At 49.3% G+C, this 69,381-nt stretch overlaps 5 protein-coding genes across 5 annotated transcripts; all 5 read left to right on the plus strand.

The window, feature by feature from the left end:
- Positions 1 to 3,238: 3,238 nt before the first annotated feature.
- LOC128730620 (uncharacterized) lies at positions 3,239 to 5,728 on the plus strand. Its single transcript, XM_053823694.1, has 3 exons — positions 3,239 to 3,689; positions 3,989 to 4,212; positions 4,454 to 5,728. The coding sequence occupies exons 1-3, from the start codon at positions 3,466 to 3,468 to the stop codon at positions 4,849 to 4,851; spliced, it is 846 nt and encodes a 281-aa protein (XP_053679669.1). The 5' UTR covers positions 3,239 to 3,465; the 3' UTR covers positions 4,852 to 5,728.
- A 3,296-nt stretch (positions 5,729 to 9,024) lies between these two features.
- LOC128720500 (uncharacterized) lies at positions 9,025 to 13,176 on the plus strand. Its single transcript, XM_053814173.1, has 3 exons — positions 9,025 to 9,313; positions 12,774 to 12,926; positions 13,001 to 13,176. The coding sequence occupies exons 1-3, from the start codon at positions 9,025 to 9,027 to the stop codon at positions 13,174 to 13,176; spliced, it is 618 nt and encodes a 205-aa protein (XP_053670148.1).
- A 2,479-nt stretch (positions 13,177 to 15,655) lies between these two features.
- On the plus strand, positions 15,656 to 16,500 carry LOC128721034 (uncharacterized). Its single transcript, XM_053814744.1, has 2 exons — positions 15,656 to 16,154; positions 16,223 to 16,500. The coding sequence occupies exons 1-2, from the start codon at positions 15,656 to 15,658 to the stop codon at positions 16,498 to 16,500; spliced, it is 777 nt and encodes a 258-aa protein (XP_053670719.1).
- A 3,261-nt stretch (positions 16,501 to 19,761) lies between these two features.
- LOC128721159 (actin nucleation-promoting factor WASL-like) lies at positions 19,762 to 20,556 on the plus strand. Its single transcript, XM_053814883.1, has one exon. The coding sequence runs from the start codon at positions 19,762 to 19,764 to the stop codon at positions 20,554 to 20,556; it is 795 nt and encodes a 264-aa protein (XP_053670858.1).
- A 35,269-nt stretch (positions 20,557 to 55,825) lies between these two features.
- LOC128721043 (vasodilator-stimulated phosphoprotein-like) lies at positions 55,826 to 56,626 on the plus strand. The gene has a single exon (XM_053814755.1). It carries the CDS (start codon positions 55,826 to 55,828, stop codon positions 56,624 to 56,626), a length of 801 nt encoding a protein of 266 aa, XP_053670730.1.
- Positions 56,627 to 69,381: the final 12,755 nt, after the last annotated feature.

Raw genomic sequence — 69,381 nt, forward strand, 5'->3', positions numbered from 1 at the left:
TGGCGATGATGGAACGCCGCCTAAGCTGGGCCGGGAAATGGGGCTGGGTAAAAAAATTCGTTCCATAATTAGGCTGGCGAAATTGACTGTTTTAGAAATCTATCAATCGCCCGTTACGGCTCCCTCGCTGGCCCTCGAGGAATCGTTCGTACGCCCGGTGATGCTATTTTATTCACCCGTTGATGCATTGCAACGTTAGCGAGAGCCATTGATCACTGGCTCGATTGAGCATACCTTTATCCACCGCGGCTCGAAGGATCTACCGGCGCGATACAAACCTTTCGCGGGGCACATTTATCAATCGACCACACCCCGATACAGAGCCTTCCTGGTCCAACGGTGACCCAGATAGATGGCTGCAAATTCCGACCGCTGGGTCGCGCACATTCCAGCGGGACTCATCATACCATCGCTGGAGAGAATCTTTCGATTTTGCGCACGATGTACGTGTGTTGTCGGGTGTTTGTCCAAGCAAACAGCGCGTCCCAACGACAAGGTGACAAGCTTTCACTCGCCAATCCCAACCCAACCGGCGAGTCCCATTGGCAAAGTGGCATTATCGGGTTCGTCGCTTGGTTTTGCGTTCAGCTCTACCACGGGAAATTGGGCCCTGCGTGGAAGCGTGGGACCTTTTGCGTGTTGCTGGTACTATTTCTAGCACTGCGTGATGGAACAAAAAAAAAAAAACAAGCCTTACCTATTTTGAATCCCAAATCCCCTCGACCGGGCACGAGAAGAATGGCACTCCATTTGGGTGTTATTTTTCTTTCTACCCTCTCTGGGCTGGTGGCTTTTTGCTCCCTGAGGCTGACCCACCGAAAGGCGTATGCTTTTGTTTTCCAAATTTTCGCTCGTCTTAAGTAACGAGTCCCGGGGGTTTTTTTTCTTCGCCGTACACCGAAAGTATCCATTTGAGGCGGCCCGCTGCTGCGAGGATGCGTCCCCCTTTTGTCCGTCCCGAGACGCTGCGTGTAAATATTTTCCTTTGTCACACTTAATTTGATCGCTCGCGCGTACAGCCGTACATGCAGCCGACGATAAGTACCAGCCGGTGTCCGCGGTAACGCATGAAGCTAGCCTGGGGCGTGATCGGGCGAAAAGTGAAAACTGTGTCCTCGACGGCACGTTTCGGCAGGATGCCTTGCAAGGAAGACTGAAGGAGCACCAAGAGAGTGAGCTTCCTCGTCACGAGAAGGGAATTCCGGTCGATCGGTCCGTTGTATGCCTGTCCCTGTCGGACTCGTGCTGCAGCCGGTCCCATTGCGTCATTTGTTTCCCGCGAGCCGGTGAATCAGCGAGATCGATCGATGTGACCGCATCGTGATGGGGTTGGGTTGAACCGCAAGGATGGAGCGATCACAGTGGCCGGATCTCGCACTTGTCCCGTGCCGCACACGCCCCAAAGGGAAAGTGCCGGATTAGGTCACCACGGGAAGGGCGGAAATGCGGGTTGCGAAAGGTGGGGGGGGAGGGGAAACCGGGCGAATTGCGACACTTGCACGTTGATGTAGCGCTTCCATCCCTGAGGGGTGAGATGTACGTGTGTGTGTGTGTGTGCGTGCGTCAAGGAGAAAGAAAGTGTCAGATTGTCGCACGTCGCTCGGTTTCCTTGCGGATCTCGGATCCAACCCCGGGGCCGGCTTTGGGGTGGTTCTCTCGACATTTCGAGCTTTATTGCTTTTGGTGCCACTCCCACGTGTGCCCCAGACCCGCGGCCCGCTTCCTGACGATCGCGAAGGAGGCTGTACGATCGATTCATAACGCTGGCAGCCTGCACGACTTCGGCTCCTGGCAGGTGGAGAGAGAAGCAGAGAGAGAGAGAGAGAGAGAGAGAGGATGCTAGACACGAACCGATTGGTTTGGAGCAAAATGAGACCGAGCTGCGATGGATCAATGGACGAACAATGGGATGGGTATGCGTGTGGATAAATGAGGTTTTTTTTCTCCCCAGGAGCCCGAATACTCGCTGCAGAAATTACGGGATGAATTAATTTTACATTATTCATCACTCGCCTTTCTGCGAATTCCGTAAATTTCCATCCATCTTTTGTTTGCTTTTTTATAAAAAAAATTTGGGTGCTTTGTAAATTTTTCGAAAGCATTACGATCGCATGTAGAGTTTAAGACATGGCCGATGTTTTTACAATGTAAAATGCCCTTTTATCGAGTTTCGGTGGCCGTCTATTAGCTGATAAGATTCCGTTCTTATTTATTAATTCGCTCCTCTCTTGTTCTACAATATAATTTTCTGTTTTATCAGTCGGTTTCTCAACATGAGGGAAAAAAATCAGCATGATTCATCGCCCCCGGGGATTATCTCATGGAGCACAATTGCGAACGTCATTGCACATTTATGAGCTCGATTATTCAAAAGCCCGCTGCTTCTCGTGGACCCGAATCCCAAATTAGGCCCACTGTGCAAAGCGAATCGGGAGGATACCAACCAAAACCCCAACCCGTTGAGCTAAAGCTCCAAGCTGAGATGATGTTCCGGGAGTGCTATTGTTTTACCCGTGGGGAGGGTTGTAACTCGCTCTAACTCGTACCGATCGCGATCGTACGCGCGTACTCTCTCTCTCTCTCTCTCTCTCTTTCTCTCTGTCGCCTGCACCTGATCACTCCGCTATGGTAACATCTCATTGTCAGCGCGATCGTATCCGTTGCTCTCGCTCGCACCTTCATTCGCCGAAGGTGTCGCACTTTCTCCATCGTTTCCGTCCGTTATCAGCCTTTCTTTTCTCGCCGGTGGATCGCGATGGACCCCCAACCGAGGGGGTGAGCCGATTGAGCTTTTGTCGAGCATCTTCTACTTCATCCTCCGGTTCCACCCACCACCCGCCACTCGCCCGCTTCTGAGCTTTATCACTCTCCGGCGGTGGGCTTTTGGCGAGATTCTCGCTCTCGGGACTGATCGTTGGGCTTTCTTCGAGGCTCGGGCTTTGTGGTTCGGGCTCGCTTCGGGTTATCTCTCACGCTCTCGCACACACTCCCTCGCTCTGTCGCGCGTGGAAAGCATCCCTCCCCCTTTTGGGGGCCGATTCGGATGGAAAAATTATTTAACATAATATCTCGGCATTACAATTTATCATCATCTCGTTGCTCGGGACGCATGCGGCGTGTCGGTGTGTGCGAGCATCGCCTCGCGCTTGTATGCGTGCTGCGAGATTTTACGTTTTGTCGGTCGCTATAAAAAGGGGTTACAGCATTCGGATACCGGCACAATTCATTAAACGACCGAACAAGACGAGCCGGTTGCAGGCTAGCGCAAAATCCGCACGACAGTGATCGACTAGAGATCGGCAGGTTTCACAAACAGTGCAAGTTCGAATCGACGACCCAGCATCCCTTTTTTTTTGATTGGCGATCGTGCGTGTGTGCCTTCGAGTGTGTGTTGGTGCTCAAAAGAACGAAGAAGCGAATACATTTGCGTGTGTTGCACAAACAAAACCCCCGTTGCAGTTCAGAATGAAAGTGTTTATCGCGATCGCAGCCCTGCTGGCCGTGGGCATGGCCGCCCCGGCACCAGCCGCTGAGCAGACCGGAGCTTTCGGCATGATGGCCAAGTACTTTGGGCCGTGTCTGGAGAGCGACGAAATGGGCACCTGTTTCGCTGTTAAGGGCATTACCGCGCTGAACCGTGCTGCTCGGGCCGCCAACATTGAGCTTGCTCCTGGTGTCACTTTCGCAAGGTACGACCACGTGGCCGCAGTGAGCACGTGTTTGTTGTGAGCTTTCTGAGTCGGCAAGGACTCCCGAGGGTTCGTCGCTTGCTGTCTGGGAATCAGAGGATCAGGAAGCTCGTGTATTTCGTGTTGCACAATATCGCCAATTCTTGAGTTGGCGTCCTTACTGGAATGTGTTATAATACGTTTTTTTTTGTGGCGCGTGCTTTTGCTCTGATTTTGGTTGCGAAACAATTTTAATTAATTCCCGATACGTGTAATTGCAATTTTTACAACAACCAAACCAAAATCTCCTGCTTCCACAGAGACCCCGCCGTGCCGGCCGAACGCACCGGAAAGGCCATCTCGGAGAACGAAATCACAAGCACGCTGCCAGCTGACGCCGACCAGAAGACGGACGCCCTGTTCGATCTGGCCATCGATTCCGCCAAGCGGCTGTTCAGCGCCCGCTCGATCCAGTTCAAGCTGCCCGAGGAAACGACCGAAACGATCGCCCGCTCGCTGGAGGAAGGTAGACTGCTGAAGAAAGGTGCGTACCCGTCCCAACCGTCTCCCGTACTAACCGAGCCCCAAAACGGCATGTTCTCTGCTTCCTTTTCCATTTCCCGCCAAAACAAAATAATCAAAACAAAAAACAAAACAAAAAACACCCGAACCAACCCCTAACAAACAACCCCTCGCTGGTCCTCGCTAACCCTCGCCGTGTGGATGCCGCCAACCTGACAAAAAAAAAACCCCACGAAACCAAACGACGGTTTCCTTCTTCGCAGGCAAGAAGCTGAAGAAGGTCCTGGGCCCGCTCGTGTTGGCTCTCGGTGGCAAGCTGTTCGCCCTGTTGCCGCTGTTCCTCGGTGCCGTCGCCCTGCTCGCCGTGAAGGCTCTGCTCGTATCGAAGGTTGCGTTCGTGATGGCAGCTGTTCTGGCCGCACAGAAGTTCCTCGGCGGTGGTGCCGGAGGTTCTCCGCTTAACCTGCTCTCGAAGGTGGCCGGTGGATCGTCGGGCGGTGTTGTCGGTGGTGGTGCATCGGCTGGAGCCGGTGGCTGGTCGTCGGGAGCTAGTGCTGGAGGTTGGTCCAACACTGGAGCTGCCTCGGCACAGTACCCGTACGCTCGTAGCTACGATACCGCTCAGGAGCTCGCTTACAGTGCGCAGGTTCCGTCGCAGTAAGACCACCGTAACATCTTCTACGTGATCTTTTCTTTCTAATAACTCGAACGTGCGGCTTATCTCTCTCTCTCTCTCTCTCTCTCCCACCATTGGCACGTCCCTTCGTCTAGTCTGCTCTAGGGCGCCCTCCTTTTTTTTTGTTTACACATCTCTCTCTCTCTCTCTCTCTCTCTCTCTAACGTCTACGCGTCTCGCAAGCACGCTAATCGGGGTCTTGAAACCGAAACGCGGGCGAGCACGCATCCTCATTATTTCCGCCAAGTGGCCTCGTGTTCCCCTCACCTCGCGTGAAAACCCCCCCCGGTGGGTGATCGGTAGCGGCACGAAATCGAGCTCGGAACGCCGGACCGCGCGAGCTGTCCCGGATGTCCGTTTATGTAAATACACCGACCAGCGAGCGCCGATCGAGAAACACCCCCGCAGCTGGGGATGGTGAAAATGGGTTGTGGGTGGATGGGCTTGGCTTTCTCTTGCGTGCCGCATCCTTACTTGCGGTGTGCCGTACTGTGCGTCTGTGCATCAATTTCCAATCTCGGCACGTGCCGTTGAGGTGGTGGTCCTTTGCCCTGACGTGGCCTCACGTGCATCGATCAGCCTGTTTTTCGCGAGCGTCCATCACGCCCCCAGCACGCCAGGACGTTCACTCTACTCACTCAGCGAACTCTGGCAACAGAGGAACAATTTAGTAACAAAAGCAAACAAACACAAACGAAAACATACAGAACCCAACAAACTGCGCCATTTCGGGCCGGCCCGGAAGCCGCTTCGGCGGGCCAGGGCTTCGCGCCAATTTGTCTTCTAACGTAATAATATATTTTTTTTTGTAGTGTTTAGTAATTTATTATTACCGATACGCCCGCGCCACACACGCGCGGAGTGGTGGTTGTGGTGTGTGTGAGTGAGAGAGAGCGAGAGCGAGAGAGCAGTGTGAAGCGAACGAACACTAATCAGAAAACCCTTAAAAAGCCACCCCCCCTTGGAAACCGTCCGGGGGCCGATTTTTCCCGCTTTTTTCTTTTGGAGTAGTTAATTTATTTTTATTTATGTAGTTAAATTATTTGAGAGATCGAAACTTCAAACCAGAAATCACCGGGGCTCCGTGGCCTCGCAACCACCTACCAGAACAGTAGCAATAGAGCAAAGAGAACCGAGAGAAGGAGAGAGCGCCAAGTAGCGCAAAAGAAACCCCCCGTTGGCGATCGCAAACGGCGGGTGAACGAGTTAACCATTTACTGCTAGTGCGTAGGGTTCGCGAAAGGATCACGCAAAAGGGCTTCGCTTCGGCCCGTTGTGACAAAAACCAAATCCACGCCAGCGGCATCAGGAAACAGGAACCAATAGGGAAACTCAGGCGATATATTTTGTTGCTGGTTTTGTCGCGCACAAAACCAACATACACGCACACTCACACGCATACACAGACACCCTCACCCAGTCGCAGGCAACAAACAGACTTTTGTCGGCAATAGAAATAAAGACGATTTATTGAAAAAAAAAAACAAACAAAATGGACTAAAATGCAATGGCTTTGGGAAATGGAAATGAGAAAGAAAACGAGCTTCACACGCATGGCTCTGGGTTCGGTTGGGCTTCGAGACATTGGGCGATCACCAAAAGGACATGACTGCCAAGGCGTTTGGGAGTGACAACGCGACGCACCATTTGGGGCGAATGTTAAAACCACCAACAACCCGGCCCAGATACGGTGGCGCGTTCCGGGCAACGGAAAATGATTGACAGCTTGCGCAAGGGTGGCATTTTGTTGACTTAACTGTGCTCTGTTCGTGCTGGGTGATCTTCCCGTTAATTGGGATGGGGATTCGCCCAGGTTGGGGGTGCCGGCAGGGCAGGTTCAACCCCATTTCGACCGCATTTCTGATCGCGTGAGTTCCGAATTTCTTTTTTAGCACGTCAGGTGAAACTGTCACAAATTCGATGGCACCGAGGGGCGTCGGGACGTGCGTCGAAGGGTTCGTTCGAAAAACGGCTTTATAATGAGCGAAACGCGAGCTGGGTGGAGTTTTGGGGTTGTTTTTGCGCCAAGGGGTAACGGCACGGCAGCGAGCTTTTGTGACATCGCGCTGAAGATGCGACCTGCGGAATTGGGTTGAAATAGCACTCGCCAAGGCAGTCGAAAGGGAAAGTGACCATCTGAATGGGGCGTCCATTGTCCGTTGAGATCCGGAACTGGCTCGAAGGGGGTTGAAAGCTCACATTGACGTCGAGGTTGGAATGATTTCTGCGCGCAACATGGCATTTGGTGACATTATTTTTGCGAGCGGGAATCGGTCAAGTGGTTGTGGGAAATCCGTTGGCGGTTTGTGGTGGCCTGGCAGCAAGTGATCGTGCGATCGATCACAGACAGGTGATAATGGCACGCCGATTGACGGCTGGATGCGTAATGTGAACGGATGTCGTAAAGAGGGAAGTCGGAAATAATGCTGGGCATTTCGATTCAGTTAGATCAGGATAGCTTTAGCAAAAGAATTTAATTTGTATGGACTATTTAGTTCTATTTTGAACTATCTTACTCAGTTGTTATACTTTAAGGAAATAAAACTATGTGTCAAATGAAATTTATATACTTTGTTTATTATTGTGTATATTGCATGTTAGTGTTATTTAAGCTAAAATAAATTGAAATAGATAATATTAAAAGCTCCAAGCCTACCTATTGAAGTCTAGCAATTTTATATGCATTTTCAAATCTTTTGCGATGGCTTTCTCGCAATTTAAACTGCCGATCCGAGCTGATGCAACAACAAAAAAGGCATAAGGATTTAAAGTTCATCAGCACGAAGGCGTTGCACTCGAAACTATTCAGTGACGTTAGCTTTATCTGTGGCCATCACCCTGCCCGGTGAAGGCGGTACGCTTCCACAAATAGACCTCACTTCCGCAGTGAAATAATGTTCAGTCGATTCTTATTGAAAAATGAACACCCATTATGTTACGCAAACAGCGTTATCGCAACGGAAAATGACAGAAATGGAAACATGCAATCAGGCGGCCCGTGGTCGTGATGGGAAAATTTTCAAACGATCGAGTGCATCCCCATTTCCAGCTGATTTTCCTCCACTCCAAGCAAATGGCAGAAAGAAAAAAAAACGATGCTCTCACAGCATCGATCTCTATGACCCTCGGGCCCATTAGCGCTGGCGCTGGCGCTTTGGAAATCGGTAAAGGATTTTTAATAAATTCACCCACGCCTCCCCGAGCTAGCCATGCCGTAATTACACACAGCTATGATCGTGGCATAACGCACAATCGTCGAATTTCTCTGGCTTGCCTTTGCTCTTATTAAAGCCCATCAGAGAGTTGTTTAGCACCGAAATGGAACGGCAGCATCAATTACGCGTCTGAAGCGCTCGTGGAGGCTTTCCTCTGGCGGTGGTCGGAAAATGGGTACTTCCCGGCGTGAGGAAACATCTCCATTTCCGCTGGGCGCATCGATCGATCGTTTGAAGTTGAATGAAGTTAACCCTAGCGAGGATCATGCTCTCAAAGCCCAGCACCAATCCACTGCAGGGCCAACGGAAACGAAAACGAAATCGGGAAATAGAAAATGCACCTCCCGAAGCAGCGATAGGTGGGAGTTTGAGTAGGCGGAAAACGACAGACCGTACGCTCCCGGCCCACGGTGAGCTGCGGAAGCGAAAACGATGCCACATTCCATGCTCCTGCCCGATTCTCGTCACGTTCTGGCACACATTCCGCGCCACATGGTCCGCCGCCGGTTATGATTTGCTACCGTTAGCTGAAGGCCTCAGCTGAGCGCACTTACCTACATGCCCAAAATGAACGGAAAACGAGAAAGAAAAGCCCGCACAAACCGATCGCCATGTGCCACGTGCTTTGCATGCGCAACACGGATGCCATGTGTCCGTACTCGGTGATCGCTTGGGTTTCGCCCGGCCATAATCGTGCCCAGGGAACGGTCGCGTACGCGGTTCCAGACGAGGGACACTATTTTGGCCCAGGTGTTGTAGGCCCACCCCCGGTTCGATAGGGCTCGCCTGGTCGATCGATTCGCATAAATAGCATCGTAATGGCAAATTAACGCATCAGTAGCCCACCTTTGCTTATTCGACCATCAAGTGCGTAGTGCAAGTGTGTCTCCTTCTGTGTCCTGTCGGTTTTTTCACCGTTTGCATCCCGTTCGATCCGCTTACGATGGCCGCTAAGTGTTGTGTCCTGATCGCCGTTCTGGCTGTCTTCGGTGCGGTGGCATGTGCCGAAACGAGCAAGCAGGAATCGGACCTGATTGGTCTGATCAACGAGATTGATAACGAGCCACGGTTCTCGCTGTTTGGTGGACTGGCTGTGGAGCGATCTGAGGATTATGCGGCGCGGGCTTATTCCGCAGGACGCTCGAGCGAGGATCTTGTCGACCGCACCGTCCGTTATCTTGGCTCGCACACGCTCAAGTTCAATGTGCCGTCGGACGAAACCACCGTTGAAGGTGAGCAGCAAAGAGAGTGATGGTGGTTGAGCGCTAGTGAACAGGACGATTGCATTTAAGGCTGAGTGCATCCAATTAATTGCCTCAAATGCATCAAATCGTATCTATTTTGATGTTACAAGTTTGATAAGCAAAGGATTTACCCAACTAGAACATCCATGTTGGGTTAGGCAAATTGGCAAATCAAAGAAAGATTAGTTTGGGTTTAAGAGTTCGCAATTTTAAACGCCACACGTGGCTAGAATTAATCGTGGTTTAGAATCTCGATGCAATGTACCGCAACTGTGTGTATTTTTTTTTCTGGAATTTGTAAATGAAAGCAAACGTGTTGCTAAGAGCAGTGATGAACTTTGTAGAGTTCAGTTATTATAATTGACCTGCATACCGTTATAAATCATGATCATTCTGACTTTTATCTCGCAGAAAGCTGTATGATTAGACAAAAACAGAGAGAATACTGCTATGAAATCCCAGAATTATTTATCTGGAGTGTAGATTTAGCTACGCTTCTCACGATTCTTAACTTCCTTTGTTTCATGTTCCTCTTTGCTCTTAATACATAACAAATAATGGCAACCACCTTTCAGATGATTGTGGAATTTTTAAGGTAAAGTGGTACTAATTTAGCTTAAGTACTAATTTAGCTTCAGGCAATGCAACATTGCGAACCACCTTCGGCGAGATTTCATAATTTTACCACAGTGCCACGCTGGCAAACCGCATGTGCCAACAAATCGGGCTCTATTTCATCATCCACGCGGACGGAAATAGCAATCCCCAGAGCCCAGCGTGGTTTCTGCATCCGCAACCCATGGCAACCGGCCCACTTTTGCGATCCTCCTCACGGTGAAAGGTGCCTCCCGGTGGCGCACCGATAAGCGCCGCCGGACGAGGAATGTTTTCCTCTTTTCGACCGACTTTTCTTCCCATCCCAAAATCCCTACACCTGGCAAGGCCGCCGCTGACACAATCGTCGTGATCGCTCAATTTTTTTGCGAGCTGCTTTTTCAGTTTTTGCGGTCGATTCGCCATTCTTTTTTGCACACACACACACGGCTACTCAGGGCCAGTTAGAAGCCCCGGGATGAAATGGGAAACTCACCAGAGCACTGACGTGGTGTTTCAAGCGAGGCGCATGCTTTCACAGCTCGCCACAAAATTCCCTTTCGATGGAATCTTCAGGCAAATGGGGATGAATCCCAGGACCATGAGGGTTGCATGAAAAATAAAATGAAAAAAGAAACCCTGTTCGACACCGGGTCACTACCCTACTCGGTGACTAAAGACTCGCACGTAACCCCACCGGTTCAAGGTTAATCCCTGAGGTCGAGGTTAACGAATTACCCGCGCACAGTCGAGGGCTTTTCGTCCGGCACTAGAAGGAACTTTCCCTTCTAAGATGCTGCCATGTTTCCACCGCGCAGCGATGAACAAGCTTAGAATGGGTCATCGACTTCGGGAACAGGTTCTTAAGCGCGTCGGGAGAAATCAGTCCAGCTTCCAGAGGGCACATGACGGTCGAAAGAGAAAGTTTTGTTGTTCAAGCTTTGGCGCTTCTCGCTGATGTTCTGTAGGCAGCCGCGCGCATAGAACCACCCTGCGAATGAAGGATGGTTCCGTGTTGCGTGACGCAAAAGGGCAGACACATTAGGGGGGCCTTCTCAGGCCGGCACTTAACGAAGATGCCCAAAATCGGCAAGACCAACAAAGAAACGGTGGCCTGACGGTAGATTAATGCACGACCGCGTTCGGGTAATTGCACTGACCGGGGGTTCTTTCCCGAGCCAATGGTCGTGTCCTCGCTGGAACAGCCACTGAAGACGAAGAGGAAAGCACTCTTCGCCAGGACACTTGCCGGTGTCCGAAATACCTGTCCTGGGGTGGTGGGGTTTCGAGAAAACTTTCACTTTGGTCGCGGATCCGGCTTTCGAAAATTCTCCAAAAAATATATACATGTATCGTCACGTGGGGCGCTGCAGCGGAAACCGGCCGTGTTGGAGGTGGAAGCAGGCGTTACAATAGTTAAATGCGAGAAGCCACGCAAAAGACAGAGAAAAAACACACACCCACAGAGACAGATAGAGAGAGAGAGAGAGTGGGAGCGAGATAGTGGATCTGAAGCGAACAAGAAAAAAGGGAAAGTCGCACCAAAGACACACTTCCTTGGGCGTTATGTTTAAATATGCCACACCCTTCGATGTGGCCCTTCGTCCTCGTCCGGTTGCAACCCTTTCAAGAATGCGGCATCACGCGCGGCACGCACTGTGTGAGAGCGCCTCCCCCCCCCCCCATGTGAGAGAGTGAGTGAGAGAGAAAACCACGATCACGCTGATGATCGATTCGCTTCGAGCTGCCAACGGCGAGAACGCGATCGAGCGGGTTTTCGGTTCTGCTTCGGGTGCTGGCCGCGGACTTTGTGGGTCATTGGCACAGGCTTCGTGGTGATCGCGTGACGTCGATGGCCCGTGCAACAAGTGCGAGCCGATGGTACGCCCTGAGGCTGGACATCAAGAACGCCGGGGTGAGAAACTTTCCCCCAAAATCAACAGGCTCGATGTGAAGGCTCCCTTGGATGGAGGGTGGTTGTGTGGTGCGAGTGTGTGTGTGTGTGGGTGCAAGGCCTTCGGGCGACATTGATACAGCCCGGGGTGGGATAACAATAATTGCCAGACAATGGGAGAAAGTATGGCCCCAAAGGAGGCGGACCGGATGGGGTGCGTGTTTGCGTTCGGCAAACAGGGTGAGGCCCGGCTAGTGGGCTTTTAAATATTTTAGCCTCCATAAAATTAGCCACCATCGGGCTAAGGGGGTCGTGCGAGTGTGGGGCATTGTGTTTTTTTGACGGTTTTTTTTTATCTTCTAGCTGGTTTGGTTTATTAAACCCCTTCGGGATGGGAATAAAGTAATTTATGAATCAATTGAACCTGCTGTAGGAATGAGAAGATGGGTGTAAAAAGTGGATTAACAATATCGAAAACGCATTAGAGATGGTTTCTCTTCTGTGTTACCTAATGTGTAAAATGGTTCCATTTATAATAGGCAAGTCTGAGATAAAACATAATAGAAATATAGGAGCTTTATGGTAATATGTTCACAATTCAAACATAAACATTTGTATAGAACGGATAAAGGAATATTCCAACAAGGGAAAATGCGAAAACAAATACCATAATGCAAAAGCTCTTGATTACAAGGACACTTCTTGCTCCTATAGAACAGGCGTTTGTTTATCTATTTATAATTTGTTTGCTCGAATTACCTTAGCTAAAAAACAACCTCCAATTGTTCGATTTGCCCATACCAGATGGTTGAGCATGGTTGCGAGAAAAACCACCCCTTAGCTTGCGTGAAACGTTGTGTGCTTGCACGCGAGCTTTCAAGAAGCTTTTTGGGGGAGGTTCACGTATCGAGCTTTCGTATAACACTGCGTATAACACGCACTTTTGCTTCACTTCCGTAGAGGCTCGTAGCAGCCGCCTGAAGAAAATGATGCTGCCTCTGCTGTTGGCCATGAAGTTGAAGATGGCCGTTGTCCTGCCGATCCTGCTGGCCATCGTGAAGTTCATCTCGCTGAAGGGTCTGATTGCCGGTTTGATGGCTCTGAAGTTCTCCAGTAAGTAACCCGATGCGCCTCCTCATCGTTACGCCAATTAATGACACCCACCCTTTGTTCTTTCTTTGCTGCAGTCTTCACCGTGCTGAAGGATCTGTTCCAGAAGAAGCAGGAGCGTGTGACCACCGCCTACATCACCAGCGCTCAGCCCGTGAACGCCGAGATCGTCCACCAGGACTGGAACCGCAACGGACAGGCCGCAGCCCACGAGATCGCCTACGGTGCTTACCCATACCAGACTCTGGCCTAGGTCGCCTTGAAGGTCCTGTTGTGTGGTTTTCGCGCCAACCCAGCAACCCCAGCAACAATCCAAATCGCGCCAACCAACGAGCCACTGTCGATGCAGTACCACCGCGGAGGCCCTATTTATTGTGCTTAATTTTAATAATTTATTGTTCCACATCGAACCTTCTCCACGAAACAATGCACACGAGCCCGCGTGAGGATGTGTGAGTGTGCCTGCGAGTGTGTAAATAAAAAGGTGTACAGCGCAAATGAAAGAGGCGCGCGTTTTCTTGGGCACGCGCTGCCCTTGGGAGGGCGCATTCTGGTGGGTCACCGCGGGATTGGAAAGAAAATTGGCCACTACACCGCAGGCGCGGTCGGTTAATTCGGGCCCGGGAAGCCAAAGCCAAACCCGGAACGGTATTTTGTCGCTTGGCAGTTAGTTGTAACGGAAAAAAAAGAACGCCGGGTAAATTCGAACATCTTGCGCGGGTTTTGGCTGCATTAAATGACCCATTTAAATGGATGAAGGCTCGTACGGTGATCGATCACTCGGATCGATTGGGGTTGCGCGTAGTTTGCGCGAGGTTACGCGGACCAGGCATGCGGTGCAATTTTCACTGACAAATGTATCAATCGGGTGGGGTTTTTTTTTCTCTCACTCTAGATGGGAGAAATTCGATGATGAGCTGATGGTGCGATGAAGCTGATTGCCGATCGCGCGTGATGGAGTAGAGATCTGTACTTGCTGGGATGGCGAAATTGGCGCATGATGGCAAATCAATTTGCGCTGGTTCTCTCGGTGAAGAACGCGAGCTCGTTGAATTCTGTGGTACAGTTAGAACTTAACCCCTTTCTGCTTGTGCTAATTTGTGGGTTTTGATGTTAAAACTAGATATTTTCTAATGTACAATCTTTATCTTTATGCATTGAGTAAACGAAAAAGAAGTCTGCGGTGTGGTATGTTTCAAAAACAAATAGTTTCATGGGCAAGGAATGAATACGTGTTGAACAATACACTTCCGTTTCGTTTCATGTTAGATCCAGGTAATGTTTTACTGAATAACTAAGTTGTTAAATTAAATAGCTCAATACCCATCATTCGAATACAAGGATACAGACTATGTTGCGGTTCTATTTCCATAGTTGATTTTGAATTGTTGAATACACTCACAATAATCACTGACATCCCTATTCAGACTAAACATCCTTTATCTTTTATTTTACTTTTATGCGTTGGCTGTCGATCTCGCTGTGTTAAATGATTGTTGTTGCTGATTGTAGAAGAGCATTGTAATAATTTAGCTACTGTGGTGAATTCCATACTTAAATGGTCTCGTGGACATCAAATGACGTATCATTTTCGCTTGCATGTTATATACTGTCTCTAAAATGTTATGTCCTAAGCATGATCTTTCTCTGCCTGATTGCAACAAAAATGTAACTGTTGACTATTGATGTGAACAATATTCTCTGACATATTTCAATATATTTCTTTTTTTTTCACTCCTATCGTTTTAATATCAGATACCAAGCTTTAATATGATCTGTTCTATTACAGTGTAAGAAACGGATAATATTGAAGAGCTTTGGATGAACCATTTAGTGACATGATGGGTTCATGAAACACCAAACCTCACGGATTGGAGCCTCAAACTGCAACAGCTCATGCTCCAGCTAAATGTAAATGATCATGAACATACACACGATTCTATGCCAGCTCACCTGCCGGCTCTTGGACCTACGGGGATATCCAAATATGTCTTTCGATGGCGCCACAAAGCGGCTACTCTTTCGCTGATGGCGTGAAAGTTCCTCCCCAAAGTGCTAGAACGTTCAGCTAACGATCGTGTAATGATGGTGCCCGCGTCCACGTGCCCCACATCCGGCTGGCTGGGTGCGATCGAAAGGGAAAAGCTCCACGGTCGGCTTCACTAACCCAATGAGGCCGCCCGGTCCAAAGTGGATTTGATCGAATTAGTGTCGCGCCAGTGTGTCGCTCCCGTGGACCTAAACCCAACTCAACCGCACGGCACGGCAAATCTAATTGAACCGCGAAAATCTCGATCATTACCTCTTTATTGCCCGCGCGCCCCATCAGCCTCCCTGTTGGGTCTCCGAATGAGGGAGAGTGAGAGAGAGAAAGAAAGAGAGAGACTTTCCCTGGGCAAGGCCAAGATCAAGCGACGATGGTGTCGCAGCGAGCCCAATCATGCGCGAAGCAAAACCTTCCCCAGGCGGGATGAAAACGCGATCGTTGCGAGCGCACTGAGGCGCTTTCCCGATGCTGCGCCATTTTTCACCTGTGGCTGCGAGTTTTTCGGGAGGGAAATTCGACCAGGCCGGGATCGGTGATCGATCGGCATGTGCGAGTGCTGTGGGTATAAAAGTGCGCTATACCACCGCAAATGCCGTCAGTGAACAGGTGTTCGACTTCTGAGTCAGGTGTTCGACTTCCGCCGCAAGTGTCATTAGGTGCGTTTTGTTTGTTGCTTCCGGCAGCCATGTGTAGTTCCACGAAGGCTTTCTGCGGTGCGGTTCTGGTGGTGCTGGCGATGTTTGGCCCATTGGCCGATGCGGCCATCGCTGGCAATGGCGGTGGGTCGGTGTTTTCCGCCTCTTCGAAGAAGGTGTGTGACCAGCGGTACAGCGTGAACTGCCTTAAGCTGGAGTTGGTTTCGTTCCTCGAGCGTGTCACAAACCAGCCAGAGTATGACCTGATGGCGGGTGTCAGCGTGGTTCGTGATCCTGGTGCGAACATCACTCGTACGGCGGATATCGTCGCTGAGGTGACGCGCATTTTCCCGACCAACCCTGAGCGCCGGTTGGACGAATTTCTGCTGGCCAAATTGAACGACTATCTGCAGACGCACTCACTCCGGCTGAAGCTTGTTGATGGAGACGCTTTTGCGAAAGCACGTGAGGTGTTTGCTGGCCGAAAGGGCAAGCTGGGAAAGAAGGGTGGACTCGAGACGCTCATCGCTGGAGCCATGATGATGAAGGGTAAGTGCTTCAGGCGATGGAGACTTTAAATCCGGATGGTTCTTGACTGTGGGGGTTTTTGTCCGCAGGTACACTAGCGGCAGTTGGATTGGGTGCATTGGCGTTGATCGCGGGTAAGGCGTTGATGACGGGTCTGTTGGCGTTGATGTTGGCGGCCATCGTTGGACTGAAGTCACTGGCTGGTGGTGGCGGTGGTGGCCACAAGTCGACTACGTACGAAATTGTCGCCAAACCGATGTATTCGCATTCGCACTCCGAACACGATGAAGTTGGACATGGCCACACGGGTTACGGTGGATACGGTCGAGCGTACGATCTGGCTTACTCGGCCCAAAAGCCCCACTGAGCTTTCCACCTTGGGGAAAGTTATTGGGCGCGACCGCTAGAGGGCGCTTGGATCTGTGGATCGAAGGCACACTAGCATCTTCAACACCTCCGAAAGGGGGCTTCTCGGGTTCTTTGCTACGAGCACTGTCTATCACTTAGCTCCTATGGGAGCTGCTGCCGGAAGTTTTTCCTCTGCCAAATCGTACTCTTAAATTATTATTTATTATTTATTCGTAGTGTAAATGTGGGCAGGGTTGAGAGCATTTTACCGTACGTTTTGTCTGTTTGCTCAAAATGGAGCAGTTCATTCCTAAGAAATGTGACTTACCTCGCGAAATAAAATTTCCTTTCTTTTCTTAAAATATCGTTTCGTTGGAAAACTTATTACTCTCTGCAATACATCACCAAACCGTTGGGAATAACAATATTTATTCTGAAGAAATAAGCATGCACGACAAACCAAATCAACCACCCGAAAAAGCGGAAAGCCCACGTGCTCCATGCATCCATTTCATTCCCCACGGTTTAGCGTACTGCTTAATTAAATTGCATCTGGTTCGAAATAATTCCTATCGATGGGCGCAGTTCGGTTGTCCGTTTTTGCGCCCAGAAAAAAAAAAGCATCACGTTCGGTGACGTTTATGGACGTTCCAATGGACGGACGGATGAGTAATTGATGCTCGAGAATGAGATGAAAGAAAACGCGCTGTGTCGGTGGCGAGTGTGAACAGATTTAACGGCAAACAAAAAAAAATGCACCCAAAGCGGAACATAATTTTAAACACAACCCCTGCAAAAACAAACACACATGAATAACACATCGTTTGCAAGTGGTGGGAAAAAAATATAATTTCTTTTTCTATCAGATTGGACAGAGAGCATAAAAACGTCCTCCCGAAAATAGATCACTCAATTCGGTATGTTCGAACGTGGACATTCGTTCGAAGAACTGAGAGATAGAGAGAGAGCGAGAAAGCGAGGAAAAAAGCCATCGACACACACACGTGTACTTCGCACTACTGGACGTATTAAATCCTCCCCTTGAAATGTCCGCCCAGCCGGCTGCGGAAGCTCGGTGAGGAATTTTCCTCATAAAACATTCATTTTCATCATCCGACGCATCATCGTTTGGGCCTGGGTAATGAGTATTGGGTGATTAAAAACGGGACGAATTAAAGCTGCTGCATCCGGCCACACGCACGCACGCTGCGCAGCAATCAACTTGAAAATGATGATGAGAGATTAATTACCATCGACCGGTGGCGATCCGGGCAGCTAGTTACGGCTCGCCATCGTTAGTACATCGACGTCCGGGCATTATTATCGATATGATTACTGGTTTTATTTGCAATTGGCCCCGCCGAGCCCGGTTCCGGTGACACCCACTGTGGCTCGTTTTTCATCTATTTATTTTTAATTAAATTAGCACCCACGTTTTTTTTTATCCCGTAGTCCTTGCTTTCACTCTGACCAACCACTAACCGATCGTTGTTGCTGCCACACTTTTCCCGGCGATGCTGGAATTTCCCTGCGTTTGTGAGCAGCTTTTTTTTTTCGTGCCCCACGTCGGGCCCGGTTCCGGGATTGATTACCATCCGGTCGACCACCGGAAAACAGGACCCACCGGGTTGCGGTGCCGGTGTGCAAGGGAACATTTCACGATTGACCGATTATCGGTTGATCGACGGGCCAAAAGGTGGCCGTGTCTGCGTGACGGCCGGTTTCAATCTCGGTTGTACCGGACCGGGTTTGTCATCTTCCATATGGCGGTTTTCCGGAGATTTTCCACCCCCAGGTCGTGGTGTCGCATTCAGGTGCATAATTGTGCGTCTGCCCCGGGGGCGTGAAGTGTCGGATGGGTGGTGGTCGGAGATGGGGTGGCGAAAAACGAGAGGTAAAAGATTCATATTTCATTATTTGTGCGTGTTGTTCACAGTTGGATTTTGGCAACATAATTAATTATCCACCGGCGGGAAAAACGAGCATCCGAACGAGGCTCAATAAAATAATTAAAGAATAAAGCGCCTCACCAAACGGCATATTGAAAAGCAATGGTGCGTAAGTGCTGATGAACATGGTGCCGAAGAGGAAATAATTCGGAGTAATTGAAAAGAGGAACACGCAAGCGACCGATTCAGGTTGCGCATGGTAAGGTAAGGCCATTCATTTTTGAGCTTCTGATTGTGCACGTTGTTGCTCCTGGTTGTTGGATCGATGCGAACGGTCGTGTCCCAATCGGGTGCGATTTATCAGACCAATACCAAGAAAATAATACCAAGAAAATTCAATGATCCTGAATTCCCTGAATTGGTAAGCTTAATTATTTTGCCATTTAAAATACTTTTTAAGAGCGTTTCCACTGCTTGATTTTCATATAAATTAAACATTGTTTGTAGCCATGTTTACTTGTATTGATTGATAGTAATTTAATTGACACACGAGCATCGAGAAATAGCAAAAATGACACTTATATCACGATATTTCTGGCAAATACTTTCCACAGTCAACTAATTGATTTATTTATGTTCATGCTACTACCAAGAACAGTAGGTTCCCTTCCCCAGCCGGTATAACATTTGCTTGTAAATTGCAAATTGAACATTTGCTACGTTTTCTGTGAAAGCAGAGCAGCTATTCAATCAATTATCCCCGTCAGAGGAATTTCAAGAATATCGCTTAACAGATGCACACTTCAAAAAGGTCACCGGACTGTGGAGCTGTCGCTTCGATTCCTCGTAAAAGCGGTTGCCCGGTTCGATTTGTACTTCTCCACAACTGCTGTGGGATTCATCGAATTTTCGGCCAGGCTGCCACCCTTTGCAACTCAAATGGCTGTCTCTCAATGGGAAATCGGTTGAAAGAACAGTCGATAGCTCTTCCGACCGATACCGTTTCAAGTCTGTCGCGCCCTAGCGGGCACAATGGCGCTCTCATGAAGGGAAAACCCTCGCGCCCACTCGCACGGAAAACAACCCGTGCATTTTTCACCCACGCGCACACAGCCACCCACCTAAGGGAAATGAAATGGAAAGCGCCACGGGCCGCCACGGAATTTAGCCGCCCGCGTCTTGAGCGCGTTGTTGTCGCGCAATTTGACGCCATCGTCGCACAAATACCGGCGGCATCAATTTAACGCTCGAGCGTGCAACGCGCCGTGTCCGGAAGCCACCGAACCTTGACCTACGCGCCCGCCTAGGGTTGGTACCCGATAGTGGTAAAATGCATCAAACCCGGTCCTGAACCCGCCAGTAACGCACCGCCAGCGAATCTACACGGAACGATGACCGACGGGTTGTTGCAACGATTCAGCACCGTCAGCACCGCCGGAAGCAGCACGAGTCTGCCACCGATGGAGCCGCCCGGTGCCATCACCCAACGCATTCACCACGAGCCACCACCGGGGTTGCTGACCAGCGGAAAGTATCCTGTATACGGACCCGGTTCCGGTCCGGATCTGTACGACGACGCGGACGCGAACGAGTTTTGGCAGCCTACCGAGGGAAACGGTGCCGTTGGGTTTTTCCCAAGCTTCCTATCCTGGGGCCAACCTGCTCCGGCAGGACCTCCTCCTCCTCCTCCACCACCACCACCACCACCCCCACCACCGTACCCGGTGTATCGGGGTCCGTATGGGGGTGGGCCACCGGCAAAAGGACTTCGCTTTAAAGGCGCCTCAGTGGCGGTGCTGACATTGCTGGCGTTCCTGTTCTTTCTGAGCATCCTGCAGAACTACATCCGCGACTACTCGACAACCGGCCAGCCGACCGTGATCCTGCTGTCAGCCGGTGCGACGAAGGAAAACGCACTACCACTCTACCCGTACCGTGTCCGGCCGAAGGTGGGCCAACGTGGAGATGAGACGCCGCACCGACAACAAGATGAGGACGATGCGGATGATGGCGAGGACACACTGGGCGAGGATGCAGGTGAACCGTCCGGAGGTTATCGGGCGCGCATCAAGAAGCCTTCCGCTGGACAGCACCGCCATCACAGGGACGGTGGAAAACAGGCCACGTCTCCGGCTCTCGTCAGCCCACCACCGTTCGGGGACATCTTCAAGGTGAACAGGTTGTGAGCAGTGACGATGGCAGTGGCGTTAGTCGATCGAAATCGCAAAACGCGATCACGTGTAGTGGCTAGCTGGTTTATTTATTTGGCGTTTCGCGGGCGCAATAAAAGGGTGGTAGCTTTTTGGCCTTTGAAGCTTTTCGGTGCTTTTATTGTGTGTTTGGAGAGTGCGTTGGTGATGAGGAGCGTCCGAAAATCAACACCGACGACCGACGAAAAGGTGCGACTTGCTGGTGCGTGGTGCAGGGATGTGTGCTTTTGCTCGTGCGTTGTTTGTGCGTGTGCCGGTTTAGGGGTTGTTTTTCGCCAGAAGCAAGGATGACGAATGATTGATGGAAATGTGCAATGAAGGCCCGAAATGTTCGCTCTAAAGAGAAGTTGGAAATGCACTGAATAATGTCCGATTAATTCAAGTAGAGCACTTGAAGCTGTCTGTAAACCTTCTACCTATGATCATAAACAGATGAAACGATCACTAGTATATCGGCGCTTTTGAGCTTAAAAGAGCTTTTATTCTATTTTCCTTTGAATTGTTTGTGAGCAATGTTGAATAAACGAGCTTTATTTAAAAATCCTTTTTGCAGTTGTTGAGCTGGTTAACTGACAACCTTTTCCCGCATCAAATCATACAATGCAAATGATTTCAAGCAGGCCCTAGAGGTGTACAAATTTTGCTTAAGCATTCGATGATATTTGGATGGTTGGTATCCAGTGAAACTCAAATCAGCCTCGTTCAAATGTCTCTTCACGAGAAACGTATAAAGTGGAGATTGAGCGTGCATCTCTTGTGTTTTCCACCCAAAACTGGGCGAAACATTTCCGGGCAACCCATTTCAGGCGAGCTGTTCTGCCACTTGAAGCACGGAAAAACAAGAGGTTCAATTGATCAATTCTATTTCGCTCTCATCGCTCACACATAAAGCCCCGGAATAATAACGCCTTTATTTAGTGAGCGGCTCGAAATTGCGGTTTAAATATGTAAGAGCCAAATTACACCACCCGCTTGGCCGAACCATTCGCAACTGTGTAGGGTGAACGAGAGATACGCGAGGAGGGAGAAAATCTCCAGCATTAATTTTAACGAAAACTATAAATCGATTGCTGCAAAATCTCCCCTCCCAGCAACCGGCAACGAACGTCACACACGCACACACCAAAACCAACCCGCACTCGCTACATGAGCTTTGTCCTCGTTCCATTTCCGTTTTATATTTTATGTATACTCTCCCATTTTCCCTGCCCAGGAAGCAGCGGTGAGCAGCGGTTGCGAGGGAGGCGTGATATGCAGATTTATAGTAGCGTTACGTTCCATTCGACGTTTCTACTAGCACTATTACTAATGGCGTAGCTGTTGCTACATATCCTCCGGCGAACGCGCCATCGCGCTCGGGGGCCGCTCATCTTGCGTGTTTCTCTTGTGCCTCCGCTATCGTAAATCGCAAAGGACCGTTCTGGAAGGGCACAAGCAACAAAAAAAACACTGGCCGAGACTACAGCAGGCAATCTGACACACACACACCTATGAGTCAACCGCATACATATGCATATTGGTGGTGGCGCGAGCAAAAGTCCTCGGCATCCGTCCGGTGGCGCATCGGGAGCTGGCTCATCGCCGGGTGATAATGGGAGGGTGGGCTGAGTTATGGCACTTGAGGCAGTAAAAATATCGGTAATAAATTTCAATCCCTATCGTCGTAATTCAATTTTGCGATTCCTCGCATCCCCGGGAACGCTTGGATGCGCAACGCCACGGCCCGAACTGCGAATCGAACGCCGGCACTGTCTGGCCGCTCATCTCGAAGGGCTTCTTCCGGTGGGTGGAGAATCCCTTCCCGTATGTGTGTGTGTGTATGTGGGGGAGGAAAATGTGTCTTTTTCTTCTATTCCGCTAACTCGGTTTTTAGCACACGAATCGGCTAAAACCGGGTGTTGGTAAAAATTAAAGCAAACGAACGAACGGAAGGCAAACACAATGGCGTTTGTGAGGATTTAATTCCCGCCAGTATGAATATGAATATTCGCCATCATCACCGCTGTGAGGCCGCCGACGAGCTCGGTTCGATATCATAAATGATAATAAAAGCCATGATGCAGTGTCATAATTTCCAACCGGGCGGATAATCGACAGTAATAAGCATCAACTTGTTGATTTGTTGATTTGCGTGACAAAGTTTGATTTGATATTAATTATGACGGTGGCGTTTGGCGAACTCGAGCGGTATTTTAGTTCTCTATCCGTAGTACTGTATTCTCTTTCTTTTCCGTTTTAACGACAGCGTGTTTAATACACCTGTATGCAAATATCTAAAAATATATCTGCTATTTGTAATTAAACTTCAATACTTTCACTTGCAAATGTTTAAGTAAGAGTCAAAAGGCTACTTGCTCACAAAATGCAATCTAATTAACATATACTCGTTTTGAGCTGTTTAATAAGAACTAACTGGTTTGCATTACCTTTCGAAGTATGAGTAAGTAAAAGCAAATTCTAAAGAAGCTATGTAAATGATACTCTGTAGCAACTGAAAGTGTTTGCAAATGTTCGAAAAGTTGTTGCAAGTTCACGCTTGGCGCCGACAGGATCAACCCAAAGCGAGCACAAATTTCCTTCTAAATATCACCAAATCAATGCATGGGTCCCAGAAAACTCCGTCGAAACTTCTGCTCACCGCACAAGCTGGCGCAGTGGAGCCTCCAAATTAGCTGCAACAGTAAAAGAAGTTCATTCGACACCTTCACCAGGGCGTTTCATGTACGATATTTTAGCACATTTGACGGAACGGCTCGAGTGCGCGTACGAGTGGTTTGGGCTGAAAGTTTTTGGCCACAACACTTGCTCGCCTCGGGACGGTCCGAAAGCTCCCAACACTAATTGCATTTCTCTTGTAGCACACATACACACACAGACACACGCACTCGGGGAGTCTAATTACAGTCGCCTTTCGGGTGTGTTCGAGCAATGGCCGCTTTGCCACCAGAGGCACCATGCGGCTCCATTGGTCGGAATGGGGTCGGAATTTCAAAGAAACCGTTAGAACGGTGACGAAAGAGACGCTTGGAAGGGTGCGGCAATGGGAAATAAAATTTGAAGAAGTGTTTTCTACACCCCCTGTCCTCCCCGTCCTCTCCGTCCTCCCCCGAGATCAGAGGGTCGTTCGCAGGGAAACTTTCACCTGCAACTACCGACATTCCCGACCCGGGACAGAGGCGATCGCTTTCCACGAGTCCAAGAAGCACCGTTGCATCACAGGACGCTCGGTGCAATGGTATCGCCGTGCTTGCCGGTTGGTTGATAACGATAAAAGCGACCATCCGACGCTCGAGCTGATGGTGCCTGATGATGATGATGATACAACAAAATTGTAACCGACGGGCGTCCAAAGGGAATCCGGGAGCAGCACGGGCGTGTCGTGGGTTTTTGAGTCGATTGCCTAGATGGAATGCCTTCTTCGCCCACACACACACACCCACACATACTCTATCTTGTTGGAGCTTCCGTGCCGTGGGTGTTTCCGTTGAGTCACTTTCATCGAACGCGCCCGTCGACCTGCAGATCGCGAACGACCGATGTCGGCCGATGATGAAAAAGCCAAACTAGCTGCCTTTCGCTGTCGTGGCTTGGCCGCGTGGTCGAGCTGGCTGTGGGTGCCCTTTCTTGGGCCATTATTGCCAAGACAGGAGGGGGCGTTTTGGGGGTGCCACCGAGAGTGGGGCGGGAAATGGCTTCATTAAAATTGTTGCACTTTTGGCAGCCTCGACACTTAGCACGGGGACCGTGAAGGAGCAAGGCGTCGTCCTGCTTCCCAGCAGCATGTTTGTTCTTGAGAGGTCGTTTAGCGTTTTTTTTCTTCGTTCGCTGAGGGCAGAGAACTCGCCATCGTAAAATGAACGCGCGAGCAAAGGCACAAAATTGGCCCTCGTGGGGCCCCACACACACATGGGGGCCGATGAAGATTGGCTGGAACAAACGAGCGCCGAGTCCTGGGACGAGCCGCAATGTGCAGTCATTAAATGTTTCTTTCCGTTTTCGTAGCCGAGAGCCGCTTCGCCCGTGGTGTGGCATTAATTTGCAGCTAATTTACAGCGTGTTCTATCGGTGGCGCTCCGGTGGCGTTGTTCGATGTTGGTGGAAGTCGCATCAACGCTGTAGTGCTGTTATCGCAGCTACCATGGGACTTGATAGCGTGTCTAGAGTGTCGAGATGAGAATGTTTGCTAATGTGAGAACATTCGCTGGGTCGCTTGGCATGAGCATGATTTGCTTGAATATAGTGAAGCTTTTTTTTGTATTTCACGTCTACTTTTGTTAACATAAGATCAAAGCTTTCGGAACTTATTAAAGTGAGATATTCTAAAATTGAAACTGATGCATCAAAAAGTTGCTCAAGTAATAGGAAATGAAAATAAAACTACACTTTGATATTTTAAGTATTTTAAAATACGCAACGTGGAAATACATTTGATAGCAAAAGGTTGTTTTGTTTGTAAATGAATGTCGAGCTCATTTTCCTTTGCTTCAAACAAAAAACCCGTAACAATTCTTCTCAGGTGTAACTGCGCCTGAAACTATGCAATTGTGCACTAATTCACTGGCTGGCGTAAATGGTAACTTGTTTAAGCTAAACTTTAACTCGAGCTAGCCTCCGTGTAAAATGGTTTGACAGTTGCCCGGGAAGGTTAATATTTATTTGCAAGAAACCCTCTTTTCTGCTCCTACCCCTTCAACCCACCCCAGCAGGAACTTCTCGTGGCCAGAAACTTGGATCCGATACGCTGCAATCCATTGGAAAACTTACAGCAGACGAACCGAAGTTTCCTCCGACGCATTCACCAGCGCTGAGCCGTGCGAATGGAAAACCGGGCCGACACCGACAACGCGAAGTGCAGCGGAAGGACGGCATTTCCACTTGTATCGCTTCTGCATGCCGAGCGCGCCAGCGAAGAAGTTATTTATTTAAATTTATAATTAGTTTTAGGGGGAGCTAATTTATTGGCCTTTGTTCGGCTGGGCCTTCGCATGGTGGCGTTTGCGAGCGCCTCCACTCGGGTAGCCATTGTGGCCAACCGCACCCAACGTCGCATCCGGCGCCGATGCAAGGACGAAGATGGGCGCCCGGATGCGCTTGATGAACCCGACGGGCCGCGCGAAATCCGACGTTTCGGAGCGACGTTGATTGATGTTCCGGTTCCGGCACCACAACCGAGGTCCGTCACCGCGCGTCACATGGAGCGTAGCCAAAAAATGGCACCACTCGCGCGTCGGTACGTGTCAATCGAAGCGGACCGTGGGTCGTGTCTTGTGCGCGAAAGTGTGCAGCATCGTGGGGTGTGTTTCGAGCAGTTTTTTTGTTGTTGTTGTTGGATTGTCTCCCCCCTTTTGACGATGCATTGCGCACGACGGGACGCGCACCATTGGCCTATTCTGTCGCCATTGCAATCCTTTCGCAGCGATGAATTTGTGACGATCCGATCCAGCGCCGAGTAACGCGCATTGGAAGGGAGTGTTTTTTTGTGTGTGTGTGCAGTGAACAGTTTTCTCTCGCTTACGAGGAAGTGTTGGTGTGGTTTAAGGGTGTTTTTCACCGGCGTAGGGCTTTTCCGCAGCCCTCCGTTCGATTAGAGCGCCAGGAAAAGTGCAATTCAATTGGTTTGCGTGCCAAAATCCGTAGTGTCGGTGCATGGCACGGGTCAATAAAATACGGCTCATCACAAAATGGCTCGTTTCGGGAAGCAGTTGGCGAAAAAGGAAACTGAACGAAAAAGAGAGAAAAAATATACAAAATGTATGCACGGGAGCCACTAGCAGGAGATGTGCCATGGCTGAGCTCGTTCACGTTGCTTGGCAAAGTGTCCAAGTATAAATCGTTTTCACGCGCGGGGAAACATTTTTTAATCACAGCAACCGTTGATCATTGGTTCGATGTCGTTGCATGGATAATAGAAAACGAAGACTTCAATATATGTGAGATGTAGGCGTTTATGTAATTTTCAACAGAAATTTTCAATAAAGTTTTCGGCACAAATAATATTTAAATTATTTCGAGCATTTCCACAGAACTCTTATGGATGTTAATACGACAAGATCTGCTTTAAAAAGGCATCGTTATTTTCATAGAAACGCTTTCCTGGCAGCACTCGTAGAAGATTTGAATAATTACGTTTTGTTGAACGGCTTTCTAATTGAGTTGAAAATTTACCAGCGTCTTTGTGTTCATGTTCCGCCATCTTGCGGGTAATTGCTTTAAGGGCTCGTGTTTTTTTTATTGCCACGCAATTCTGTCTCCCAGGGTAAACATGAACCGAGTCATTTTTCGGAACATGTTCTTCCGAAAGAAGGAAAAAAAATTCCAAGAAAACGAACACCAACAAAAGCACACAATGATAAAAATCTCCCACCGGTGAAAGCGCCAACCCGGTTCCGTGCTGGTACAGTTTTCCTTGCACATCAATATCTTGGCCCGTTGGTTGAGGGGTTTTCACGTGGATCGTACGTGTGCGGCTTTCTGCCGGGTGCTGCGGGCTGCCAGTATGGGTGCGTTCTTTGGAAAAGTTTGTCTTTCGAAATGATTTCCCGTGAAACGGCACCGGTACCCGGCGGATGCTGCCGGCAGATAGCAAAGAACCGCGTACGGGAGCTGTAAGCAACAGTCGTCCGTCGGTCGGAAGACAGCAATCCCCGGACCGGGTCGCACTAAATCGGGTATGATTGCGGTGTATTATGGTTGAATAATTAAATTAAACAATTGTTGAGCAAGACTTCTCGCACCACTCCCCCCCGGGGGAAAAAGGCGGGAGAAAGTTTTCGCCGATGGATTACATGACAGTGTGGAAAGCATGCGTTCCTTGGCGTTGTCCTACGGAGGACCCGTGCCATTCGGGTTTGAAGTTGGAAAACGGGTTAATCTGATGGAAAAAGGCGCCCCACCAGTCGGTGGGTGTGCTTCTATCAAAATGGTTGCGGGAAAAGCGCAAGAGCCTAAAGGGTGGAAAAGTCAAAATTAGTTTTCGCTTTAAAAAAAACGCCTTTTGGCCACGCTTCTGTTTGATTGCGATGATATATGCTGCTGGGTGGGATTGATTGTGGAGGAAAAGTTTCACAGAACTACACCGGGTCACGCGCGGACGGTGAGCTCTCTTTCGCGTGCTGGAAATGGCGGACGAGTTTGTTTGGGAAAGTTTTCAGCATTCCCTTGCTGGTGGCCTTCGGTGCCGGGGAAAGTCCGTGTGGGCCCTTTTGCACAGGTAAGCGTAGCAATCAGGGTGGAATTCAACGTAAATTAAAGAAATCAATCATGGAGCTGGGTAATTTCCAAGGGTATGCCAAAGGGCGGATTTTTTTTATTATCCTCGCAGATTGGATTGCACAATCCTTGATCCTGGCAGATAGAGGGAGCGTGGATGCTTGAAAATGTTAATGAAAAGATGGGAAAAGTTTCGACTTCTATTCTCGAGCGAGGCGACCTGTAAATATGAGCGAAAGCGCACGAGTGTCCTGTGATTCGAGGAAATGAATGAATGATGAAGTGGGAATCAGAGTTGATGGATTAATCATCGATTTCTGGGATCGAAACCAAGCTGAAACAGTTGTCGGAAAATTTAGAATTGATTGAGAATTTGAGCAGGAATAGGATTTTCAGTACAGATTTAACTGTCATCACAACAGATTCATACAGATTTGTTACAGATTTGTCAAATTCATTAGAGTATATAAAATAGTAATGAAGTACTGAAATAATGTTTAAAAACTAATAGTACACAACTAGTTGTTGTTGTGGCAAGTTATTAAGGCTATGTTGTGGGATGCGTATGTGTGCTTTAGAATTAAACCCATTTTTGCCGACACTTGCACTCTTTCCCCATGCTTGGCGATGGAACAGCAATCTAATCTAATGTTGAACAAAGCTCGCCCTAACGCTAACCGATCGCCAACGTACACATTAAAGCAAGTGCACTCACGTCGCCGTTCATTTACATCATCACCGACGTGTGGTGAGCGAGTTTTTGCAGCCGAAACTTTGCGCCCTCCTGTGGCCCTTTTCGACCTTCTCTAGCACTAGCTCTGAAACGAAGTTGCACTTATTTGTTGCATCGTTTGGTTACTAAACCGGCAGCACAATTCAGCGAAAGCTCGGTAGCCGGTAACACGACCCGTCAAGGTGCCCACCCCGAGAACAGCTGGCACGTTCCTTAATCTAGTGGAAAAAGAAAATAAAGACACCAAACTGTCTAATGCCCAAATGCGCGCGCCCTTCATGCGACTCGGCGCCCAATCGCCCTGGGGATTACGGTGCACCGTAACGGACCTTTACTCGAAAGCCGACGTCGAAGGAGATTAGGTTGAAAATCATTTAATTTGTCCAGCGTGCCTCCAGGACGCCTCCTTTGGAGAGTGAGTCTCTGCGAGCGTTCTGCACATGCCGTGGATGGTGTATGGATGGGGTTTGGATTTAAATTTTAAACCTTCACCCTGCGCTGGCAGGATGGAAGGTGAGCGAATTTTACAAAACAAGCTTCGAGGACGCGAGTGCAATGAAAGGAATCGCCGGGATTGGAGGACCAGCGAGTGCAGTAGTTCATTCCGTAATGGAATGTGCACACGTGTGCGGCACCGGATGCATCGGGCGTGGATCCGAGCAATATTATCATCATAAAAACCGGGCCGCAGGTTGAATGGCTGTCGGGGGCCATTCTTTATGATTATATCGGGTCGCTGGAACGAGACATGGCCATGCATCCGAGATGCCAGCCGTTCCCGGTGTAACGTTAACCTGGTCCTCGTGCCGTTGGCACACGACGGCACGATGAGTTCGACGTCTTGCGTCCAGCTGCAGATGAAGACGCCTGGCGTCCAAGGGATTTTTAGGGTGTCTGATGGTGAAGCTGAAGCTGGGAGAAATCGAATTTACGTGCCCGTGTCTAGTCCAACGGGACCGTCTGTTGGCCGGCTCGCAGCAGCTTGATTTAGCACCGGGGAGTAATGGAGTCATGCTTCTTGCAAGACGCCGAGATTGTGGGTTGATGCTCTCGAGCTTGAGGTGCTTCGGTGTCGAGATGCTCACCGGCATTAATACGGGCAATTGAAACGCTTCGGATGGGTGCATTTCGAGCATCGTGGCATGCGGTGAATGCACTGACAGTGATTGTGATTTAGTGCAGCTATTTCGAAGCCAAGTGACCAAGTAGCCTGACGACATGCACGTTTAAACCACTCGATTATCATATCGCATTGGTAGGGCGACTTTGTAACGCTGAAGGGTTAAACAACTCGATCCGTTCGTCCTAGTCAGAGTGGTATGCTAATTTTAATTCAGCTCGTCCTCGGTGCCATTGAGCTGCTTCACGCTTCACTCTGTGTGTTGCTGTAATTGCGATGTTTTATTCTCGACCTCGATGGGGGACAGCGAAAGACAAATCGATCGTCCATACCGCCAGAAAAAGCCCCCATGCAATCAGTCGATTCAACGAATGGAGCCACGATCGAACGATGGTGCAGCCAAAACGCACTGCCGGATGCACCGCAGCGGGTTTGCAGTGAGCGGTGAGAATAATGTGTGGTTTTCTTGGCCATCAATTTTGCATTCTGCACGCAGTGAACCGTACTGGGTCGCAACCAAAAGCGAACACGGTGGTGCTGGATCCTGTGAAGGTCGCCATCCTCGGGGCTTGTCGCGATCCTTGATGCACTCAATCCTTGGTGTTTGCAAATGGGTCCACGCGGTCAGCCACTCTCCCCGGAGGGAACGAGCTACTCATCGATGTGACTGCTTTGAAACTGGCTGCAGCTCCAGAGTGCACGTTGGGCAATTGCCGGGATAAAAGTCAAGAAACAAATTTGAGATTTTTGAATCCCTGTTGTAATATTTTGAAACTAGAGGGTTAAACTTAGTTAACACTAAAATATGATGACATTCTCGAAGTAGCAGCCTTTCAAAGTCGAAAACGCGTGAAAAAAATAAAAAGTTTTCAATTTTTTTAAGCTGAATAATCTTTATTTTCTCTTTGACTAAACATCACAGATTCAACAGTTGTACTATTTTGTATAGGTTATTTAATTTTTATTGTTATTAAATTAAATAAATTTTATAAAAGATGATTTTTTATAAAGCTTCAAAAGTCTTCAAGCAATGACATAGCAGAGGATGTAGTACAATAGTTTATCTTTCATTTTTCAACAAAATCTGCTGCCACCTTGCGCCACCTCACATGTAAATGATTTTACGCGGGTGAATCAATGAGAATGCAGATTGTTTGGCCAAAAAGGGGGCGCTCGAAGGCGCTTTTTTTAACAGTCCGATCCTACCTCACGAATATAAGCGGGCTCCGAGGGATATCTGCATGGCACGGTGGCAGATCCTGTGGGATACTGACGAGTAAGGGCGGTACTTTTACTTAATCTCTGTCTAAGCGCAGATCACTGATCCAGTAGAAGAGGAGAAGTAGGATGAGATTCCTACATTGCAGTCCACTGCTATTTCAGCAGAATAGCTTAGATAAACTAACCGAGCCCACCCGGGATAAGGTGCAATCCGTACGGTTTTGTATCACGAATTGTATTTTGTATTATGAATAACGTAGTTTTAGAGAAATATAACCGGGCTGTCACTATAATAAAAAAAGTAATAGGAAAAAGTCTTCCGTGAATAATGGCGGTAGATTTTTATCCCGGTATTTGTATGGGAGTGCCCACTGTGGAGTGCGATGATTTTTTTTGACCTTCTCTCGAAGCCCTTTTTTGTGCACTCCAACAACCGGCCGTGTTGGAATCGGTGATCCATTAATTGTGTCATGTTTATTCGGAGATTTGTGGCTAGCCGGACCGGGACCCGCAGGTTGGGGTGAATTGTTAAATAAACGGTGATGCCCGTGGGCACCAATACCGATCTGATCCGGCGGGTTGGTGAGATGTAAAATCCCGAATATCATTACCGAAATTAGGGTAGGTTGGGAACACACACGCGGGCAAGCTGGGATGTCCCCGTTGTGGGAAAACTGATGCACTGCACGCGAGCTACATCGCTGGTAGGTTAGCGGTGTTTGTGGGAAAGTTGCAGGTGAGTGCAATTTAAATTCAACCTAAGCCTACCTTCACATCGGTTGCTTCGTCAGGGAATCCCCTTTCGGGCACATGCTGTGGTGGTTTGGGGGTGAAAAAGAACGACCAATTCCCATTCCCACTGGAGACAGCACGCAATAAGCTTTGGCGGGGTTGTATAGAATAGCACTCCCAGCTAGCCAGTAGCTGACGTTTCGAACTGGTTAGTTCACGAACGCATTCATCGCGTTGACATTGCGCGGCACGTGCTGATGTTGCAGCTTTTCTGTGACAAACGTTGTTATTCACCTCTGTGCAAGTCGGAATAAAAAAATCGATAAATTTCATTTCAAATCCCACGGACGTAGATGGTGCATTCGACAAACAAATACCGCCTCTTCAAAGATGGATCATTTTTGTGCCGCCATCTAATAGCGCTCGCGCTAGTAAGACCACTATGGTTGGTGCGTGTTGCTGCACGTGGAATAAAAATCCGCTATTTGATGTGGTGTGCGGTGTAGGAAAAACCGCTAACGGTGCACTCGACCGGAACTCACCGATCGGTTCGAAAGATGCCACATATTTATTGTGCGACGCGCATTTTCCCGCCTGCCAACTATAAATACGTGCCACGGACGCTGTCATCGGATTGCCTACCTTGCAGGCGCAGAGAACCTTCGCGTGGTGGAACATTTTCGGAATGCGCTTTTTACTCGCCATTTTCCCGAACCAACCCCCAGGCTCATCGATAGACCACCATTGTTTGGTGAAAATTCCAGCAAAATATTTGCCCTGGTCCCGGCACGGCAAGCTTGCACCGAGAGCGAGTGAAGCGTTTTTTGTCGTCCCTTTCGATCCTGGTTCCGCTTCGCACCGTTCGCGCAGCTCGCAATCGCAAGGATCGCAAGGGGCGCACATTTTTACGGTGAGCAATTTGGCTTGTTCGAAATGGACGGTTAGGCAAACGTTTGATGTGTTGTTGTGGTTTGGCTAGCGTTCCACGCCAAACCCTGATCGAACTCCGAGCGACCGGCCGCTGATGGCCGCAAAACAAATATAGCCTTTTCGGATTAAGATTCAAATCCGTCCGTTAACGCCCTGCAAACTGGCCGGTCGCGTTGCCCGCTGATGGTTTGGAATCCGTTACGCAATCAACCACGTGGTTTGGAAGGATTTATTGCGAACGAATAATTTCCAGCCTTCGAGCAGGATTGTGTGCTCTCGATGGGGTGGAGGAAAAGCAGAAGTAGAAGAACTGCCAACATCGGATAGGCGATTCGATCGTCTGTAATCCGAGTAAGTTGAAAAACTCGAACAGGGTTTCGTTCATGGCTACTGTGGATTTAGAAAATAGAGTAATAACTGTGATGGTATCCTTTTTTATATTTTGAGCACAGGAAACAGTAACTCCAATCAAGATTAGGAAAAGGCAAATAAAATGCGAGCGTATGTGCTATGGATTGGTAACTTTTTAATGAACAATCAACTGCTTTGTTGTTTTCGGGAAGCTTACAAATGTTGAAAGCGTGCAAACCAAACATAAAAAAGCAGTCCCGCACAAAAAACCCATGGAGCGAATTTGCTGATCATCGGTTTTCTGATGGTTTTAGCCAGCTGTGCTTTTTTGTGCGCCATCTGCTGATTATTTTCCAACTGACTTGCAGCAACATATGCTGGCGACCGTCGAACTATGTGTTTAATTTGCGATTGTCAATAAAAAATGGTCCCACAATTAATGCTCACTCGTGAGTCGAAATATACTACGGTTGTGTTCGACCCATCATTGAACTGGCAAGTCACGTACGCGGGTGGTCGGATCATCTATCAGCGGTGTGGTTGTCGTAAATCTAATTGTGCTTCCAGCTTGCCAATTCTCTCCTTCTTTCTTTCGTTGCAGTGCATCAATGTTGTAATATACTCTGCGCATGACTTGGATATGGGGAGCACATTAACTCCAGGACAGGTTAGTTGCACACCACATGTGCGTGTGTGTGAGTGACTGACCGAATGAAAGTGTTGTCGATTCCCCACGAGACCACGAGAGATGGCAATAGAATCGAAATTAAAACCCCTCTTTTTACCACGAGTGTTAGGTTTGCTTTTCCTGCTAGTCATGCTGTGCGTGTTGCCTACCCTACCAGGCGTCGATACGCAGACCTTCACCGAGACACGGGGCAAGCGAGATTGCAAGTTCAATAGACCACCAGCTTTATACACACCGTCAACGAGTACGTTGTGAACACTCGCAGCATCATGACCCACGCCAAGTTTAGCCTCAACCCGGCTCACGGCTGGAGCAAATTAGAAGCATCCAGAAGCGACCGGGAGAGAGGCCGCAAGGCCACAAGGCCCCAAAGAAACATGAGACACCGAGGAATAACAGCGAAATTGAAATGGAAACTAATTAATGTTTATCTTACAATAATTAAAATTATACGGCTGAGGAATTTCGTTTAATGTCCGTCACAGGCCGCCAGGCAGGCGATAGCGTGCCATCTCGCTGGCGAACGATGGAGCGCGATCCTGGTGGTCCTGCAAGGACGAAACCGGTGGGCCGGCGTGGTAGGATCGGTTTGTTTGCCCGGTGTGGAGCAACCGTTGCGGCCCGGTGCGGAAGCAAACTCGCCGCACCATCCGCGAGCCGAATTCCATTAAATTTAACTACCGTTTTGAGCAGTAGAAGACGATTGAGCGTGGCGCCGGCGATAATTGCTTCTGGAATGCTCGCCCCACTCCGGTGGAAGGCAAAATGGCGTTCGCCGCGTCGGAATGCAGCCCTGTCAGGCGCTTATCGTAAGCCACAAATTCCACCGAATGGTTTGGGCCACCACCGTGACAATGTGCGGCACGCGTCGTGGGCGAACGGGAAACTTTGGGCAGCACTTTGTTATTTTTTTGTTCCTTCCACATTTTCTTCTGCACGCTGGAAGCGTTTAGGAAACCATTTTAAATTAGCCCAAAGCTGATTGAACGTGGCATTGCAGGACGAACTGTGAAACGCGTGCCCTGGTCGTGGAAATGGGGTTTCAAATGAGAAAACAGAAATCATTGCCATCGCTTGGCAAAAGTTTGTACATATATATTCAACTATTTTAATTATTTTCAGTCCCAAACGGCAGTTGCGTGTCTTTCCTTAAGCTACTTGGGAAAACTTCATCAATACAGTGGTCGTAATCCAGGCCTCAAGCGCGGTGGAACCCATCAACGAAGGATTGTTCTCTATACACCTTAAAAAAATGTCTCACATGTCTTTGACTTTTCTGCTTTGGTTTTCAGAATTTCCTCTGTCTTTCTCTTCACCGATGCGGCCCATAAACTGCAGCCAGCAGCTTGGCTCGGTCTCGTAAAACGTGAATCGAGAAGAGCACGTAATGCTGGCTGCAATTCATTTATGGGCCGGATTTGGTGGAGCCAAAAGTTGAAAAGAAGAAGCAAAGCCGTTCCACCCACCTCCTGGATGGTTTATTCATGATGAAGCCGGCCGCAGGGCGAGTAAGAACTTTAATCCGTAACGGAAACGAGCTGCTCGGCTGCCAAGCTCCCGTCCGCGGGCGTTTCCGGTGCGATGCTGAGATGCCCACAGCGGAAGCTGGGAGGAAACCGAGCGAAAGCGGAAATCGTGAGCAATATTATCGTCGTCAAATTGCTATATTATTCAACTTTGGCGCCCGTCCAAAGACTCGCCCCGAGGTCCTGGCTGGAAAGTGTTCCAACTATCGGCAGCCCAGCGTTGGACCGACTTTCGGCAGCCACGTCGACGTCGAAGGAAGATCTCGCTCATTCACAAAGCAAGCAGGACATCGGTTGCGGTTCACCCTTACGTCGAACGGCAGTAATGTAATATTTATGCTTCATTGATTTGATTTATAGCGCTCGTGTCGGTGAGCTTCTTGCGGTTTCGGGGGCATATTTTTCCTCTCGCAAGTGTCGCCCCGGGAATGGACCGGAAACGGGCATTTCAATTTGTGCGCACAAACGTCTCAAGTATTACTACGCCAGCACGATGCGGCTCGTTGCGCGGAACACACTATTAGCAAAGGACTCGGCCGCACGAATGCGCCAGAGGGGCATGCAAATTTATTGCATCGTATGGACGTCCTTTCGCGCTTGGTCCTGTTCGAACGCTAAACTAATCGCATTTCGTCCCCGTTCGCCGTTAGAAGATTAGATTAGCACGTGGCCGCTGGCTAGCGGGAGCTGACTGGCACGCAGTCAGCCCACCGGTGGGGTTTCGCCCGAAATGGGTTTGATTTTATTGTCATCTCACGCGCTGCGTGGCTTGCGTTCACCATCGCGCCTGGAAGGTATGCAAATTTTGCTCCTCCACAGGACAACCTAGTGCGGCCTGCGAGCGCTAATGGATTGAGTGTTTATGAGTTGTGTATTGCAGCAGCACCTTGCTGAGCGGGCCTGTGCACCTGGGAACCGCGGTTTATGGTGCTAGCAATCGATGTAAAAGGACCCACCTCCCGGGTGTTCATCGTCCCACGCGCCCAGCACACAACGATGAGGCGGAGCCGGAACGCGTGTCCGTGTAAGCTGCTAACGTGTATTTAACGCGCTTGAGCATTATGGAACAATATAATTACAATGTGTTATACGTTGGGAAATTAGCATGCGCTGTCGGTGTCCTTCGACGAAAGCGTAGGCATAAGTGGCATGTTTACGGCAGGCCGTTCAGGTGCCGATCAATATTGCGGGTTTACTGCAGGCTGTGATTAAAAATAGCCACTTCGAGCCCGATGCGCCTGTCAGTGCACGTAATGGACGGGTTGATTCCGACCGTCCGTTTCAACGGCCGTCCAGGCGATAAAGCCCATCGTGGTGTGCTCACAGCAACCATGTTGCAAGACTGGACTTATCAATCGAATCCGATTCGATATTTTTCCTCCCCGCGGCGGGATTACACCGGTTACATTCATCTGTATGTCACGGTAACGCTTGCGGTTTGAAAAATGCCCGAATCAAGAACCGAGTGGCTAATGATGGACATTCATGGGCAGTCGGATAAACAACGGCCTGCAGCCTGTTTGCCGTCCGATGGAAACCACATCAATCATAACCGGGGACAGGGAATGTTGGAGAAAAAAAAAGAAGCAGAAACCGAACAGTAGACGTGGTGGTTGAATGAATGGAATCCAATTCGACATACGTATGCCTGTCAATCGGGAGGCTTCGAGCGGACGTGTGCTGAGAAGGATTAGTGGTGTTTCTGTTTGAATTTTACATCCCGAAAGGATGATGCCACGGTGTTGGCGGGTGCAGTTGACGGCATAGCCGGTAATTGATGGAATTGATGATAACGTCGCCACAAACAGCACACACAATTAACAGCCCCAGTGAAACGGGCTTTTGCATTATTGAATGAGGAATCGTTTTATCTGATTAGCTTTTATTATTCATTTGATGGCTCGTTGAAACAAACCGTAAAATGTTGCATATTACGACGAGTTAGTACTCTGATTAATTGTAATCGCACTAGGACTAGATACGTCGCTTGCTAATGGGTTTTTGGACACATTCGCATAGATATCTGGTAAGTAAAACTTTAGTAGCTCTTGTAATGTTAAGTTTCATTTATTATAAGTGCGTGATGATCTAACCATCTAGTAACTCACGCACTTCTCATGCTCCCAGATGAACGAACGTGCCTGAATCTCGCAGAACATCCTCGGGGATGCTTCGCAACTCGTAGAACTAGTGCACTTTCCGATAAGTGCACTACGAGCTGACCGGAAAGAGCGTAAGCATTTTCAATCCCTTTATTGCTCAACCGACTGATGGATCATTCGCCAGTGCAATGGGACAGCACAGGCTCGAAAGGACCTTCGCGAACCGTCAGCTTGATTCGATATCGAACATATTGCCAAGAGCAATGCAAACTTGCCTGTAACCCGCCCGTACCGGTGGAGCTGAGCCCCATTAATTAATCAGTGAGCATAATTAAAATGAAAAATGTACGACTGCTCCATTTCGCAGGCGGAGCACGAAATTAATCTCCACTCACCGGGTGGGAGTGGAAAATTCCTCCAACACCGAAGGCTGCGCCCGGGCAAAACCCCGGTGGTATAGATAACCTGTTTGCACTCCGTCATCCACGGGTGCCGGCAAGATGAATCGGAAGGATATTAGATAATGGAAGCCACCCTGCTGGCTGTTGGGTAGCGTTGAGCTGCGTGCAGCAGGCATCAGCCCTTTACCGAGTTTTCCTTCGCCCCGTGGGGAGAAAAAGAGCAATGCTGCCTCGCCTGTCAATCCACCCAGAACCGGTGGAGCCGGTGGACGCAGATAGACAGACAGACCGGGCATAACGGGCGGTTCAGGAAGGACCAAGGGCCCGGTACTCTTCTTGGCTTCCGCCGACAGCCGTGCGGGTTGACGGAACGGAGGGATAATAAATCTACCTGGGAATAAATTTAATTTCTTTTAATTCGTAAAATCAACACGCTCGAAGGGAGCAGCGAGAGCATTAATTTCGTAGCAAGTTTTCGCATCGCCGGCCCGGCTCGAGGTGGCTCGAGAAGGTGAATTTATGTGAGTGTCAAAATTTTCCACACCACTTGCGAGAGCGCTGTCTTTTAGGTTTTGCCTTGATGGCTGTGAGGGGGTGGTAATTATTCATGGTTCAGAAGAAGCTCGGCTCGGTAGGGCTGGTTAGTTTTACGGATGAAAATCGTTTTGAAATTAGCAAACTCAACACACTGACGGCTACGGATGGGTTGAAAAAATCGCTAGAAATAATACAAATTACTGGAACTAATGAGCGTGGATGGCGATTGTTATAATGCCGGTTCGGATTCGATGGGCTTGGTGCGCCATCTTTTTTGTTCCAGCATTTGTTGTAAAGCGGTAAGGTGGAGAGAGAGAGAGAGAACAAACATTTACACACTCGTTAGGAAATCAAATTAGTTTTGATCGTGTTGATCACCAGTTTGACTTTTTCCAAGCCTTTGCGCTTCACTTGGGCGTAGGTTTTGTCCGCGTAGGATCTTCATGTTGGTCTATTAGCTCAAGAAAGAGGCACAGAGAAAGAGAAGGAAATATAGAGAGAGCGCGAAAGCCATCAACAGTTAGCGCAGGGCCGTTGAAATGCTAAATTGCTCCTCGGGCGCAAAACAAAGCGGCTTTGGGCGAGAGCGAAAAAAAAAGAAAAAAAAGCACAGAAACACGAGGAAAATAAGCAAAAGAAGCAGCGTTAGTGCTCCTTAATTTTCATGATTGCTGCCCGTTTAGCTGGTCAAGTTTTCGGCATCTTTTTTCACTTTTTCCTCGAGACTCCTTCGCCTTCTTCCCGTCCATTGCTCAATCCTCATCCCGTGACGGCTCTAAAGCCTCCCAACGGTGCAGTTTATTCCGACGAACCGTCGGTTCCGGTGGGCCAGTTTTAAAGGGCCACTACCACCAAGCTCGCCTCAAACGGTCAATGGGGCGTGGGCTGGGAAGGTTTTTTTTCTTTTCCTCTTTTTTATGACCACCGCGCTCGACCACTTTATGGCCGGCGAGACGAACCAAGTGACGACTGCTCTTTCCCGAGGCCGCTGTTAGCTAGGATTATGAGCCATTGATGATGGCTCCGGGCCCGGTTTTGTCCGCGTGGGCTGAGAAAAGCCAAACGACGGAAAAACGAGACGACGCGAAACAAAATGCAAAGCCCCCCACCCCCCCCTTCCACCCACACCTTATCGCAGGGAATGGCTTCTCGGCTCACCGGGCTACCGGGAAGGCGATCGCTGGTAGGCGAAGGTGAAAAAGTGCCATAATTTTTAATGGAATCATAAGCACATACTTAACGTCCGGCCAACCGGCCCAGTTGGGTGGGTGAGTGGCTCGACCGATGCGCAGCGAAAGACGAGTTTTTGTTTTCTTTAATTATTTGCACCGAAGGATTTTGCATTTAATTTAATTTCGTCCACCACGCTTCCAATTCACGGCTTCCCAAGGTCTCTCGGTGTACACGATGGTTGAGTTTGCCAGCCCTCGGGTGGGTTTAATTGGTGGGTTAAATTTGCGCCCGAGTGAACGGCCGTTGACGATATTCGACCGAGGCATAAGCCACGCTCGAGTGCACGTGGTCAAGTGACCGCAAAATGAAGGTGCCGTTCTTCACGTGTGGCAGGTTGAGCTGAGAGCGCTAAATTGGGCGGTTTGGCAACGTGATAGGTGTTGCTAAAGGATCAAACCACACGTCGATGCCGAATTTCCCTGGCAAGTGTGGGAAGTGAAATTGAAACGCTTGTTAGAAGCGACGGTTCAGCTGGTGGCCGGTAGCGTGAATAGATTCGATACGAAGATGAAGAATCGACCATCATTTGTTTATTTCTCCACACCCACACACACACACACACGCACATAACACGAGGATCATTTACCCGAGCGCATTGTCCTGTTTCCGGGCCGACGTCCAAGCCGGCTTGGAGTGCGTTTTATGGGTTTCAACAGCGCTCTCGCTCGCATGCTCGAGGTGTAAATATCGTATGAATGAAGTGCCCATAAATAAGTACACATCCCTGTAGCGTGGGAAGGAGTGATCCACCCCACACCCCCAGCCAGCCTGAGTACCGAGCGGGAAAAGCACACCAACGGAGCCGACCCGATTTGTCGAGTCCATTTTCGCAATGGCCCACAGGACGCGGGCGGTCCGAAGAGTTCAGCACGAGCACGGCTGAAGGATTTTATTGATTGTTGAGGTTATGTGTTCGGAGTATGGGAGTCGGTACGGCATCAGTCGGCTCGCCAAAGGCAGCGCTGTGTTCATTTGGCCGAGGAGCCGAGCCGGGCACGCCATTCCGATTGTCGTTGTTTGTCATGTGGATGGAAATGATAGGCGATAAATTTCCGATTGCTTTTGTGAGTGGAATCTTGAGTCCCGGGTGGGCTTCACTCGAGACCGACCGAGGACCGTCAACGGCAGACACTACTGTTGAGGCAAACCCAGCAGAGCAACCAGCACAAAGGAGCAGCTGGGTGGTCGGTTGCTCATGTTGTTGATGCGACCGCACGTATGAACCGCAAGCAAACGTCGCTTGGTGGCGTTCCATGGTGCCCTTTATGGTGCGTGGAATACAATGTGAAGGCGCATCAAAATGGCGCACCTGTGTGAGGTGATGGTGCCCCGATCGAGGGGCGAGATATTGGCCACTCGCTTTCGGAAGGCACGGGTACACGGATTGGGAGCCATCTTGCAATCAACATGTTCATGTTTTTATCCCTCTTTCGCATGCTCCGATACGCATGGGAAAGCCCGGAGCCCAACGTTGATGGGAGGTACGGTCTACGTTTGCGGTGCTACGGTGCTTTGTTTACACAACCGACAACGACCGGCTCGGGGCTGTCGGTGATGGTTGCAAAATTGAAATTTATTTATTCATTTTTCACTTGCACCGTCCAAGAATCACATCGCACATATCTCTATTTGATTGGACTCTGTTGACTACAGACAATGCGAATTATTTATCAATGTTTGGCATGATCGGTGATGCTGGCCGATGTCCATTCTTCGCTACGAACACGGGTGAAACGGTGCGGAAGGAGTACTTATGCTATGTTTGAATTTAATATAACCATGCACAAGCTCAAGAGATAACACGAAGTGTTTAAGCTTCAATGTCAGTTCGTTTACTATCCAATGGAGGCGCCTGGTAGTTGTAATGGAGACCCCTGGTAGCTGTGATGGAGGCGCCCAGTACTTGTTGGTAATGCACTCATGAATGAAGGCGCCTTCTGTGTGTCAGTTTAAACGCAGAAATACTATTAGCAACCCAGCTTTAATGACTCACATCATCTGGCGTGCCATCGACTCCGGCAGAAGTTTGTTTATCCGTGTGAAGTTAGCCGCTAATCACCTTGTTGACCATCTCAGGCGTGTCTTGCATTGATTTCGGACGCCTCACCAAGTCCATCCTGTGGACGGACAGTTCCGGTCATCGATCGTTCGCAGTCAGCTAAGGTGTGTGTGGAGCTCCCTCTCAGAACGACTTTCATTGCGAAGAGCTTCGAGGACAGGACCCTTTGATGGGGAGAAAAGGCGTGCACGTGCACGACAGCAGTTTCGGGAGTCGGTCCTTGCAGGATGCCACGGCCGTTCGGTCGAAACGTGATCTAATTCCGAAGTTCCATGCCACACACACACACCCGTTGACGGGACCCCGAAAAAGGCTCATCCATCCATTCGAGCGTCACGTGGCGTTTGTTTCTCATCGTTTCTTTAGCCCACCGCCCACCAAAATGTGGCTCACCCAAATGCTGCAAATGTTTGACGGAAGATGGTTCCGGAGTGTCATTCGCTGGCCAGAAAGTTCGCCCACTCGTTCGGCGTCCATTAAGGGCAAGGCGGAGATTCCGACGCGAACGACGCATAAATAAAGATATCACGTACTTCCGGAGCGACCCAGAACCGCTGCCAGTCCCGGTGGGATGATGAATCCTTAGAACTCCTACTCGACTTGATCGCACACATCCTAAAATCCAGTCCGCCAGTGGGCGCGTTTTCGCGAGCTCATGCAAGACATCATGGTCGCTTCAGCCCAACGGAGCAGATGGCATTGATTAATGGAGCGGGCATCGCATTCGCGGCTCTTTTATTTCCCCACAGGTGCAGAAGATAGCGACGGTTTGATGGCGTTTACGAATGTCGAACGGGGAGTCCACGGCAACACTGTCAGGCTAATGATATGGTCGCATCGGAATGGTCTCGCCGCAATTTACATAGACGCTGGACGTGTTTCCATCGAACGAGGTTCGGATCCGGTCAGATCCGTTCGAATCATCCCTTCGGAATGGCATTAGCGTATAATTTCCCCATCCACATGCGTCCATCCGATGGTGAGGCCCTTTTTTTAGATAAACCTGTTACACGCAAGAAGCTGCTTTTTTTTCCAAAAAATCGCAAATCGGTAACATCTGGTTTGATTTTTCACGCGTATCGCCTTTCGGGTCGGATTTTGTGGTGCCTGGTGTGGCCCAGGAGTTGGGGTGTCAATCGTCAACCCTTCGCAACTGTGCCACGGTCACCGTTTTCGTCCTTTTTCCCATACGACTCCAGCATCATTAACGAGCCACTAGGGCGAGCCGGGTTTCGCAAACGAGCGAAACGCCAGCTTTACACACGTTTTAGAAGACGTTTTGGGCCGGATCACCGCAGCGACAGGGGTCATTTCGGTGGTGTGAGTGTGCGTGTGTGTGTGTGTAGGTGTGGCTTTTCCCAAGCACACCCACATGGAATTGGAAAAGTTCACCCTTTCCCGACAGCCGGGCTGTTGTGTGTTCGTGGAAAAGCCACCGCCATCGCTGCTGCCTTCCCCCACCCGAAGCCGAGCTCGAGGTTGATGAAATACGCATTAAGCTTATTATAAAAACATAGAATTACGATATGCATCAGCAATTTTCCCTGTTTCAACACTTGCCGGCACCATGTCCACCATTTGGGTGTGTTTGGGTGCCGAGGATTAGGGTGAAGTTTCTCGCAACTTTTGGCCGAGTACGAGGCTCACCGCTCACGCTCGGACTCGTTGCGCTTTACTTGCGAGGTGCCATTTTTCCCACCGAGGTAATGTTTGGAGAAGGATAATGTAGGGAAGGAGGAGAATGACATCCGAAATGGTGGATCAGAGCAGAGGGCGAGGTGCTGAAAGGATTATCATAAGCGGGACTTTGTGCTGATGTTAAGATATATCTTATCACTTCTGCTGTTGGCGTTTCGTGTCGGTCCGTAATCCCGGTGAATGTGTGTGTGTGCGTGTGTGTGCCATGGCCGGTGTCGGTGTCCTTTTGGCAAGAGTGATCCAAAGCCAGACACCATCCGTTCGGTTCGGCAGACACTGGCTCTCTTGACGAACGCTTCAGTGCCGTCTGGATGATACGAAAGGGTGGTGCATAAGTTGATGCAGGGAATGTTGGTAGAATATGTCATGCCGGTTCTTGTTCGTGTTGGTGCGTGTGCATCCGAAGTGTATGTGCACCACTTCATCCGGAGCATGTCGACGGAAGCTCAACGGGAACGGGTGCAGTGTAGACAAAACGACGTGCGGATAAGTTATAGTTTTGCATTTTTCTCACCAAATCCTTCCAAGCGGTGTGTGACGGTTACTCACGCTCTGCGCAAGAGAAGGCATGGAACACATGACACGAAATAAATGAATAAGAAAAAAAAAACACCCACACACTCACACCCATCCAACAGATGGCAGTGATTGCCATGGAGCTGCAATCTCGGCTCCAGCCACGACGAACCAAACGATTATTGCAATATTCTTTCGCCACCGTTGCACAGCAAGGATCTTCGGCAGGAACAGCACAGTGCTGCACGTGGTGGCAACTATCGATCATAAACGAGATTTCAAACGGTCTTCAAGCGGTTCGGTTCGTGGAAAGGCAAGTGGTGAAATGCATTTCACTCAATTTGTCGGCGGTTCCGAAGCCATTACACATTACGCGGAGGTGATGCAGCGGCGTCACGTTCGAAATTGGATATGAATCCTCGTTGAAGGGCGGAGATGGGCCCGTTGTGGTTGGGAATGGAAATTGCACCACGAGGGTGGCATTGGAAGCGCCCATCTGTTGGGTTTGGAGATGCCGAAGGGTGTTCGTTTTAGAATGCACACAATGTGATTGCTTAAAAGAGTGTCACATGCAGCTCGAAAAGTGGTCAGTGGTGTAATATGCTTTATGTACGTTGGAATGGGAAGTTTCTATGCGCTTTTGAAAGTGTATACTTCGAGGTAAGTAGATTGTTTTTATTGAAACAAATAGAATAAACAATAGTGATGTTATTATTAGTGTGCTTTAAAGTAAAAATACGAGCAAGAATGTATGAAAACTTCCATTTTTGCTAGAAAATTAATTGCTTTTATTATACTCAGCACGCTCGTACAACAAGTCAAGTAATGGCTTATGAAAATGAAGCCTTTATGACATAACATTTGTAAATTATGACTCACCCTACTTAACGTAACGTCCTCTACAGGGTATAAAGACTGGTACAGGCACTTTGCGAGCTTCCGTTGCGAAGTTTTCCCAAGGATTAAAGCAAGTAGTGGCTCTCTTAAAGCCGGTTACCAACTATCTACGGATGCTACTGATCCAAAGGGATCCAACTACACTTGAAGCGTGTAGTTGGGTTTGCAATATTTAGCCAAACCCTCCGGTGGATTGTCGTTACGAACCCACCGAGCCGCCGGTGTGCAGTTGTTCCTAGGGCAGCTCTTGTAAGGACTCGTACGAACAAAACGAGTTGACGCGCAGCAGCTTGTGACAGAACGGGCACCATCTAGAATGGTTGGCTGGAAGTGGTCGCTTAATCGAAAAGTTCATAAATGTCCACATAAATAAGCAGGCAAAAGTGCCTCTCTCACTCTCTTGCGCCTTTTCACACGCTGCCAAGACATTCTCGCGAGCCATAGTGGCTTAGTTTGCCCCCGCTTCTCGAATCGGTTCTCCACAAACGGTTGGGATTACTTCCGAAAATTAAGCGTACCACCGGATTTAATGAGTGAACTTTTGGCCACCACTTTGCCATCTCACCATGGCAGGCGAATGGCTTCTAGCGCGAGCTCAAGGCGAAGGGTGAATAAATAGATGCAACGCTCATCCCCACTCGGGCCAAACTTTTGTGGGATAACTTCTTCCCACCTAGAATGCAAACAAACACCACCAAACCAAGGGGAAAGGTCCTCGCAAAGGCGTTCTTTCTTTGCCGTTGGGCTTTAGCTGATTGCGGCCAAGACACGGCCATATACAGCCCAACTAGCACAGAGGGTCAGTGGCGTCCATCCGACCACTTATCTCACAAGACGACCGAACGTCTGCGTCCGAGCGTCTGGCGCTTCTTATCAGTAATTGGTGCCACAGAAAGTCACCGCCGGTGCCGCGGAGCAAAGTTTTGCGTCGAAGCTAATCGCTCCATCTTGAGACGGGACACGGACCCTATCCGGCTAGCGGTGGTTATGGTTTGCAAATTCATATTTTAATCACGCCACCCAACCGGACGTGGTCTGATCGGGAAACAAAGCCGACGCGCTGCCCGAGCTGGCCGTGTGGCAACGAACGAGACGTTGCCCGTCGATTGATGGATAGACACGGACCTCTCCCCAAGGTGACCTAGTTCTATTCTTCTGTGCAGGCTTCGGTTCACGTTCAGCTGGCAGCAGATGGTTCGAGGCTCGAGCGTCAAGATGGTCGCGTGGTCTTAGCCCACCAAAACGGCACACGAATGGAGAAAAATACTTATCAGATAATTGATCAAGCCCAGCACCGGCGCGCCACCGGTGGGATGTTGTTCCACTTTTTCGCCTGGGAAATTCCGGACAATATTGGCCACCGGCCGGAATTAGGTGCCACGTCGCGTGGCTATCGGGGGCCGTGGGATGGAAAATCTTTCAGCATTAGCTGTTGGGTTTTGTGGTGCGTTCCTCCATTTTGAGCCTTCGATGCTGGAAGGCTGTCGTACGATGCTTTACAAGAGCCCAGGCTGCTGGGCAAACAGTGACGTCGTTTGTGTGACCTCTGGGTCGATGGTCGTCCTGTTGACTTTTCCGTGGTGAAACGTGCCCATCCTTTTGCTTTCTGGCGGGTGCAAAGATCGACGGCCGTGATGGCGTGACGCGATGGCGATGATGATCAGATTAGATTCTTTCCCGGTCCAACGCGACCGTTCCGGTCGGGAAAAGCGGAACCTCGCGTCACTGCTTCCGGTTTGGGATTGTTAACACTTGCTAACCTCCTTCCGAGCCGTCGATATCCTTGATGCCGGGTTGAGATGAGGCGCTGAGCAACGACCACCAATCTAACCCCGTCCGTGCACGGTGCCGTTCCGGTTTCGGGTAAATGGCTCCATGCAACCTTTTTTTTCTTTCTCCTTTTTCTTTGGCCTGTGTGGCTGTTGCTTTGTATTGTCAATGCGAGCGGGCTACGGCTGTTGCCGAAGCGTGTCGAATGAAATATTCACCACGCTGCGACCACGGGCACGGCATGGGATGTTGTTTTGGTTGTAAAAATAAATTAGAATACCTCCACGGGTCCGGGCAGCCCTAAATTCGAGCTCGGGACGGTTTGAAGCACGGAAAAGACCAATGGAAAAAGCAATGATGACGTCGTAGGAAAAGCAGACGAAATGCCTCTCACATTATTCGTTCTTTTAAAAGTTCATCCCCTGATAATGGCGCAATTATTGGCAGCATTGTATTGTGATGTAAATCTATGGTACCGCCTATTTATGTTATATTTTGTAAGGATTAAATTGAAGGAGAAAAATGTGCAACGTCGAATGTGAATCACCATGGGAAGGATATTTCATTTTGCTCTTGTCTTTCATTTCAGAGTGCTTCATTTAATAAACGATGCGCAAAAGGATAACGAAAGCACAGCATGGAAAATACATTGCATACATTACGGCGCAGGTGTTTTAATCCTTTTTATTTGCATTGAGCCCGCTCATGCTTACGTTGCAGAAGTCAAGCAAAAATTGCAGAATATAATAACGTTTTTTTAATGGCAGCAAGCAACTTTAGTACCAACAATAATTAAAACGACATCTCAACTAATGCCATTGACATGGTGGCTTGTCCTGGCGGTTAATTAGGACGTCGCATCAGCCTAGCCACCGCATACCGGTACATTATTCATCCTTAGAGCACCGTGAAAGTAGCACAGGATAAGCAACGAAAAAAAAAACACACACACACTCTCAGCCGATCAAAGCGTATGAAGGGCGCTGCTTTCGGCACGAAAAGCCGCCTCGAGTGGGCGCGGCCATGCACCGGTCATTGCACTCGGTCTCCGGCAGCAAACCCGTCGTTACCAAGGACCCGTCGTCCTGCCGTGCATTGTTAAGTGGAAGAAAGTGCTCGAAGCGCACATTCGTCCCGGGAGCCTTGTCACACGAGCAAAGACCGGGGGTGCACATTACGTGCCGAGATATTTGCCTTCTTAATGGTGAATTCGCGCGGCCCGAACGAGCTTTGGGAATGGTGCCATTAGCACTGCTTCGGTGGTAGATTTTTAATCACGGACTCATTTACGACCACTCTATCCGTGACGCCAAGCTACAGGTGCACAAGGGACTCGCCGTTTCTCTTAGCCAAAAAATATATAAAAAAAACACACCACTTCCAACCTCGCAAACGAAACGAGCAGAACAAATACGACATTTCTCACAAAAATAAATCATAAGAGCTATAATTTTCATTCGGCTCCGGTGGACTCAAAATTCCCGCCAGCGCGCATCGAAAGCGAAACACGAAAAGCTAATGGGGTGAGCTGGTCTCGAGGGACGGAAGCTCCCGAAAAAAGAAAAATTAAATGCTCCACAGCAACAGTCGTCAACAAACGGCTAAGATGATGCCTTTTCCACCCTGCAGCCGGAATCCTTGAGATGGCACCGGGCTCTCCACCGAAGCCCTCGTCCGGTTGGGAAGCTGGCATTATTTGGCCTACCATTCCCGAGAATCCCGTACGCTGGCCCCGGCACTAGAAACGTCGTGGGATTACTTCAGACACCGGAAGGCGGCGAGCTGAAAGCGGAATTACTTCAGACTTCAGAAAGCAGACGCCAAGCGCCGAAAAAGGGCTCCAAATCGGAGGCGTTTTCGGTGTAGGAGGTTGCACGTGCATAGGGAAAAAAAGCGAACGAGCGAACGAAAAGAAACGAACCGGCTCGCGTGCATTTACGCGAGCGCATTAAAATTCGCTTCCATTTTCTAGGGATTCTTTTCTCGCTAGTCGTTTTTTTTTTATTTTGGGTGCTCATTTTCCGAGGTGCCCATTTTTTGGAGGGGATATTCGAGCGAGGACGTGAGCTTCCTTTGTGCTCGGTATGCACGAATCAAGAGCTCGGAAAACAAGGGAATGCCATCCCCTTGGTGGTTCGGTGCAGCAAATGTCCTCCTCCCACCGATCAGGGAAACTCGGGGAAATGCAGCAAAAAAAAACGCCGGCTGATTGACGGGAGAACCGAGTGTTCGGAACCATCGGACCGGTAACGGATCGGCACCATTAGAGTAATTGTTCTGCACGGCATCAATGGTGAAGGGGTTGGGTCGATAATTATTTAGGAAACAATCCCAATAAAAGTGCTGCTGCTTTGTGCCGTGGGGAAATAAAAATGCAGCATTATCGTGCGCTGATGACGAAATGCCCTGATCCGGGGATAAAAATTGCTCACCAGCCGTTAAAACGATACGAGATGTTGATAGAACTCCATCAACACGCATATCATGCATTAAGTTTTCTTGATCGAACTCTTTCAAAACACTTGGTTTGAAGCAGAAATGAGACGTTATTTTAATGTAGAAATGTTTTGAATTCTCTCTAAGTTGATATGAAATTTTTATTCGATTTTCCGCTCCTACATTGTCATTAAAATTCAATGGTTATTTCTTCTCTTGCATCAAAAGTGGCCATTTACGATGCATTATGGTCCGCTCGAAAGTGTTCGCCTTCTCAAACCCTCTCCATTAAGAATGGCGAAGAACCGTTTCCGGCCCACATGACGGCTGGCAAAAAGGGCCACGGTTGGAAGTTAATCCCATTACTATCATTTCGCTGCAATCGGAAGGGATATGCGATAAAGAAAAGTAAAAGAAAACCCTGAGCGAAAACGCGCCGCCACTTTAGCGGCTTGGCATCAAATTTCAAAATCAATGTTTGCCTCCGCCATTCAATTTGTTCGCGCGCCCTTCGGCGTCCACCCCCGGATTGGGTGGGCCGTCCGTTTTCCCGCTATCGAGTGCCATCTCGAGGCCACCTCAACTCCATCAGCCGAAATCAGGCCGATCGAAAGTCAACAGAATTATCCTCAGCACGCCAACGCCAAGATGTTTTCTTAGCTTATGTTTTTCACTCATGCTAGAGCTTCACATATGAGTGTCTACGCGTGTGAATGTGTGCTTGTTTTTTTTTTCTATTTTCTTCCCAACACACATTCGTGTCATTTTTGCGTATGCACCGCGTGTTTCCACGCGAGTGTTGGTTTTCTCGAGCCGTTTTTCCACCATTTACGCCGCGGAAGCACCCGAAAGAGAACTGCCGGTGGAAAAAAAATCGACTCCCCTTTATCGTACGCACAATGCGTTGTGGGTAGCGCTCCGTGACCTGCTTTGGGCGCCGTTCCCACTCGAGGAAGACAATCGTTATTGTCGGGAAAGTGTTATAAACTTTTAAAAATTTTTTGTTCAGCTATTTGAGCTCCTCCCTTTCCATCATCAACCTTTGTATCCTGCCGATTTGCCCTCGCTACGGCCGCCATAGAGTGCAGTGGATTAGAGCACGCGCGTATATGTGTGGGCGGAGAAATTCGAAGGCAAAATATATGTACAGAAAAAATAATAAAAAAACGCCCCAACGGAAGGCTCGCGGAATGTCGAATTGTGAATATGCCGCGAGGAACGCCGCATGTGACACATTTATCCACTCGCGCCGTTTCAACCGCCCCACAGGACGAAGGAGGACTTCCGGAACGGTGATGGGATGGCACCACCATCAGGCACCCTTTGCCCGGAGCCTGTCGGTGGTGCTGGAGCCAATTCAAAAGCGAACGGCCCCGCATGGGGCACAATTTATGGGGGCGCTTTTCTTTCGCAGGCTGCTTTTTGTTTCGGGCGTATTTGCTCGAGCGGCATCGTGCCATCGGCACGCTATTTACACTCGCGCGAGCGTTCGGAAGCGAATTTTCTGCCGATGCACATAAAATTGTAGAATAAACGTCGACCGTCAGCAACCGGAGTGGGGGCGGTTCCTTTTTTTATCCTTTTTGTTTTCCGATGCGCAAAACGTTTCACCTGCGATCCCGAAGGGAATTTGGTTGGCCACCGGCGACAATGATCAGACCGGGTTTTGGCGTGAGAACGAGCTCCATTATTCGTCCCGATCGAGCAAAACGATCGAACGGAGACGAGGAATGTTGGTTGAATCAGGAGAGAAAAAAGGACGGAAGAAAAAAAACTTAAAATAATATTATTTCTGTGGCGTATGATGGACAGATTGTTGACGTACTCCGCAAATAGGGAAGCGAATTTGACGGCATTTTCACGGCCCGCACCGTCGCACCGGTGTGGGTTGCTATAAAAACGTGACCACTTGGGTTCCCGGTGGCCTACAGCCACTAAAGCCAGTTGGTGTTTTATTTTATCTAAACACACACGTGGTCGAAGGGCGAACCGTCTCGAATTTGGCTCGTGAAAGCGATTATACGATAGGGCGGTTTTCTACCAGCAAAGAGGACGAAAATTTGGCGAACTGCTTAAAAATTGATGACATACGGGAAAAGTCAATTCGGGTTCGCCCAACTGAATGACTTTTTTTTTGTTCTTGTTCGTGTTCCGCAAAAAAATAAACGAGTAGGAACATCCGTCTTGCCATGTGGTGATCGGGAAGGGAGTTGATTTTATGGCGCCAGGTTCTGGAGGCGAACACAAAGCAGCAGCCGAGCAGGAGTTTATTTGGTCTCGCCGCATATCAAATTTCGAAATCATCCCGCGAAACACCGCTCGAACAAAGCCGAAACCCGAGACTGGAGTTGTTGGGGTTGGGGGCGCAAAATTTCGAGCAAATATGCCTCCCTTTGTCGCTGAAAGAGAAAAAGAACGAACCGCCCGAAACGAAATGTAACCATTCAATAAAACAACCGTAAAAAGCGGCACAAGCATGCAAAGTTGCTTCCGGCTTTTGCATACGAGCGCATAAAACGTTAACGGTTTCACGCAAAATTTGCATTCCAACCCCCACCCGCATCCCTTTACCGATCCCACACCCGGCGTGTTAAGACTGAGCCATGAATATTGAAATTTGGGGCGAATGTTGCGCGAGGTGTTGGCGCAGGACGCGAACCATCCGGTAGCGGTGCAGAGAATGAAGGGCGGTGCCAATGGTTACACAATTAACCCTACGGGTAGCGAAAAAGGAGAAAGTTTCTCAACAAACAAACAAACAAACAAACCTCGAACCTCCATTTCACCCATGCACACCAACACCGGGACTTGCCGCAAGGATGCACTTAGCAGCGGCCGCTCGCAATCAGCCGCACGAAAAATGCATCCGCGTGTGCAGAAACGCACGCAGCAACGGGGATGAGATGGGAGGAGATGAAGGGCACGGAGGGTCACATTTAAAGCACAAAATTATGCATTCATGAGCCACCGCGCGACGCCAAGAGATGCACTCCAAACAGGGGGAAATGCACTTCGGCGTGCTCTTTTGCGGCACGCATTTGCAGGGTCGATATCTCTACGGGGACAGGAGAAGAAGCTAGCAAAAAAAGGCAAGCAAAATAAAAAAGGACGAAGCAGGCAACGACCAAGCGACCCAGCGACCCGTCCGGTACCATGGTAACGCACCACGAGGAAGTGCGACATTCGCAAATGAAGTGCGATTAGTTCGGATGCGGGATTGAAGCAGGAGTTGAAGTGAAAACTAATTATTTAATGGATCGTCTCCCGCGTCGCAGGGTGGCTGCGCAGGTATGCATGTGCATGGAGCTGGGTGTGCACTCGCGAGCAAAAGAAACCGGAAGTGGCAGCATAAATTGCTACTCAGCCAGCTCAGCTCTCGCTGGAACCGACATGCTCGTGGGCTCTTTCCGGTCGTTCCTTCCGGGGCTCTTCTCACTGCGTGAAGTAATGGAATGGAAATAGGGGTGGAATCACTCCCAGACCCGTGCCAGTGGGTGTGGTGGTGGTGGTGGTTTCATTCCACAAGGCTCAAGTAGACGCAGAACAAATAACACAAACCCACCGTTCGCGCAATGACGACACGAGCAGTCGTACGCGTCCTTGCTCGCGACATGCCACTCTTTTGATCCAGCAAGGGTGCGGGAAAAAGGGGCCCGGAACAAGGAAGGAGGAGAAATAAAATGCACACCGGAACCGGAACCGTGTGCCTGAGTGCGAAACGGGATGCTCGCGCGCTTCCAGATGATGAAAGTCGAAAGATTGACACCCACGATCGACGGTGAACGGAAGGATGCACCACACAGTGGGCAGGGATGATTTGCTAATACATCGTCCTTAGCGTTGGCGTGTGTGTGTGTGTGCGTGTATGTGTGTGACTGCCCTGGCGGAAGTCGAAACCGGCGCGGTGATGTACTAATGAACATTCTTGCGCCCATATTTTATTCATCTCTCAGGCTGCTGGCGTCCGCGTCAGGTAGCGTGCACAAAGGTTGCTTTTTACGACGGTGTTGAAGCGGCCCACTGCGTTGGAGTTGGGGAGGCTCGCAGCGAGCATGATGCTGCGTGTGGGTCGAGCTTCACCGACGGTGTTCGGAGGCGACGGGCGTGCGATTACGATAGTTACGATAATGATTGCGCGTACGAAGCCACCGTGATGGAGTACGCACTCGAACCGGTGGCAGCATGGGTGCGTTTTTATGCTGCGACAGATGATGGACCGAGGTAGTCGAGAGAAGAGTCGGTTGGGTTGGCGTGTTGTATTATTAAACGGCGGTGTGTCTGTTATTAGCTCGCATTGCGAGTGTTGTGGGGAAAGTGGGCCGGGTTGCATGAGGCTGACGAATGGAAGCAAAAGCTCAACCTGAATGTGGTGTCGCGTGTACGGATCGAGCGGGAAATGGCCTATGAAAAAGGTAGGTGTATTATGATTGCAATTATACTAAAAAAAACTATCATAGGAAAGCGACAAAATGACACAATGTTTGCTTGCAAAACTGTTGTACATATGTACGGTAACACTTTGTTAGTTTTTCACACACAAATTATGAATACAAATAAAATAAACAATGGTGGATCAATATTTTTGACGTGCAGTTTGTCCATTTAATTAAAAACGAGTAAAATTATGAAAAAAATTATGAAAGCGTTTATTGCCATATTAAAAGCGAGCCTTGTTATATGCTATTCATTACCTGCATATCACATGATTGTGTTGAAGAAAGAAATTTAATGATAAAAGTAGGATAAGATGGATAATAAACCAAGTTAAGTATTAATACAAGATTAAACAATAGACAAAAAAATAAATAAAAGTGACACTTAAGTAAGGAAGTGTAGCTCTGCTCCATCTAATCCAAAGTAACAAAAAAAATCGCCCAAAACTAGGAAGGTGTTTACTGCAGATTCTTCTCCGCGTCGTTATCTTCAGGTCTTGTTCAGATGATATCTCAACTGCGACGCACTTAATTCGCAGGTTAAGATAAAATCGTGCTTCTATCTCTCGCGTGCGTTGAGTGCAATCTGTGAGGGTGGTTCAATTGACTCAAAAATGAATGAAAAAAAACTGGTAACAAAACGCTCCAAGATTAATGATGAAAGAACCCCCCGGACGCATTGTAAAACCACACACACACACACATAGCTTAGTAAACGCGCGCTACTTCCGCAAGAGAGCCTTCATTCCCGCCGAACAAACACGGCAAGTCGCGCACTTGATGGATGAGAGTCGGCCTTAAGGGAAGAAGTCCCAAACCCAACCTTGGCCTCGCTCGCCAACCCACCGTACGAGGAAGGAAATCGAACCCAACGCGCTCGCATGAAAAGAAAACCGTTCCCTCAGACGAGCGGTGCCGGTCAGTGGCGCTTTTGGCCACAAAAACCTGCACAATGTTACGAAGGAGATAAAGCTGCGCGTCCCCGAGGACATGCACATGTCACACGAGCGCGGGAAAAACGCCCCCGGAAAAGCGCTCTCCTGGCTGACAAAGCCACCTTTCCACCCGGGCGACAACCGTCGGCGGAATGGTGAAAAAATCCAGTTAAAAAGTTAATAAATAATTCAGCAGCGACAAAGAATCCCGGATGTGGGTGCGGAATTTCCATATTGCCCGCGTCCTGAGCCCCTCGTGGGTGTTGGTTGGCTTGTCTCCGTCGAGAGGGTGGTTTGAAAAGGCGACAAAATGGGACGAAATTAACTTCTGCTTTTGAAGTCCCGCGCGCGCAGTTGGAGAGCCCCGTTGAAGGGTGGCCTTGTGGCATGAATGCAGCAGAGCCAGCCCCTTGCAGGAGAATAGAGCGTTTGGTTCGCGGTTTCCCGGAGCGAGACTGTAAAAATGCACCATCAGTCGTGTCACCCTCCGGGGGTTTGAGCGAGGTTGGCGTTTGATCTTCCTCATTCCCGTGCTCACAACTCGAGGATTTTCCGACCTTCCGGAAGGGTTAAAAGCGCTCACCGAAGCCCAGTAGGGTTGAGTGTGTTTTTTATTCCAAATTTTAATCCACGTGTCTCGTGTCGTTCCAGTTTGGTTCCGTGCAGTTTTGGTGCTTTCGGTGGCGTGGGTTGTGTTGGGTGTTGTGCGGGGCTAAAGATTAAATGGCTGGGAGGTCGTTTTGAGGTGACTTCACTTCTCGAGCCTGATGGCAAAGGGTGGCTAAGAACGACCGCCAGAAGGCGCTTCCGCGGCTGCATTCCCTTCGGTGGCTTGTGTCAAACGTTTATCTCTAACCCGGCGGGGCGTTTTGGGTCTGTAATACCCATCACAGCAAAGCAGTATGTTGTGTTCGTTTTCTAAAAATTTGACACGAGTTGAACAAAAAAAGACATCCCTTGTGTCTCGGGAACGGGACATGGTGATGAAATAAACTGTGCGATGCTCGGGGAGGAATTTTTGACCAACGCAAAAACGTTGTGTTCTAGATTAGGGCATCCTCGGGCGCGAATGTGAGACGAAAAAATTCATTTCATTATTCTTACAATCAGCGACGTTAACGTTAGAAGCGCCGAAGACAACCCACGCTTGGCAAAATTGAAAAAAAAGGAGGTTAAGGAATTTAATATTGTCACAATATTCGTGATGCAACAAAAAAAAAGTTCCATATGCATTCGTTAGTCCCTGTGGCGACTGAAGAATGCGAAGAAGTTTTGCAATAAACTCCTTAGCGATAGGGGAAAATCTCGTCGGAGAAAACTCGTCATTTAATCCAACCGTCATTGCCTGAAACGGCACTTGATTGTACGCTCGCGTTTGGTGATCACTCCCGAGGCCCTACATACATACTGGAATAGATCTATTCCAGCTACCCGGCCAGTGCCTCAGACGATGTCCAGCACCACGCGTTTCCGATCCAACCCTTTTGCGGCGCTTACGTGACGCTCAACAAGCCCCATAATGGGTGGCAATTTGCAGGCCCTTTCGCGTAGCATCGAAGCGACAAATCATCACTCTCCCCCCCCCCAGGTGTACCAGGGTGGGGGAGTACCACCCCCATCACCCTCAGCCGGCTCGGTCCACTGCCCTTCGGTGTCGCGTTGGGTGCATCACTGCAGTTCCTCGGTGCATTCGATGCAACCGGTGCATCAGTCGCACGATGGTAGTTAGCTCGGTTAGTACAGCGTTTCCGCGACCAGTTGTCGATCGTGCCCAGTATGGGCCTGCCCGATGGAGTCCTTACATGGTGGGTTCGGATGTTGGCCCCGGTTATGGCCCTTCCGCCTACGACCACCCGTTCCACCACACAATCCACTCGCTAGTCGCGGCCGGTGATGGTTCGCAGGGTTACGGGACGAAGTACGTTGGTCCTTCGAGTGGTGGAAGCGATGGGTATGGAGCCAGCGGGTACGACTACCACGCACCACCTCATCCTCCGCCACCACCACCACCACCACCACCACCACCACCACCATCATACGTTCACTCGTGGGTGCCACCGGTGTGGGCAGCGTCCCCGGTTGGAAAACCTTCCGGAAAAGGCAAGGGAGCAGCGCTGTCCGCGTTGACGTTGCTCGCGTTCCTGTACTTCCTGAACCTGCTGCAGGGCTGCCTGAAAGAGCACATGGAAACGATGAACCCGACGGTGATGGTGATGACGGCTGGTGCAACTCGTCGGAAGGACGTCACAGGCGCGAGCCTCGAGCAGGCAACACCGGATGTGTCGGGTGAGGAAACGGGTGACATTGTCGAGCGGTACGAGGGGCTGTCCCGACGCTACCACCTGCTGACTTCTTCGAACAGCACGCGCAACCCATTCGCACCGAAAGAACCCAGCAGGAAACAAGCTAATAGGCCAGCCTCGGTGTCAAACGAGAGAAGGAAGCGACCCCAACAACAACAGCAGCAGCAGCGTCGGAAAAACCGTTACACCGGAAGTGACTGGCACGATCGTGAGTGAGCGTGCGTGGGATGGAGCAAAAAAGGCTCTCGCTTAAACGGGTTGTAGACTGCCTTGTGGGCGCCATCGTGATCGGTGAGATGAAGGAGCAAACAAAAAAAAATAGCAACACCATCGAAAAAACAAAAGAACCAAAGCTCAACCGTGAGATAAGGAAGCGCGAAAGTTTTTCGATTAAGAAGCACACCCGCCTCCTCGCACGGGTTGTCCTTTCGTGCCCGTGGTGGTGGTGGTTGTGAGCACGTAATGAATATAAATGGCGCAGCGAGAAGAAAAAAAGAACGCCATGCAACTTGCACCGCAAACTAGCTCGAACGAAGGTAATTGCTTCCGGATAGTTGGTGGCCTCCTTTCGCAGGACGCTCTCGGCAGGACAGTGCACCATAAAAGCGTGCATTTCCCACGCAAAACACAAACGCACCAGCCACCCTGGAGTGTTTTTCCATTCCACCGGCACGCAAATGCACGCCGAGTTGCAAACCGTTGCGATCGTTCGATGGCAGCATCCAGCAGCAGCCCGTTAGCCATCGATGGCCGTAATTATGCTCCTGGGAGGTCCTGGCGGTCGCGTGGGTTTGGTCAAACAACGCCCGGGCAGTGCGAGTTTCGAGCCCAAGCATTTGACACCGTGTGACCGCTAATAATAATTTAGATCATTATCGCTGGGTCCGCCCTCTCGAGAGTGAGAGGAGGTCATTAATTTATGAGGTGATATTTACATTTATAGTGCAGTTGTTGATTAATATTTATTGTAGTCTCATTAGCATTTTCACGTTCGTTTGCAACCACTCGGCCCAGCAGCGAAGTGGTCTTAGAATGTCACTCCCCCGAAAGTGTGGGTGTGGAAATGTGGGTCACCGCGTTGCAGGTTGTCGGTTCGAATTAGTCGAATCCCGCGGGTCTGTTGCGTTGTGTGTTTGCGCAGTTGGTGTGACTCGTGGCGCTGGGTTGTTGAAATTTTAAACTGACCGATGGTGTCGAAATGCATATTTACACGCGAGAGGGGGGTTTCGTTTGGTCCCGAAAGCCGTTTCGTTTAGTTGATTAGAACGCATATCGATGGGAATTAAATGTGTATGCATATGGGGGATCATGAACAGCATGCTCTATTTAGCTTTAGTATGTTATGTAGTTTTTACAACACACGCATAATAAATGGTTTTGGGTTTATCCTGTTATTTTATTGAATAATTGATAGTTCATTTATGTGTCTTATATAAATTTCTATTGATTTGTTTGTTCCTTTTTACACACTATCAGCGTATGAGCTCTATCAATTGAACGCATAAAACTTAGTGATACATAAATCAAGCATTGTCCTTACTCAAAGAACATTATTTGTGGGCTCATTTCTATCCCAAAATGACCCAGAATTGTTTTCTAAACAAACAAAAAACAAACACATTTGCAATACTCGGATCATGAAAATCTAACCACTCCGTTCCGGGTAAAGCAGGATACGAGATGGCCCTAGAAATGATACACCGTGATGGTACTAAATTAGTCTAATCACCGACAGCGTCATCGATTACCCTTCATTTGGTGCTCGATGGGCAGGAAGCAAAGCAGTTGCTAGCCCTCTCAGTTTGCCCTAAGTTCCCCCGTTTTGGGACGTCCTGCACCTCCAGGCTGGACCGGTGCTTCCTGCCCAGACGCGTAATAGCCCTCGAGGAGCACAAGTTAAATTGAGTGAAATTGATTCGGTGAGGCATGTAAATGCACATAAATACCGGACGGAGCCGAAAGAACAAACACGGAAAGAGATAGAGAACTTCAAAAAAGGAAAAGGAAAGAAAACAAAAAAAAAGGAATCCCGTCCTCGGGAAGAAAATCGAGCCCTTCCAGAGCGCTCGGACCGTGTACGGGGTTGCTCATAGCAACATGGTTTGTCGCCTGGATGCGCTGTTCGACAGGAAAAGGGTCGGGCCGCATCACTGGAGGCTGGAGTTCAGCTTTCTTATCTCGTCCTGGCAGTGCTTGGTCCTTCCACGTTGACCATTCGCCCGGGAAAGCAAGACGTCGAGCGAACGATTGCGGCACCAAGTGTGCCAATTCCCCGGTACGGGAGGAAAAACATTAATTGTTTTCATTTTCCCGACCATTCCATTCGGCCACCGACTGGGAGGGAAAGTTTCTTGTGGTCGAACACCGCGTACTTTCTTCCAGTTCTCGTCTTCCAGGGCAGTCTGGAAAAGTTGTACCATACCAACCGGGAACCGGGAGGCACGCGTGGTCGAGGACGAACGGAAAGTGATCCCAGTGGACAGTAAACACTAAATAAACGGCCGTCCACCCAACTTCGACCATCTCGCCAGTAGTTGACAGGGTTCGAGCTCGGGCGTCGGAAACTAAGGGCAAAGTGAGACACGAAATGTCGCCCACGAGCGTCGCCCTTCGATCGATGCAGCAGACAGAATGCATCGGGTTTGCTAATGGACCTCTTTGGGGTGGAAAAGGACCTTCGCAGGGGTTTGAGTTCCGGTCAGTCTGTGAAGACATTAAATCTTGATACTTTTCACTCGAGCGAAGGAAAGGCTACCTGTGCGTCGGTGGGAAGGTAGTAGACTAAACTAATAGTAGATTCAATTTATGAGCCCTTAAGGATTCGAGGGTGAGTATGTCACAGTTATGTTGGCTTTCTGCAGTGGGATGGGAAGGTACAAAAATTGCTTCAACTTGGCACTTAACATTGAGTTGTAAAACTAAATGCTCACTACATCGCTTATAAATAATTGTTTGTTCTTCTTTATCCGTATGCAACCTGCAACTTTATTTGATGAGTCCTTTTTGCTCATTAGGTTTTTCACTGACATCAGCTATCTGAAAGCTTACAGCGTAGAATGTTTGTAAAACAAAATTATTTGTTGAACGCTTCGATGTTTAGCTTCAGCTAGCTTCTAGAACAGCCCATGGACCGAGATTATGATCGAAAGATGAGAAATAAGTGAAACCTTTGACCCAAAAATAACGATTTTCCTACCGACACACTTCGCCACAGGTAGAACGCTTCCTTCTTCTGCTGCAAAATGCAATACCACGTCCGGAATGTGTCCCAATCACGCCGCACAAATCCACCGAGCGTTCTGCAAGGGAATGAAGCTTTCCTTTCTTTCCACCCACATCCCGAGCCACGCTCGCAAAAGCCATAAATCATGCATCGCAGCAAACTGCAGCGGGGAGGAAAAATAAAGAAAAAAGCCCCAATTTCAAAGAAAGCGCTTGAAACCGGAAAGACGCGCCGGAGAAAGTTAGTGATGGGAAAGCGTAGAAAAGCGCTTCCACCGCATCATCCCCCGGGAGATTACGCTCCCTTCTCTTTGAAAGGACGGGAAAAGCGTGAAGGGAAGATCCGAAAGATTGCGGAAAAACGTGAAATCGTGCTCAACAGAGCGCACCGACGATGAAAGCGATGCACGAGATCAAGACAAGAACGCAACCCGCTGAAGGGGCCGCTCCGAGTGCGGCAGCATAATGAAGCGCCGGAACATATTTTCCGCTACACTAATCGAGTGCAGCTGCACTTCATTCGGGCCCTTTTGGGGGCCGCTTGGAGCTGAAAGCTGAAAAGTGCTGACGGATGCTGCTCGCTTCGGTGGAATGCGAACTCGAAGAAAGTAGCCACAGCTCCAGGGGGCCCTCGGGCACGAGTAGTGGGTCGAATTTTCCGCTCCCAGCCGGGGGGGGGGGTGGACGACCAGTTTTGGTGGCCAACTTTCCATTCCCCAGTTCCCGAAGGCGGCGGAACGCGTATCGTATTTAAATATCTCATCCACGTCACCGCGTCGGGCACGTTTCGTTGACGGCTTGACAGCCTGCATCGAAGCAGGCGGAAAAGTGTGCGCTGGAAAAGCTCCACCGGGCTGGAGTGGAAAGCTCACTAAAACCAATGCCAAATAGCCGGTCAAAGTGCATCTGCCCATCCGGCTGACGTTTCGACAGCTTCGAGCGTTGGCATCGTAAAGGATGCTCGTTAGAGGGAAATAAAATAAAAATGCTTCATTTAGTGAGTTTCTTTTGGATTATGCCCTTTTGAAACGACGCACAACGAATGCGCCCGAATACTTCGAGGTCAAGTGCCTTTTGAGGCAGTGACAATTTATTATGTCACTTATCGTGATATACGCACCTTAGCAAGAGATAAAAATACAGTTCACAGTGAGCAAACAAGGCGCGTAAACGGATCCCGGAAATGTTGCTTGTTGCTTGGCTGTAATTAGGTACTTTGGACAAGATTAGATAACAATGAGATGCTTACTGAAAAATGCAGAAAATGGTTATAAAATAGACCTCCCTGTTTAAAGTGGCACCGAATCCACGGGCAACGTTCTATGGCACCTCGTTTCCAGCTGGGCACGCGTTGCTGAAAGACGTCGAGATTAGAATTCCATTTACCGCGATCGAAATCGAATGGTGCAGTCATTTCCATTTCGAACCCCCGTTGCCGAACCCCTAATCTACTTTTCCGCCCGACGAACAATCCTCTAAGCTCAAATCCGGCTCCGATCCCTGGAAACAGCAAATCAGAATGGAGAAATGTTCCTTCGACGTCGCAAATAAGATGGAACGGGTCGCTTTCCGAAGACGACGGTACAAAAGCGCTCCTTCGCTCAACACCAACACCAATCTCGGCCAAACTCGGTGGAAGAAAGAGCACACAAAACGAACGGAACTTCGCAGCTGAATGATGGAAATATTTATTAGATTTCCATTTTGAGCTAAACAGTGAATTTTCCCGATGGCCTGGGGGACCGTTTCGATGGAATGCGAGCGAAATGCGAGCATAAATACATCGATAACACGGTGCTATCGCAAACGGAACGGAGGAACGTAGAAAAATACCTAGTCAAAAAGGTGGAAAAGCACGAAACGAAAACTTCGTCCGACCGGGAACCGTACGGAGTGACCCAACATGGGGTCGGGTGCTAAAAAGTTTTTCCTCCGGTGCATCACGCCCCGTTGACAGGGTGCAGTTAGAACGACGGTGGGCGAATGTTGGTGGCAGACAGGGCCATTTTATGGAGGAAAATCCATCGATTATGCACGATCGGCAAAAGGGACACACGCAGTGGGAGCTAAATAAATGCATGGCTCGGGGGTAATTTTAAATTATTCGGACGCAGGATGAAAGATTTAAGGGTATTCACTCATTCATTTAGGATGTCCTAAATTGATTTCAGTTAAACATTATGCAAAATTAATACACTGCACGTCTACAAAACAAGAATGACGATTGTGAATAAAATACTTGCAGGCCATACATTGCCATTAGCATTATGAATGAAGTTTGGAAAAATCGCAGTAAAATAACAAAGGCGAATGCGTGTGAACGCAATTCGTATGGCCAATTTTGTTGAATGCTGCTGACATACCCCACTATTGCTTAGCACGTTCGAGTTAGACTTTGGTGCATTTGTGGTCGCTTTGTAGGACCACAAATGAAGCGCTCCAGAAGACGTCTAAGCCAAACTCAGCCACCACTTTTCAACTGTCACACATCGACTTCGCTGGCAGGTCCAGTTTCCCGAGACCGAGCGCATTACTTCATCCCGTGCAATTCTTCGCCAGCGCAACCATCGTCTGGGCCGTCCTTTCAACTCGCCGGAGAATGCCATCGCGAGCGGTCCGAAGATTTATTGATAATTTAATACCCGCAAAGGCGAGTTTAGGAATAAATTTTCGACGCTCCATTCATTCAAATTCGTCGCCCTACGTCCGACCACGGACTAGGGCTTCGCAAGGTCAGTGTGGTAGTGCAAAGGGAGGACGCAAAAGAAAAAAACGCAACGGAAAGGACAACAACTACCAAATGTGCCCCATAAATCTTGCGCTGGCCAAAGAAAAGGCATGCATGGGAACGTCCGCACCGTAGTGAGGCGGCTCTTGACAATCGTGGCTGCGGCGGTTGATGTGGTTTCAAGTCTGGCGCTATTCTGGCAAATGGAGTGAAATGGCCGTGCACTCACGCCGGATCCGGATGTGGGTCAGCGGGTAGCCTAGGTTGGATGAGTTTTTTTTACACCCAAAAAATATCCCCAGCCAGCATCAGGGAAATATTCTCACCAAATCCATGGTGCTGTTAAAGCTAGGGCAAGCGCAATGGGTTTGTAAAAATGTGCTTCGATAAATATTAGTAGCATGTTTCAAAGAGGAATTTTGGTTTTTTGCTCACCGGAAGGGCGCTACAGATTTGATGGAATCCATTGCTGTGACTCCGTCCATCGAGATCCATAGGGTTTTTTTTGCCGGATGCATTTCACGACTCGTTCTTTTATGCAGCCTCAAAGAAGGCATCTTCCTTTGAAATGCTCATTGGAAAAAATGGATCGAAAATGGAATCGTTAATTTTTTTACCCTTTTTCTGTGCCAATCCATCCATTGCGTTGGGAAGAAACAGCAACCGTTTCAGCATTTCTGAACAAGCACCATGCCTTTTCTCGTAAAACCAGAAACACACCATCACACGAGCAACGGTGTGCCCTTTTCCAATATATCGTCAAGGGAATTAGCCTGAACGCACAATGGGTGAAAGGCGAATCTGGACCTCGAAACCGGTGCCAATATCTCGCACGAAAGAGCAACACCGCTCCGCTCGAGCCGGGTGCTCGACTTCGAGACGTGACCACAGAACACGGATCCTGCTGGCGATGAACTTACGACGCCCCGGAAATGGGAAATGCAAAGAAAGCTACAATGTTGTGTGAAACATGTACGTCCGTTTCGTCTCTCGTTTTGCGAAGGGTTTGCAGGAAAGTTGGCGTCCAATTTGTCGACACACAAACGATATTACAGCGCCTCTTACCGGACCCTGGCTGCCTGGAATGGTGACGGTGATGATGGCCCTGCGGGTTGGATCAATTACAGCCCGATATTCGAGCTATTCGTCAAAGAAACCGGCGCAGATCGAGGGAAGCCGACTGCGTTTGTGCTTAAGTTGTCACAAAAACACGTTGTCATGGAAACCGAAGGAGCAAATTGCAATACGGAGGAGCGTATCCCGATTGATCCCGGCCCGAAAGGATGATTAAGGGGACCGTTGTGGGTTGTGACGCTAAACACACTTAACGGTCGGAGAGTTTTGCGAATGCGTTTGGAGAGTGAAATTGCGTCTCCAAGACAAACAATGTTGCATCGTTACGAACAATACGCTTCCCGTAACGAGTCCGGTACAGTGTGTTCCAAACAATTTGCCTACGGGCAAACAACAGGTACCACGAGTGCACCCTGTCGAAAGGAATTCCCAGTAGCCCTCCGGAGAGGGATCCCGGATGGTCGAATCCGGTTCCGACTTGGAACGGCAAACAGCGCTCCGTTCGGCTTACGTGGCGCGGCCAATTTAATTGCCAATTAGTCGAAGTATTTCCAGCCACTACAGGGCTGCTGTGGGAGCTACTGCTCCAGACACACGCGACATCGGTGCATTCTGGTTCTGGACGCTGCTAATCGGACGAAGGACTCGTGCTGTCGAGAACCAACAGCTTACCCAAGAGGGTCACCTTAACGGTTGGAAGTTCCGTTGGCAGTGCCGCAAGACGTCTTAACATCAATCGGGATGCGGGATTTCCTTCCCGGATCGCATTAGACCTACTCTGTGCTGGCACCACGGGAGGATTCCTGGGTTTCCCGGCTTACACGGGCCTCCTTCAAAGGGTGGGTGCATTTTCACCTACTCTATGGCAGCAAATATTAACTTTCCCATTTTCACTCACACCATGGCACGAGGTGGCTTAGACTAAAGGTGCTGCACGTCCGGTTTGTGTCATCCCGGTGGGTGAATATCGCACGCTGTCCCCCCCACCGTATGCGGGAAAATTTCGGCAACATTCTGCCCGTCATCACCGCCGGCTACCCTGCACCTGGTGGAAAGCGGGAAAGTTGAGCTTATACCCAACCGAAAGGATGCGCCGCCTTCGGGTGGACGGTTGGAGCAACATGAAAGCGAACGTTCGCCCGTGCTTAGCGGGAAACAAATTAAAAGCCCTCTCCTAACCATACCACCGCAAAACCCATCCCTACCGGTCCCGGGAAAACGCTCCGGTTCGGACGATGAAAGGCAGATCAAAAGTTTAAGCTCACCATTGTCTCCCGGGGTCGGTTGTGATTGGTTCTCGTGGGTGCGGCCCCCGGCTGCCTGCGGGCACTTTTCTTGAAAGGATTTCCCGCCCCTACCCCCCCCCCCCTGCTGAGAGAGATGGAGTCACCCCGGAAAGGAAAGCTTGCCCTGTACGTTCGGTTTAACATCTTGCATCCTAAACTCCACCAGGACACTTGCTGTGAATGTGAAGCTCGTTTTCTCTGACAAAACCACACACACACACACACACACACGCGCGCGCGCGCGCACGTGCCCGTACACACCTCTTTCATCCTTGCTCATGGTTCGTGCTTTGTCCTTCCGGGGTTGGAAGGCGAACGTCGCATGCCAACCGCAGGGCAATTAGTGGGAAACGAGAGTTCGCCGGCTTCGGGGCCATTAAAAACGGGGGTGAATGAGAAAATGATGGCGCGTTTGGGTGAAATAAAATTCGATTAACTGGCCGTAAATTGTGGGGCAAATTTATCGCTTCAAACCACCGGAGCCACGCGGTGGCGATAAATGACATCGTTGCTCATTAGAAGAAGAGAAATAAAACAAGCAGAGCGAAGTGGACCGAGTAAAAAGGCCCCCATCGAGCTGACCAACCTAAAACCCGTGCTCGAAAGGCTCGCTACCATAAAGCGCGATTGTGGCCAGTTGATAGGGGGATTGGAATCGATACTGCCGAAACTGGCGAGGTTCGTTTAACGAGCCGTGTCATTTTGACATTATTTCCTTTCGCCCAACGACCCCACGCGCGGTGGAAATGGTGGAAATTGTCGGCTCACCGTCTGCTGCCGCTTATCTACATCTGTCGCGTTTTCGTTTTTTTTTTCTGCTGATTCCTTCGATCCCGCCTGAAGGTGATTTAACCGATCAGCTGTAAGCGATCTGACTCCTCGCTTTGTGCCACCGAAAAAAATGGGCTAAAACAAAGGCACCGACCGACCGAAGCATGTGCCATTCATCCATTACGAGTAGGATGAAGAGAAGAAAAAAGAAACCGTCTCTTTCCACCAGGGGGGGGATGGTGGGTTAAATAATCGTGAAAATAACAATAATCATTAGGCGAGTTTTCTCTCGCACCCATCCGTGCTACTTTGGTTCTTGGCAGGGCACCGTTCGCATCTAAGTAGGCTGCCAAGTTCTGCCTGAAGATTGCCTCCTACTTCTCACCGGCAGGAGAATCGGTTCGGTTTGCCCCAGGAAAAGCCTGCTCCGATGGAGCAATAAACAATCGGCTTATTGATTTCGGTTTGCTTTGCTTTGTCGGCTGCGACGTCGACCGAAGAGGGTATTGTCGCTTCCGGTTCCGCTTTTACGCACCCGACAAGTGGGCGATTCGCTGGTGCCAACGGTCGGAAGGTTAATTTCCGGCAAGACAAATAGTGGGTGGCCATTTCCGTAGGGCTTTTGGGGGGGTTTGGGGGTGGATTTTACCCCTGGGGTACTTAACCGCCGTTGGGTGTGGAGATGGGGTGAGGGGTGGAAGTGATTCGGATTCTGAGCAGGGTCTTGCGAGGGTGGCGATTGGCGTAGGGTGGATCATTACACTGGAGCGATGGAACCGGCTCATGTGTATTCATTTATGGGGCCAGCGTTTGCTATCTGTCCGGGAAGCGATGAAAACGGTTACACGAGAGCTCGATGGTGTGCGTTTGCTATGTGTGATGAAATGGGAAGTAATAAAAAGGATGATAAAAAGGATGGTTCTTTTTGTCAAGCTAGCGAAACTGACTCAAAGGTGATGTTGTACGTTGCAGATGTACATGAGTTGAGCTGTATGGTGTATGGAACATATATGACGTATAACTGTATGATTATATGTAGTGATTGTATACCATTGTATGACATATGCTTATCGAAATATGAATAGCATATTATTTCCCTAATAATTAAAAAATAAAATATATTTAAAAAAAAAAACAAAATATCTAATAAAAAAATACATGGATCATAAAAAATAATATATTTAATTCAAATCATAAATGCATTGCAAATGATTGTCACTTTCAACGATTTAGGGTTAAACGAGCGTGAGGCATTTGAGTTTTAAGTCTCTCTTCTTCAAAATAGGGAGAAAAAGAGACAAAGAGAAAGAAAATCGTGGGAAATCTATTCGTCGAGGGAATTCCAGGGTCGCTTTGAAATCTCCGTTCCTATTTCTTCTCTTTCCACCTGTGAAAAGAAGCGACTATAGCTGTTCACACATTAACATATCGACGAGCATTAAAAACCCTCATCTCCCGGCCAGTGGTGAAAAGCCCCAATATTGCTCAAAGCGATGATGCAGCGCATATGCCATGTCATGCTACGCCTGTTCTGCATAACAAATCACATTGCGCCATCATCCACTGCCCACAGTTGCCGAGCAACAGACCTTTGACCACGTTAGCATCGTCGTCGAACTCGCTCTACTCGCGAGTTCCGGATTGCCACCAGCCTAATAGCACTTGATTGGATAATGTCACGCACGTTCGCTCACCTCATCCTCCTTGGTCGGAGACGAATTAGCTCAATTTGTCCCACGGCAAACCACACGACATTCAAGTTCAATGCAAACCGGCGTGACGTCACACTCGCAAAGACTCGCGGGACCTTGGAATCCTGCCGCGCCATCATTAATCCACCAAAGCCTCCACACGCCCGGTTTATGGCCGACGATCTTCACCTCCGAAAGAACAAGCGAACCGCCAAAGATCGAGCTGCTGCGTCTGCAAAACGATCACCCCAGCCTGATAAGGACTGCCGGCGGGATGTTAGACCCCCGGTTGGGTGGCTTGCGTGTACCCTACACCCGTAGTGGGAGTTTGTGAAGGGATTACCGTCAGGCCGAGACCCTTCGGGATGCGCAATCATGCCCGAGAGCGTGCGATCAGACTGCGACTGGCTTATCGCGAGCCGGGATGTGCTCGGTCAGTTCCTGCCAGAGGTGGGTCTTAAATCTTAAATCCAATAAAAGATAATGCCACGGCACGACGACGACGACGACAACGATGGGACCGGTCCCTCGGTCAGCTTGGACTTATCAGTTGGTGTGGCATCCCGCGAGCTGACGGTGGTTCTCGAGCTCGGTCTAGGGTTGTCCCAAAAGGAGGGTCGTTCGGTGCAAAAGGGTTCTTTTTGTGATGCCATTTTTATCCCGTCTAGCGTACGTGTGTGTTTGCCAGATCTAAGCTCAATTAGACGTCAATTAAAACCCGCCTGGGAGTGATCGGTGTCCAGTGCAGGTGTTCGAGAGCGTTCACATCTTTCACAGAGGTTGGTCAGAGAGCTGTCACGCTGTCACGGTGACCGGCAGCATTAACAGCTCCGGAAGTCTTGACGTTTCGGTTCCATTTGACCGGTCCGGACAACGATTAGCAAAGTGGACAGCACGAGCTGGAGTTGGAAATAAGGACGAGCATGGACGTGCGCGTGTGTGCATGTGTGTGTGCAAATCCCGATCACGATAATTGAGTGGTAAATCGACGGCTAAGATTCGTTGCCCAATGGCATTTAAAAGCACTCAAAGCCCCACTCCAGCGCCCGGTGGTGCAGCTTTGGCTCCTTTTATTGCAGCTGCAAGTTTGATGCCGAATAATTAATGCAGTGCACGTGCGAAAAGCTGCACGGCTGATGGCCGAGAGTGATGCATGTGAAGAGGCCCACAGGAAGAGGCCGAACATAATTGGGGTTAAATTCTGGAATCGCCACGAGTGCGTCTGTGGCGTGTTTCCATTGCTTTCCGCTTGGTTGTGGAACGAAATTCAAATAACCGGTTCGTTGTGAAAATCAAACCACCCGGGTTTGCGGGGAGTCTCTCAAACCAAGAGTCACTCGGTTGCCGGTGCTTATGTTGCACGAATTTACATCATTATTGTTGCTGGCTTTCAGTGCGACCTGATTCGATGCTGGCAGTTAAAAAGCTGCCACCATTTCACCCAGTCGATGACACTACTCTTTGGTCCTTGTAGGTGTGTGTGTGTGTGTGTGTACGAGTGTGTGCAATCTTCATGACGCCCATCCATGCGCGAGCATATGATTTATTCGGTCACGGATCCTTTCCGTTTTGTGGCGGGCCACACATGCGTACCGCCGAATGCCGGAAAGGATTTTTCTACATCAAAATTAAAATTTTAATCACAACGCTGGCTGACGAGTGCCAATCGTCCTGGGAAACGGGCAATCTATCCGACCCATCCTCAACGCGCGGTGACTTTCGTGACGGGGATGGAAAATTAAAATATGAAAATGAAGCGCCGCATAGGCTCTGCGTAACTCGCTGTGGTCCTTTTGTCGGGTGGGTTTTTTTTTTCCATTTTGTACGTTTTGCATTTTTACCCACTCGCGGACGCGTGGCCAGGTCAAGGGGCAGATGGCGCCGGGTATTGCGTTATTTTTAATTCACTTCCATTGCCTTCGTTCCATGTCGTATGTTGTGTTTTTTGTCTGTTTAGCGGCCCGTACTTATGTGAGTTGGAAAGTAGGAAAAAAAAGGAAAACGTGTGCTGTCATCGGCAGTGCGTGTGTGGGAGTAGGGTGTGAGGGCGTTTTTCCTCGACCCATCGTATCCCGAGGGTGGCCCCTTTTTTTGGGGTCGCGTGTACCTTGAATCAGCACCGCCAGGAAAGAGGCAAAAATCCGTATCCAACCGGCAAGTACGCATTGCGTACACCGTGTGGTGCTGTGTTGCGTACGG

This window comes from Anopheles nili, chromosome 2 (genome assembly GCF_943737925.1).
Source record: "Anopheles nili chromosome 2, idAnoNiliSN_F5_01, whole genome shotgun sequence".
NCBI lineage: Eukaryota > Metazoa > Arthropoda > Insecta > Diptera > Culicidae > Anopheles > Anopheles nili.

What these genes read in the sequence shown, in the direction of transcription:
- LOC128730620 (XM_053823694.1), top strand. Translation starts at nt 3,466, where the DNA reads ATGAAAGTGTTTATCGCGATCGCAGCCCTGCTGGCCGTGGGCATGGCC. An exon ending in CCTGGTGTCACTTTCGCAAG is followed by an intron (nt 3,690 to 3,988) that starts GTACGACCACGT and finishes CTGCTTCCACAG; the next exon opens with AGACCCCGCCGTGCCGGCCG. An exon ending in AGGTAGACTGCTGAAGAAAG is followed by an intron (nt 4,213 to 4,453) that starts GTGCGTACCCGT and finishes CCTTCTTCGCAG; the next exon opens with GCAAGAAGCTGAAGAAGGTC.
- LOC128720500 (XM_053814173.1), top strand. Translation starts at nt 9,025, where the DNA reads ATGGCCGCTAAGTGTTGTGTCCTGATCGCCGTTCTGGCTGTCTTCGGT. An exon ending in GGACGAAACCACCGTTGAAG is followed by an intron (nt 9,314 to 12,773) that starts GTGAGCAGCAAA and finishes TCACTTCCGTAG; the next exon opens with AGGCTCGTAGCAGCCGCCTG. An exon ending in GATGGCTCTGAAGTTCTCCA is followed by an intron (nt 12,927 to 13,000) that starts GTAAGTAACCCG and finishes TCTTTGCTGCAG; the next exon opens with TCTTCACCGTGCTGAAGGAT.
- LOC128721034 (XM_053814744.1), top strand. Translation starts at nt 15,656, where the DNA reads ATGTGTAGTTCCACGAAGGCTTTCTGCGGTGCGGTTCTGGTGGTGCTG. An exon ending in TGGAGCCATGATGATGAAGG is followed by an intron (nt 16,155 to 16,222) that starts GTAAGTGCTTCA and finishes TTTTGTCCGCAG; the next exon opens with GTACACTAGCGGCAGTTGGA.
- LOC128721043 (XM_053814755.1), top strand. Translation starts at nt 55,826, where the DNA reads ATGGTAGTTAGCTCGGTTAGTACAGCGTTTCCGCGACCAGTTGTCGAT.
- LOC128721159 (XM_053814883.1), top strand. Translation starts at nt 19,762, where the DNA reads ATGACCGACGGGTTGTTGCAACGATTCAGCACCGTCAGCACCGCCGGA.